General features: G+C 47.3%; 1 protein-coding gene across 1 annotated transcript; it reads right to left on the minus strand.

Annotated features, from left to right (window-relative positions):
- Positions 1-17,679: 17,679 nt before the first annotated feature.
- LOC143363698 (uncharacterized) lies at positions 17,680-26,661 on the minus strand. Its single transcript, XM_076804244.1, has 10 exons — positions 26,581-26,661; positions 25,898-26,131; positions 25,579-25,765; positions 25,080-25,527; positions 24,200-24,585; positions 23,100-23,446; positions 21,254-22,949; positions 19,515-21,152; positions 18,138-18,926; positions 17,680-18,038 (listed from the first exon to the last, which is right to left on the minus strand). Exons 1-10 carry the CDS (start codon positions 26,659-26,661, stop codon positions 17,680-17,682), a joined length of 6,165 nt encoding a protein of 2,054 aa, XP_076660359.1.
- Positions 26,662-71,878: the final 45,217 nt, after the last annotated feature.

Here is a 71,878-nt window from a genome sequence, read left to right on the forward strand (position 1 = left end):
TCCTCTCTAGCATTTGACATTTATTTAATTATTACCCCTGAATTGCACTCAACTTATATTCCGGACATCCTGTATGGGTCCCCGGATTCGAGGTCTTCCTGCGTGCCCCTAGTGATCGGATTATCGATTCCTTCTCTCTCTCTTCTCCTTTCCTCCTCCTCTTTCTTTTTGAGAACCCTTCTGCAGAATCCTGCGAATGCCTTCCAACTGCTTTCATGTTTCAGGATCTCGTTCATTATTTTCCCTGTTGATCCCTCTTCTTCCCTGAGCCCTAATTCCTCTCTCATTTGTTTCCTGTCTTCTTCCCACTGCTGGCATTCAGTCCAAGTGTGCAGGGGTGTGTCTTCCGTTCCGGGATGGAACCAGCATTCGCTGCTAGCTGCTTTCCCTATCCTCCTCCTGAAACTATTAAAGACCCCGTGACCCGTTAACAACTGAGTACAGTAGAAATCGAGTTGCCCATGTTTCCTCTCTCTCCACGCTCGTATGCATGGGATTATCTGGTGCGTCCATCTCCCTACACAGTCCTCATTCCATTCCTTCTGCCATCTAAGCAGCGTGACTTCTTGCATCCTCTTTCTTGTATGTTCTTTAATTTTTCTTTTTATTTTCTCTGGTTCCTCATTAATTTCTTCGTCTAATACTAATCCTTCCAAGAATTCGTCAACTTCTCCGAGGTTTCTCCCTTCTCTTCGTGCTATTTGGACTTTTTCAATTGTTTCTGGTCCCAGCATTTTTCCTTCCCATTCAAATTGTTGTTTCCTCTCTTCGATTTTTAAGTGCCAAGGAACCACTCCTGCTAGAACGCATAGTGTTTCATTGGGCACCGTCCTGTATGCTGCCACTACCCTTGTGAGTCCTATTTTTTGTGTCTTTTTAATAATTAGAAAGTTTCTCTGTATGGTGGAGGCTTCAGCCCACACCGGAGCCCCATACATCACGATAGCTTCCATCGTCATATACCATAGTTTTCTTGTTGCCTGCGAGGTCTTCATCCCATTTGTCATTAAGCTACTTATTGCAGTTAAGTATCTCACTGCTTTGTTTGTTGATTCGATAAAATGCTCTCGGAAACTTTTCTTGTCGTCAAATTTGACCCCTAGGTATTTGAGACTCCGAGATGGTTTTATTACCTCTCCTCCCATTTCAATACCAAAATCCTCATTTATTTTTTTTAGATTCATCATTATGATCTCTGTTTTTTGCTCCGCCAGGGAAAGCCCTTTTGTCTCCATCCAGATCTTGGCGTCTTCTATGACCTGCTTCGTCCTTATTTTTAGTCTATTTAATGTTGTTGCTTGCACCGTGATAATGACGTCGTCCGCGAAAGCAATCCTTTTGGTCATAGGGGGTAATTCCCTTTCTAACAGTTCATCGTACACCGTGTTCCATAGGAATGGTCCCAGAATCGATCCTTGGGGAACTCCCATCGTCATCTCTCTCCATATCGTTCTCCCTTCAGTCGTGTATCCTATTTCTCTGTCTTTAAAGTAATTTTCCATTAGTTTAGTAAGGTACAGACTGAAACCTTTTTTCCTCAATTTTTCTAGTATCTTGGACCATTTTAGAGAATTGAAGGCGTTTCTTACATCCAGAGCTATCATAATCCCGAACCTTTGCTTCTCAGATGCTATCCTTGCTTCCCTTGCGACCTTCTCCATCGCGTGCGTCGTCGATTTTCCTTTTGTAAAACCAAATTGGTATTCGCTAAATTCTTCCCTTCCCATTTCTTTATAAAATCTTTCCCTAACTAAGTATTCTAATAATTTAGCCAATGCGTCAATGACGCATATCGGTCTATACGCCGCCGGGGTTGTCGGATCCTTCCCCGGTTTCCTAAGCAGGATAGTTCTTGCTTTTTTCCAGCTTCTCGGAATTTTCCCTCTTTTCAGGATCCCATTCATTAGTGCTGCTACTGGCCCTGGGCTAGTCTGTCCAATTCTTTTGATTATTTCCGGGACCATCCCGTCTAGTCCTGCTGCCTTGTTTGGCTTCAGCTTGTCTGAAGCTTCTATTATCTCTTGTTTAGTTATTACTGGGAAATTCGTCGTTTCTTCCTCTTCCTTTTCCGTTTCTTTTTCTCTCGCCGTTACTTCCTCTTTTTCTCTTTCTTTTTCTTTTTCTTCCGGGAATAGTTCTCGTAGCACTTTTTCTGCCATTTCGATCGAGATAGTCGCCGGTGGCGTATTTGGTTTTATTCTATTCATGATAATCTTGTAGGGTTTGCCCCACGGATCTTTGACCACCATCTCGCATAACTCTTTCCACTTTTTATCTTTTTCCCTGTCTATCTTCCTCTGCAGTTCTTTCTTCTTTTTCTTGTATAAGAATTTCATTACGTCTTCCATTTCTTTATTTTGTCTTTTTCTAAATCTTTGTATCTTCCTTCTCAGTTTCTGGGCTTCGTTTCTTATATCTTGGATTTCTTCATTCCACCAGATATTATTTCCTTTCTTCCTTCCTTTTCCACCGTTATTTTTGGTAAGCGTTTGGTCGCATATTGTCGGTATTAATTCTAAAAATTTTTCCTCTTCCGTTTCGTTGAAAATTTCCTGCGTGTCCAGTTTTTTATCCTTGGTCTCTTCCTTGATCTTCCGTGCCATTTTTTCTAGTCCTTTTTTCGTGATTTTCCACCTACAAATAATGTTCATATTAGATTCTTGTTTATACCTAATACCTCCTAATTTTGTTAATAAATATTTGTGATCGGACGCTGTGTCTTTGTCAATTATTTTAGTATATGCTACTCCCTCGTTCAGCAGTTCTCTATTTACTGCCAAGAAGTCGATATTTGACTTTGACTCTCCTCTCTCAAACGTGTGACCCCCTTCTGGTATAATGGGGGTCAATCCTCTGTCCAATAAATAGTTTAGTAGGATACTTCCTTTGTCATTCTGCATGTCCGCTCCCCAAGCTGGCGATTTCGCATTGAAATCCCCCCCTATTATTATTCTTTTACCTTTATTTCTTTCTTCGTCGATGAAATTTGCTACTTTCTTTAGTCTAAAATCATAAAGATCAGTATCAATATTCGGGGTTATATAAATACTTACGTATGTTTCCCTTCCTATAGATGCTGCTACGAAATCCTCTTCTATCCTGTCTCCGTCCTCTTGTTTTTTACCTCCCGCCAGGTCCCTTATCCATAATGCCGCCGTTCCTTTTTTCGAATATAGCCAGTTCCCCGGGTTATATAATGGTTCGGCTATCAATATTATATTTGCATTTAGTTCCACTGCTGCTTGCATCATTAGACACTGCGCTAACCTACAGTGATTTAAATTGATTTGTAATATATCCATTAATTAGTTTATTTATTTTTTTTTTTTTTCTCTCTCTAGTTTCCTTCGGAAAGCCCCGCTATATACTTTTTGTATTGCGGGCAGCTTACCGCCCCCGCAACATGTTCGGCTTTCACGGCTGGAACTCCTGCTCTTATGCAGAGAATACAATTTTTAATTGCCTCGCAGCCACTTATCTGATGTCCTAGTTTGCCGCATCTCCTGCATAACTCCTGTCCCTGAAAATCTAGTTTACAGTTATATGACAGGTGTCCAAACCCATGGCACTTGAAACATCTCACCAAATTCTGTGTTCTTCTAATTTTACAGTAGGTGTATCCTACTTTAATTTTAGTAATTTCCCCCATTGTTTCCATTTCTCTAGTAGGGACCGTGATTATCGCGGTTTTAGTTCCCCCAAACCCGAATCTCATTGTTTTAATTTCAAGCTCCATTTTGTTGATTTTCAGGCTTTTCGCCAGTTCCTCCCTAAGTTCCTCTTTTTCTAAAGTCGGATCGATCTCCCTAATTTCATATAAAATTTTTGGGGACATTCTCCTAATCTTGTGTTCCTCTCCTAGCGCTTCCTTTACCGTTTCCTCCATTTTACTACCCTCCCTTCCTTTTTCTAATTCTATAATCAAGTCCCCCCCTCTAGACTTTCTAATCGTCTGTATCCCTTCCATTTTATCTCCCGCTTTGTCCTTTATCTGCCTAAACAAATCCGCGAAAGTTTTTTGTTCCGTGGTTTTAATTATTACTGCCTCGCTTCTTGGACCCTCCGGCAATTTCTTTCTCTTTTCTCTCTCCTCTTTCTCTCTTTTCTTTTTAGCCACTTCCTCTTCCTCTTTCCTTTTTTTACTCACTAATCTTTTTTCTTCCCTCTTTTTATTGTTCTCTACTAGTTTCCAGCCTTCCTTACTTCCTTCTTTATCCCCTTCTCTATTTTCTAATCCTACTTCTTTCTCCTCTACGTTCTCTCCTTTCTCTAGTTCCTCTTCTTCTTCTATTCCCATAGCTTGTACTCTATAGTTTCTACTATTACTATCCGTTATCGCTTCTCTTCTTTCCCTTAATATTTCGTCCCTACAACTTCCCCTTTCGAGGCACGGGGAGCTCTGTGTTCCAGAGTCTCTCATAAGTAATGATCTTTTCAATTTCTTGTTTTCTAGTAACAGACTAACATTCCTAATTTTGGCGACCGCTACCTCCAGCTGCCTGTCTGCTTGCGCCGCGTGTTTGGTAATATTCGCTTTTACCGCCTCGTTGCGTTCTGTGAGATAATTCCTCACTTCCCTTGTCGAGGATCTAGTTTTTTTTATTTGTAACGGTTGCGTTTTCCTTCCGCGAGCGGTTAATCGCGAGAGGAAGGAATTCTGTCCTCTCCTGGATTTGCTCAGCGGCCAGGGTCGGCGGAGAGGACAGCGGGTAAAATAAACGTAGGCGGTTTTAGAAAAAGATGTGCCTTATTGCCGGCGGCCTCTTGCCCCGGTTACTGACGAGGGTTCCCGGCTGGCGGGCTCCGGTGCGACGGCTGGCTGTAAGCAGCACGAGAAACGACAATTTTAACCTAATCTTACTCTAAACTAAACCTAATATATACACAGTAAAATTATGACGAAACGCGGAGCGAGCGGAGTTCGCTAATGTGACGGTCACGCGAAGCGAGCAAGATTCGCTTGTACGGCGGTAGCGCGGAGCGATCGGGACTCGCTATTTTACGGCGGAAACGCGGAGCGATCAGGACTCGCTGTTACGGCGGGAACGCGGAGCGATCGGGACTCGCTATTTTACGGCGGAAACGCGGAGCGATCAAGACTCGCTAGTACGGCGGGAACGCGGAGCGATCAGGATTCGCTGGTTTTTACGGTGTTTCCGATCCGGTGGATTTCCGTGATTCCGGGCCTACAGCTGGTCGGTAGGAACCACCGCGGCTCGGCGAGATGATAGTGGATCGATGTTTCCTCGCTGATGGCCGAGCGCACGGTGGCCGCGAATCTGCTCCGACTCCGGACCGACGGGACGCCCCACCCGTCGTCCCCGAATCGGATCGCGGTGGGGGTCGCTCGCACCTAGGCGAGCCCAGGGAACGAGCTTCCCGTCACCAACGTCGTAGCTCGTGCAAGACGAGCTCCGAACGCGGCTGCGATCCGATGAGGACTGCCACGAATGTGACGCGACGCCTGGTCGCGGACCGGTGAGCGAATTTCGCAGGATCGGCGGAAAGGAATCGGGGAGGGGGGAGAGAGCTGGAGCGCGCGACGAGTAGTAGCGCCCGGAGACACTGCTCTCGTCCGTCTGCTCACTCAAGACCTCCTCGCGGTACTGGTGTCGCTCGCACACGGATGAAGCCGTAGTACGGGTCCCACCAAGCACCAGCGTGTTCGCACACACACACGGAAGAAGCCGTAGTATGCGTGTTCACACGCGGCTGCGAGTGACCAAGAGCTTGGGATGATCCCCGTTGAGCAGCTCCAAGCCAACTCCGAACTAAACGCGCTCTGCTCCGGTATTTATGCAGAAAGCGCGGATCACGGAGAGCGCGCCGTCTCGCGAAATGTTCGCGAAGCGGCGGCGTGCTCCGATTGGTTCGCGCTCGGGACGGTTGCGGATTGGCTCGCACTAAGGTACGCTGTGCGAGCTCGCGACGGAACGCGGATTCCGCCGTTTCGTCGCATATTAACGCTTCTATTTCTTTAATAGTGTTCTCAATGTCTTCCTCCACATCTACCTCAGCTTCTCCCCCCTGCTCCTTGTTGTTCCCTTCCCCTTGTCCTAGATCTATCAACATTACTGTATTGTTTAAGCTGTCTTCCAGTTTCTTGTCTATTTTTTTCCTTTTTGTTGAATTTTCGTTGTTTGGAGTCGAGTTGTTAGCTAGAATTAAGTCTACTTCGTCGCTCTTCCTGCCTCTTTTTTCCCCCTTACTCTCTGCTATCTTAAATGGGGTTGGGAAGTTCCCCTTCTCTTTATCTTTTTTTGTTTTTTCTTCTATTCTGTTCATCGTAGGTGTTAAAAACACTTCCGAATCCATATCCTCCTGCGTTTGAGTGCTTTGAGCACTCATTTTTATTATTTACCCCCCTGTGGGGGCGCTTCCCGCTTATTAGCTTCTCTAACCTTTAGTTTTATTTTCTCTTTTTTTTTTTTTTTTCCTTTCAGTTTCTGTCGCTTAACTTATGAGATAGGTACTTTCTGATTTATCAGCTACTAAATTTAAGTTAAATTCGTCTTTTATTTATTCTTTCCAATTTACAGCTAAGATAAGATGCCACCTTATCTTTTTGTTTCCATTATTGTTTCGCATACAGTATATTTTTATTATTATAATAGCACCGCTCGCAGTGTACTTCTTATTTTCTAGAGTTCGCTTATATCTAATTTTATCTACGTTTACTCTAATATCTAATATTAATCTACTCCTATCTTTAGTCTTATTCCTAGTCTTACAATTACCCGCAGTCCTATGTCTATATCTACAACCTAACGTGCCTTCCGTTCTACGCTAATACCTAGTTATGTATTATTTTTATTATTTTGAAGATTTTTTCCCTATTCTACCTACTATACCTAAGGGTTATCCTAGAATTACCCGTCCTTTCGGGGATTACCCGAAATTGCCCCAGAAACCGCTTTTTAGGGGGGCCGCCGCAAGAGTAAAGAGGGGGTTTTCAACTAATGAGCCCCCACTTTTTTTCTTGTGTACGTACAGCCCTTGAGGAGTCCGACGATCGGCCTGTATGTCGTTTTCTCCTCAGTCCCGCCTTTCGACCAGTGGAGGTCGGTATCTCGGAAAGAGGGGGGGTGACGGCGAAATTTTTTCACCACGGGGAAGCCTTATTCCCCTCCCTCGTCCCTACTCCTACTTTCCGTTTGTACCTTTCGGACACCCGGTATATCGCAAAGCTGAACTAGCTCCGACTTCAAAGTTTCAGGGCTCGTTGCAGAGCTCTCGGCCTCCCCTACAACTTCCCCTATTTACTTCTCCGGACTACCCCCGAAACACACCTCCCTTCTCTGATTTCTCAGAAAGGGGAGGGGTAAATCAAAAAATTTTTGCAGGGGGGAGAGAAGCTCTCCCAATTACCCCCCGCTTATAGCCTATCCTCGATAATGGTTCTCTTTAAAATTTCATCAAAGTCGGAGCAGGTTTAACTTTATTTCCGCTACCCTATTTCTCTTTTGCTTTCTACACTATCTCTTCTTTGTTAATTAATCACGCCGTATACGGCCGTTCTTTCACTTCTATCGGTTGATGGTTAGGTAGATCAAGCTTCGCTAATTATGATCCCTTCATTGCTTATTCTTTTTTCTAATTCCCTTCTGTTTAAAGATTAATTCTTATTCCTTTTCTTTTGTTTCAGGTGCAGAAGATGTATGCCACTACCGCGACTGCGTCTGCCGCTGAATCTGCCGTTTCCTCTATTTAATCTATTTATTTATTTATTTAATTTAACTTATTTTATTGCTACTATTTAACCTTGTGTCTACTGTATCTATTGTACTATTATTTTTCTTCATAATTCGCTCAAGTATTTTAAAATTGTTGTAAAATTATTCAGATTTGTAGAGTTACCCTAACTTCCTAAAACATTGCTATTATTACTTCGAGATTGAAATTGAAATTACCTTATTAGTTAATCCGTTAACCATTGCCTATGTGCTTTTATCTAACTCTTAATTAAATTTTCGGAGATTAGAACTTTTGAATTGAAACTTTATTTTTAAAGTGACTTAGTGGTTTAGTGAATTTGAATTAGTGCATTTCCCTACTTTGTTGATCTTGTTTTTCTCAATTTTTATTATTAATTATTAATTATTAATATTCCCTAATATTATTACTATTATTACTCCTCTAGAGGTTGAGACCAGGTGGAAAAAGGTTCCTATGACTCCTGAGGATTTCCCTTTTAGCCAGTAAAAGGGCCAAGAGTCTCCTTTCTCAAAAACCTCCGTTACGAGAATTAGTTAATAGAATTCTCTGTAACCCTCCGTTATTCATGTTTTTCCGAGTACTGGGTAGAATGGACACGGCGTTGGTAAGCCCAACTAAGAGTTTATTTTATTTATCGCTACAATAAATAACTAAATTCCTACCGTGTCTTCCTTCTCCCGTGCTCTCTTTCTCCGTTTTGTAATTTGGATTCCAGGTAGCCTGTTTCCCTCAAACACTCGTTTATTCCTTGCTTATTCGCTTGCGCGCCGGACGGCGGCTCGGCTTTTTTCCGTAGGAAATTGCACGAATTTTCCACTACCAATTACCACTTCATACACTTTTTACTTTCAATAAATACTATAAGAGAAAAAACTCTAAAACTAAGAATTCTAGTAGACACTAGACTTCCTTGAACTACACTCTCGCTTTCGATATACAATCAATTTCAATTTCTACCTCAATCAAAATTTGTCTGCACTCGATCGCGCACCAATTCTTTCTAACCCTAACCCTAACCCTAACCCTAACCCTAACCCTTTTTTTTTTTTTTTTTTTTTTTTTCGTGGGAAAATGCTTTACGCATTCCACGACTCCCTGGGGGGAGTCGGGGTTATGTGGGACTGCCCTTGGGGGGAGATCCCCAAGGGGTACCCACTAAAAACCCACGCCCACCTAAGCTAAAGGGGAGGTGCCTGGATCACGCGAGTACTCAACAGGACACCTCCCAGCTAATACATGCCACCCCGGGGGAGGGGGTTAGCCTCCCCCACTGCCTACTCTATAAGACCCCGGGCGGAGGGACCCGCCCGGTGTCCCCATCCCTGGAGCCTTCGGATTGGGCTTCCCGAGCCCCAGCTCGGTCCACCCACAGCTCCCGGAGTCTTCGTGTCCCGCTCGGGGCCGGTATCCCGAAGGAACCAGCCCCGGCCGGGGCAAGAAGACGCCGCCACCGGAAGGAAGGGCCGTCGGAGGCGTGATCCGGCACGCCCCGACCCTTCCTCACCCAATACCCCCCACGGATCCCCCTCCCCAATCGGGGAGGGACGGACCGACACCCCCCCAAACCGGGAAACTAACCCGGGGGGTGTCGGCCTATCACGGGGGGAGCTGTGCTCCCCCCCGGGGGCCCGGGTTAGCTCACGCCCGGGGCCCCCAAGTACGCCGCCCCCAATGGTGGGGGCATAACAGGGCGCGGGGGAACCCCCCGCGCCAACCCCACTCCGCCCCCCACCACCGGGGGCACACGTTGACGCGGGGGAGACCCCCGCGCCCTCCCAGCCGTCGCCGCCCCCCTCCTGGGGGGCACACGTCGGCGCGGGGGTCGTCCCCGCGCCCACACCCTCCTCGCGGAGCCCGGGTCCCGTTCCCGGGCCCGCTCGGCGGCCTCCTTCTGCTTGATAACATCCTCGCAGAAGGAGGCCACCGCCTTCCACGACCTCACGCTGTCGACCATGTGGTCGACCACGGTCGACAGCGAGAGGTCCCACCCTTCCACCGCGGCTCTAAGGACACGGCGCGGCTCAGCCCAAGCTGGGCACTCCTCCAGAGTGTGCCGCGCCGTGTCGACATCTTCGCCGCAGTGGTGGCACCGCGCAGTCGGCTCCCGCCCCATTCTATGCAGGTACTCTCCGAAGCAACTGTGGCCGGAGAGCACCTGCGTGAGGCGGAAGGTCAACCTTCCCCGCCTCCTGCACCATATATAAAATATGGGCAGGAGGGCCCGGACAATCGGACGTGTGGAGGGCGCCAACAGCGCCCTCCACTCCGATAAACTTTCCGTCCGGGCCTGGCGATTCTGGCCCTCGAGCTCCTCCTCCTCCTCGCGCGTGAGTTCCACCCCCGGCGGGCGGCGGAAGGAGCGGGCGATGTGGTATAGCTTCGCCCGCTCCGCCGCCACCACAGTGAAGGGTGGAATCACGGCGAGGAGTCCCGCCGCCTCGGTGGAGATGGTGCGGTACCCCCGTATGACCCGCAAGGCCAGCCGCCGCCGCACTCTTTCGAAGAGTTTGCGGCTAGGCGTGCTGGCCTCGAGCGAGCGGTGCCATACGGGGGCCCCATACAGGGCTATAGACCACACCACCTCCGTATAGAGGCGGCGCACTTTCAAATCCGGCCCCCCGACATTCGGCAGCAGCCGCGCCAATGCGGCTGCCGTCCTCTCTAGTCGGGGGGCGAGGAGCTCGAAGTGTTCTTCGAATCGCCAGCGGCCGTCTATGACCAGGCCCAGGTACCTCATCCTGGGCCCGATCTCGACGGAGGTTTCAGCGACGCGAATCCGGAGGTCCTGACCATGGGGTAGCCGCCGCGGCCGAGGCGATCCGTACATCCAGATCGCCTCGGTCTTTGCGGCGGCCACGGTCAACCCCATCCTCCGGATTCTTCCGACCACGCGGTCCAGGGCGGCCTCATACAGGTGCCTGGTTCTCCTCCAGTCCTCCCCCTCGGCATAAACCAGGGTGTCATCTGCATAGCAGATGACACCCGTATCCGGGGGGAGGACAACCCGCAGCACCGCGTCGTACGCCAAGTTCCACAGGAGCGGTCCGAGGACCGACCCCTGCGGGACGCCGCGGTGCGTCTCCCTCGTGTAGACGATGTTATACCGGCCGGTAAACATCACCTTCCTGTCGCGGAGATAGTCGCCGACCACCTCCCGGAGATAGGGGGGCACCTGGAAGTGTTCCATCGCCCCCACTATCTCCTTCCAGGGCAGGGCGTTGAAGGCGTTAGATATGTCCAACGACACCGCCACCAACGCCCTGCCCCGAGCCACAGCCCGTTCACGGAGGAGGCGCAGACGCTCCAGGGCGTCAATTGTGGAGCGCCCCCTCCGGAATCCATACTGGCTGTCGCTCAGGTCGGGACCACCCCGCGACAGATGCTCGACGAGGCGGGCGGCAATTATTCTTTCGAATAGCTTGCCCGCCTCGTCGAGTAAACACACCGGCCGGTATGCAGAGGGAGACTCTGCGGGCTTCTCCTCCTTTTGGAGGAGAACCAGGCACGCTTCTTTCCAATCCTTGGGGAAGACTCCCCGGCGCAGGCTCGCGTCCATGACGCTCCAGAACGCCGGGGCGAGGACCTCCATAGCTAATGCCATTATACCACCGGGAACCTCATCGGGGCCAGGGGCCTTCTTGCCCCTGGCCCGGAGCTCCCGGACGGCCTGGTACAGCTCCCACTCAGTGACCCGGAACTCGTCCGACCATTCCATGGTCGGATACGGGGCGCGTTCCCTCCCCCCCTCATTCCCATCACCAGGGGGGAAGAGGGTGTCAACGACGCGCCCCAGAAGTTCCGGGTCCAACCGCTCCGTGACCGGGGACGCCCAGGGGCGGAGCTTCCCAAGCACCGCCTTATACGGGCGTCCCCACGGATCGTCACGGAGGGTGAGCAGGAGCTCATTCCAGGCCTTGGCCTTAGCAGCGGCAATCGCACGCTTGAGGGCCACGGCCGCCGATTTGTACTCCCTGTACAGCTCGGCGACCCTCGGCTCCGCGTCGCCGCCCAGGAAATGGCGGCGACGGGCGCGGGTGTACTGGCGGCGGGCTCGGCCGGCCGAACTGCGAAGTTCGGCCAGCTCCCCCGACCACCAGTAAACAGACTTTCTCGGGGGCTGAGCTCGGACCCGGGGCATCGCCGCGTCGCAGATCATCTGCAACGTGCCCCGGATCCAAGTCGCCCCCTCATTTACCCCGCGCTCCCTGGCCGAAGGCCAGGCGGAGCCAATTATCACGGCCCTCAGGAGGTCCCCATCTAGTCGTTTCAGCGCCCATCTGGGCGCTGACGGGGTGCCACGTCGGAGGGGCGTGTCCAATGGCGAGTCCGAGACCACAGCCACGTCCATCAAGACGTAGCTGTGGTCAGACAGGGTCTCTCCACTCCAGACCCGCCAATTGGACACACGGCGTGAGGCGGCGGCTGTCGCGAACGACACGTCCACAATTGACCAGCCATTCCACCTCACGCACGTAGGCACGGAGCCCCGGTTTAGCAACCGGAGCTCCATCCCCTCCGCCCAGTCTTCCAGGACTCCGCCTCGGGCGTTGGTCCCGGGGTTACCCCAGGTGGTGGACCTCGCATTGAGGTCCCCCAGGACCAACACTGGACCGGCTATATACGGGGCTATCATTAGCCCCAGCCGGTCCAGAAACATCCCGAGTTCGGCGGAGTCACAACTGGGTGAGTTGTAGCACCCCACGACCAGAAGTCTTCCCCATTTAACCATAACCATCCCCCTGCCCCGTTCGACCACGGAGCAGGGGGGCACAGTCGCCGAGTGGCGACGCCACCACACCGCCACGGAGCCGTCATCGTCCCCGGACCAGTGTGGATGGTCCGGGACTCTGTACGGCTCCGTGGCGACGGCCAGGCCAACCCCCCACTCCTCCAGGCATTGGACCATTAGGTCCTGCGCCTGGCGGCAGTGGTTGAGGTTGGCCTGGAGTACCGGGAGAGGGGACCAGCGCGGAATATGGGCCATTAATTGGCCTTCGCGCTGGTCCCCTCCTTAGCCGCCGGTGCGGGTGGCGGGGGGTCTTTACCCCCCGCCCCGCTGGGGGCCACCTCCACCTCCATACTCTCCCGCTTGGAGGTTGGGGGACCGGCCGTTTTCGCCACCGGGTTGTCCGGTGGCGCAACAGGGGTGGGCGCCACACCGCCCGCCCCCTTTTTCCCCTTCTTGGCCTTTGGTGGCGGGGAGCACGCCTTGCTCCCCGCCTTGTGGCCCGCCGGTCTCCCCACGGCCGCACACACTACACAGTGGGGTGGCGCCTTACACTCCACCGCCTGGTGGGTGGCGTCACCGCAGCGGTAGCAGTGACCGCTGCGGTCAACCTCCGCAGTGCACCGCTGCCGAACATGCCCCAGGGCAAGGCAGCGGAAGCACTGCAGCAGCCGAGCCGCCAGCACAACCACCAGGGCGGTGGACCACCCCACGCGTATTTTTCCGGCCTTCTCTATAGCCAGGGCCGCCACGGCCGGGCACTGCACCCATATGGTGCCGAGCCCGCTGGGCGGAGCCTTAAGCTCCCCTACCCTAACGGACTCGGCGGTGCAGCCCCCGGCTTTAGAAACCGCCTCCACTACCTTCTGGGGGGTCACGGATACCTCCAGGCCCGTGAGGCGGAATTCCGCCTTCTTCACGGGCCTGGACACCTTTACGTCCATCCCCCCCAGGACGGCGGCCATTTTGGCGGCCAAGGCATCGGCCTTGGGGCCCCCATCGGCACCGGGGACCTCAATAATGAGGCTCCCGGTTACCGCCCTCTTCCAATGGAGGGCCCCGATGCCGAGGGCGTCTAAATCGACGCCCTGGCGGGCCCTCCTAATGGCCTCCTCATACGAGGCCCCGCTCCCCTCCGGGACAGTCACGGTGACTGCCGCGGGGCGTGGCGGGGCCCTGACCTTGGCTCCTGCTTTCCCGCCTTTCGAGGCGGGGGCAGCGGCCCTCCTTGCCTTTGGGGCGCCAGCCGAGACGGCTGCCACCACCTCAGCCGCGGCCTTAGCAGCGGCCTTGGCCGCGGAGATGGCCCGCCTCCCGACCACCTCCACCCAGGACCCCGGCTTAGCGGGGGTACCCGGTGCGGGCGCAGGTGACGGGGCCGGGCGGGCGACCGGAGGCTGGGGAGCCTCCCCAGCCTTCTTCCCCTTCTTCTTCTTCCCCTTCTTCTTATCCCCCGCCCCCGGGGCAGGGCAGGCGCAGGGACGGGCCGCGGCGGCGACGGAGGGGCCGGCGGCGGCGGCCGGGGGTCCCCACGGTCACCACGCCCGGTCACGCGGCGCAGCTCCCTCCGCATCTCCTCGCGGAGGGATCTGAGGCCCTCCTCCATGAGGGCCCGCATCTGGGCCATAAGGTCCAGCTGCGCTGGCGGGGTCGCGGTGACCTCGGCGGTGGAGACCTGCGGCAGGGGGGGGAGCGTCCCGCAACCGCTTCATCACCATCAGCTCTCCCCTGATGGCTCGAAGCGAGTCGCGGGTCTCCAATAGCTCCCGCCTGAGAGCCGCATTCTCCAACCGCAACGCGGCGTCCCCAGCGTCCGCTTTGGTGACAGGGGCGCGGGAGTCGGCAGGGGGTCCAACCTGGACACCCCTCCGCTCCAACTCCCGCACTGCCGCCTTAATATCGGCGGAGGCGTCGCGGATCCCCTTCAGGTGCGTTCCCTTCAGGTTCCGGCTCGCCTCCGCCAGCTCCCGGGCAACGTCCGACTTGTCCGCAATAAAGGCGGACAGTTCCCCGGGGAGCATGGACCTTATGTCCGGGCGGACCTCGTCCAGTCGCTCCCGCTTCTCCTGCGACGGAGTCGACTGTTGAACGCCCGGAGGGGTCAGCGACCGCTTCGTGCCCGCCCCGCTGGGGATGGGGGGCGCCGACTGGGTCGAGTGGTCCGATAATCGGTCCACTAGGCAGAGCCCCCACTACCCGGGTAAGGCTATATACGCACTGGAGGCGCCAGGTATCCAGTGGTTGTTGGTGCGCTCGCGACTGGTGTACCCCACCAGCCACGCCCTGTTGCCAGGGCGTACCCTCTCGCCGCGCACCGAAGCTTAGGGTTGGGGATTTTTTATAGAGGTTATCATCCTCCCGGCCCGGCCGGTTAAGGCAAGACCACCGCTCCGGTAAAACATGACCACCGGTTTACGGCAAGGGCCCTGCGGCGACCTCCCCGGTCGTTATCGCAGGACCCATTCCGCGGTTTTTCATCCCTCCGTGTGAACCTTACCGGCAAGGGAGGCCCTGCCAGGATCCGAAGATCCCGCCGGCATCGTCTCACACATCATTAGGACTACTTCCCGCGGAATACCCCTCGCTCCGTTAGCAACACACAACTGTGTGTGTTCCCAGGGACCACCACGAGGAGGTGGAGCGTAGAGGATTTTAGGGATATGACCGCCACCACTGTGGCATACCTAGTAGTGGATCCGAGTCACCACTACTAAGCCCATATCCCCTCGGTCCCCACCCTAACCCTAACCCTAACCCTAACCCTAATCCTATAAATAGTTAAAATTTATCTCGCCACGTGCTTTCGTCTAAACCCGCCATCTTGTCGCTCTTTACATAAAACCCCTTACTGCTATTGACCCTTTCTACAATTTACTCGGTTCTGTCTAGTCTTTTCAGGTTTCTACCTTATCTTTTCGCCCCCTGCGCTACCGCAACCGTGTCGCCAACCACTACGCCGCTGGACCTTACATTTATTTTTCGCTGCGCTTTTCGCTGCACTTCTTCTTCATGCCGCAGTCTCCCCAAGGAGGGGGGTCCTTCGGAGGGAGGGAGGGGGGTCCAGGGTGTTCTCCCACGTACCGGGTGTCCCGAGAAACGCCGGATGAGTGCAGAAGTTGATTCCAGTGTGACAGCTTTAGCCCGGTCCCGCGAAGTCCGCTTCTTCTCAGGCATCCGCTGTCCTTGGTGGCTCCTCCTTTTTCCCCTCCGTGTCCTCTTCTCCCGCGTCGTCGTCCTCCGCCTCTTCGCCCCCCTTTCCCTCCTCCGGGTCCTCCCAGATCGACCTGCAACATAAAGAAAGAAGTTTTTAAGCGCATTTATATTCTAGTTTTGTTTCTCTTTTATCTTATGTTTTTGTTAGTACTTAACTCGTCATTTTTTTTACAGGTCACACATTCTTTCGGCATCTGCAGATTCCAGATCCTCCTCTGTCCCTCGCATGACCGGGTTATCCAGATTTTCCTTTTCTCTCTTTCTCTCCTCCTTCTCCTTTTCGGTTAGTACCTCCTTGCAAAATTTTGAGAAGGTTCTCCATGCATTTTCGTCTGCCAGAATTCCTTTCATGATCTCTTCGATTAGCAGTGGACCCGTTCTGGTGTTTAGTGCTTCCCTCAGTGGCCTCCTCTCCTCCTCCCATCTCTGGCAGTCCACCAAGGTGTGCTCTGGTGTATCCGGCGTTCCCGCATGGTACCAGCACTCGTCCGTACCTGTCTTCCCAATTCTGCATCTGAAATTATTGAATACTCCATGCCCTGTTAGTGCCTGTGTTAAATAGAAGTTCAATTCCCCATGCTTCCTATTTTTCCAAATCTCAATGTTAGGTATTAGTCGGTGCGTCCACCTGCCCACCGTTGCAGCGTTCCATTTCTCTTGCCATCTCTCGTCAGTTCTCTCTTTTGCTCTCTTTCTAATGATTTTTTTCAATTTATCCCTCATTCTTTCCAGGGCTTCTTCTCCGTACTCTTCCGGGGCCTCTCTACTTTCGTTACTGTTAATCCTTACAGCTGCTGTTCTTTCCATGCCTTGATCATTTTCATTTTCTATGCCAGTTTGATTTTGTAGGGTTTCGAACATTTCTATTTCTTCGTCGAAGATTTCCCTTCTTTCAATTACTTTGAGGTCCCATGGCGGTATTCCCGCTAATACAGATAGTGTTTCCAATGGCACTGATCTATATGCTGATACCACTCTGGCTAAGCCGATTTTTTGGGTGTTTCTTAGAATTCTTCTAATCGAAATTTTCTCCGCTGCCTCTGCCCATATGGGAGCACCGTAGAGAACAATGGATTCTGTAGTCATATAAAACAGCTTTCTCGCAGATTGTTTTGTCCTCATTTTATTGGTCATTACGCTGCTTAATGCAGCCATCGTTTTAATGGCCTTGTTCGTGCTATTTTCTATATGTCTTCTAAAGCTTTTGCTCTTGTCAAATGTCACTCCCAAATATTTTATTTCTTCTGAGGGTTTTATTTCTGCGTCTCCTATTTTAAAAGTTAAGTTTTCTTCCACTTTTTTACAATTCAGCATCATTGCTTCCGTCTTATTTTCTGCTAGAGATAGTCCTACCGAGGCCATCCACTGTTTCGCCTCTTCTGCCATCTGTTCCGCTCTTATTTTCAATCTGTTTACCGTTGAGGCTTGTACAATTAGTGCCAAATCATCCGCGAAAGCGATCTTTTTTGACATCGGTGGGTGTTTTGGGTCTTCGTTGGGTTCCGTAACGCAGAACCTTTAACTCACGATCCCGAAATAATTGAGAGAAATAAAATGTGATTTGTGGGAGAGCTAACTGATTTATTGCTATTACCGCTGCGATTCTCGGAAAAGAGAGCGAGGGCTCGACGGATTGCCGTGTATATTGACGGGGCTCTCTCCCCTCGCCGCGCACCCCGAACTACTCGGTCCGCCCGAAGTGTGCGGGGAGAGAGAGAGACGAACCGCGACGACGGCCGAGTCCTCAATACAAACAAAGTTCGGCAGTCGCTAATTTGCCGTGTGTGCGTGCGGACGCACAGCGGCACCGAACAGCTGATTGCTCGAACATACCGCCCGCCTCGTTGTCGGGTCGGCAACGAAATAGTACAATGGTTTTCGGATGTTATACAGAGAAGTGAACAGAGTGAACGGCGTGAACGAAGTGAACAAAGTGAACAGAGTGAACGAAGTGAGCTACAGATATTTACAATTATTTACAATATGTACAATGTGCGTCTAAACACCGCCCGCCGTGAAAGGAGTCACGTTTCCTCGCCGGTGGAATGCTCGGAGGAAATGAGCGGTACAAGGCGCTGGATGGCTCTGGTGGTGGTACGGGTAGCGGTCTTCACGACAGCCACACGCACTCGTCCGTCGGATCCCCGATGCACCTCGACGACTCGTCCGAGAGGCCATTTCGTAGGCGGCGCGAGATCGTCCTTCAGGAGCACGACCGCTCCGACAGCAAGATTCTCCCGTGCCCTTTGCCATTTCGGAAGAGTCTGCAGCTGGCTCAGGTATTCGGTACGCCACCGCTGCCAGAAACCTTCCAGAAGTCTGGATACAAGGTTCCATCTCCGTCGGCCTGCGTCGTACGTGATTTCGTCACCCGGTTCTGGAACTGCGCACAAAGAAGAAGCGTTAACCAGATGATTCGGCGTGAGGAAGGGAGGATCATTTGGATCGTCGGACAAGGCGGAGAGGGGTCGAGAGTTCATACAAGCTTCCACTTGACACAGCAAGGTGGAAAGCTCCTCGAAGGTGAGCTGTTGTTCCCCTATTGTGCGTCGTAGATGCCTCTTCGCGGATTTCACGGCCGCTTCCCACAGACCGCCGAAATGAGGAGAATACGGCGGTATGAACCTCCATTCCGTTCCGTCGGCGGCCAGCAATTCCGCCGTTTCCTTGTAAAAGGTCGATGCAGCGTTGAACATGCGCTTCAGAAGCTGATCGGCACCTCTGAACGTCGTAGCGTTGTCACTCAGCATCTGGTGACATCTTCCGCGTCTAGCTACGAAGCGTTTGAAAGCGGCGATGAAGGAGGCTGAGGACAAATCGGACACGACATCTAAGTGGACCGCCTTCGTGCACAGGCACACGAAAACGACGATGTATCCTTTGGTGGTCCGTTGTCCTCTTGCTCTCGTCATGAGCATCGGAATCGGACCAGCATAATCGACTCCGCTGACCGAGAATGCCCTGGCTGGTTGCACTCGCTGGGCAGGCAGCATTCCCATTTGCTGGTTGCTGGTGCGCCCTTGGAGTCGAGTGCAGGTAACGCAACCTTTTACGACCCGTTTCACCAGCGTCTTGTCTCGCGGAATCCAGTGGCGGAGCCTGAGCGTCGCCCGCGTCAAGTTCACTCCCCCATGGAGCGTCCGAAGATGAGCTGACCGGATCAGCAATGGTGCCAACGGAGACTGTCGGTCGACTATCACAGGATGTCTCTGGTCGAATGAAACTGCTGCGTGGTCCAGTCGTCCTCCCACTCGTAAGACACCTTGACGATCTATAATCGGCCGAAGAGAAACAAGGGTCGAGGTCTGTTCGGGAATCGGTGACGAGTTGCTCCGAGCAACACGGGCAGCGGGCCGATCCCGCGACTTTGTACGATTCAAAACCGCGCGCGCTCAGGCGTAGCGCTAATTAGCTCCCGAGCACGTCCGTCTCTACGAATAAGCCCACGGCACACTAGCCAATCGTCGCACTCGCGAGTGACGACATCCGCGAGCGATTCCCGGAATCGGCCTTCTTTTTCGGCGAACCGTCTCAGCGATCGCACGTGATACCAAACCGTTGTTTAAAGCCGTGATTTCGGAAAGTACCGCGCGTACCGGATAACTCACAACGTATATCGTGTACGTAGGGTTTAACGATCAAGTGTGAACCTTTAATCCAAATACAAGTGTGGCAACGTATAGTGCATTCTTTTATTCTCGACCGACCACGTGCTCGATCCGATTTTCCAGTTCGCATAGTCCCGGCGCTCGGAGTTTTCGCCCTATCCGTTTCCGACCATCCGCCTCGAATTTCCAAGCCTTCCGATAAGGCTGTCCCAGCCACCCATTCCCAAACAAGGTCGATTTAACTAGCTTACCCTTCTCCATTCCAGCAAGTTCGTCGCCAAAGTCGTCAGCTTGGCTCATTCGGTGGACGCTCACCCACGCCTCGTCGATTTCGGTGGCTGTCAGGAACCCGTGCTGCGGTGTACCGATGGAGCGAGCGTTATTTGCGAATCGTCGCATATACGCGGTCACTCGGACCAGCCTCAACGCTGACGAGAATCGGAGAGGGTCCCAGGGCGATTCGAAGACGGCTCGCAGACTGGGATGGTCGCCGGACTTCGTCTTCCTTGCCATCGTCGTCGTGACCGTCACTCTGCGCTCCGGAGCCTCGCTCTCGTCGACGTCACATGCGCCAGGCCAATCCTCCTGAGGCCCTGACAACCACGAGGGACCGCTCCACCAGAGGTCATCGTCGACCAGTACCTGCGCTGAAATCCCACGCGTGGCAAGGTCCGCAGGATTTTCGTCTGTCCTCGCGTGTCGCCACTCAACGTCCGGTAGCAGGCGCTGGATCTCGGCCACCCTCTGTGCCACAAACGGTTTCCACCTGGAAGCATGAGACCTCACCCAGGCTAGGACGACCGATGCATCGGTCCACGCATGCATAGTCACGCTGTGAGGCCGCATCGAATCTCCTACTGCTCTCAGCAATCGGGCCAGCAGTAGAGCGCCGCACAGCTCCAGCCTGGGAATGCTCTGTGGTTTCGTTGGAGCGACCTTGGTCTTCGCCATCAGTAGGTGCGTCTCGGCCCTTGCACCGGTAACTGGCACCCTTATGAAGACGGCTGCGGAGTATGCCCTTTCCGACGCGTCGCTGAACCCGTGCAGCTCTATACTGTCGCTGGTCGCCGCACGATAGCCAATCCATCTCGGAACTGTGATTCGATCGGTCCTCTCCATCTCGAATCGAAGTTGCTTCCATCGCTCGGAAAACAGCTCAGACAGCGGCTCGTCCCACGACAATCCAGACAACCAGAGGTCCTGCAGCAGGATCTTCGCGGCAATGCTGATCGGAGACAGCCACCCCAATGGATCGAAAAGCCTGGCCGTCTCAGACAAAACCGATCGTTTGGTCCATCGTTGACCTGATGTGGCAGTCCTGAGCTTCGGAGCCGCAAGAGACAGAGTGTCGTTCGCCGTGCTCCATTTGAGTCCCAGTGCTCCTGCCTCTTGGTGACCCTGCAACAACTGAACGAGACCGGAGCTCGACGACAAGTAGTTGGTCGCCCACTTATCCAGCGGGAATCCGCCCGCCGTCAGGATGTCCGTGAGTTGACGTCGAGCCTCCTCGGTGTCGTCGATGTCATCTCCTCCGGCCAGAATGTCATCGACATACGAATTCGCTCGGAGAATCGCTGCACCCCGCGGAAATCGAGCCTTCTCGTCGTCGGCAAGTTGGAGCAGTACTCTCGAGGCGAGGTACGGAGCCGACGTCGTGCCGTAGGTCACCGTCGTCAAACGGAAGTCCCGTACTTCCTCGCTTGGATCGTTCCTCCAGACGATCCTCTGCCAGTCCCTGTCCTCTGGATGCACCTTGATCTGGCGAAACATTTTTACAATGTCCGTCGAAAAGGCATGCCGATGGAATCGCCACCTCGTTATTACGGCCCAGAGGTCAGTTTGGAGCTTCGGTCCGGCAGCCAGGTAGTCGTTAATGGTACTGCCTCTGCCTGAAACGTAAGAGCCATTAAACACTACTCGTATTTTCTTCCCGGATGGTTTTTCCCGCCACACGGCGTGATGCGGAAGGTAATTCTCCCCCTCCCCCCGCCAGTCGAGTGCCGCGAGACGAACTCCATGTGCCCGAGCCGTTCGTACTCCTCCAGGAATTCGGAGTATTTCTGTCGGAGCGTCTCGTCCCTTTCTCGTCTCCTTTCGGACGATAAGAGCAAGCGAACGGCAGCCGATCGCGGAACTCCGACATCGGTGCCTGGGGTGGCAACGAACGGTAAGCGCACAACGTAGCGTCCTTCCCGATCTCTGCGGTGTGTATCTTGGAAGTGCTTTTCGCATGCTTCGTCCTGAGGCGTGCTTATTGTGCTCGTTGGCACTTCCTCCAGTTCCCAGAACCTCTGCCAATCGTCTCGGAGGTCTCGTGCAGGCTGAACTAGCAAGGATCGCACCCGAGGTCCAGCGCTGTCGTTTTTCGTGGATGAGGTTGTGCCCATCGGCGCCCAGCCGAAGGGCGTTCGAACAATTGGAGGAGTGCCCATTGGTCCGACTCGATTCTCGAGGAGGAGGTGACCACACGCATCTGCCCCGAGAAGTAATTCCACCCTGTTCGGAGAGCGGAAGTCCTCGTCGGCCAACGGAAGTCCGTGGAGGTGAGTCCACTTCTCGTCGTTAATTTCTACCGCTGGAGTCGGAGCGGTAATTTTTCGCGTCACCAGCGCGTTTAACGCGAGTCGGAACTTGGAGTCGCGACTAGACGCAAGTAGCACGGACACTTCGTGGCGTACCGTGCCCACGTTTATCTCCTGGTATCCGGTCAAATGAACCTCCACGTTCCGGCGCGGAAGACGTAACGCTTGCACGACATCGTCCGTCACGAATGACATTTCGGACCCGGGATCGAGTAACGCGCGAGCGAAGACACTGCGACCGTTCGGGGACTTCAACTGGACGCGCGCGGTGGCCAGTAAAACAACGCGATTCGACCTGAACGTGTTCACCGAACTTGAGCTTGGCTGCGCGGGAGCTTCACTCTTCCGGAACGCCTCGTGAAGCGAAGTGTGGTGATGACCGCCGCACACCATGCACCGATAGGAAGACGTGCACGCCGCGAGCAAGTGGGTTCCCGAGAAGCACGAAACGCACAATTTGTTTCGATACACAAATTCCTTGCGTTCCGGCGCGCTAAGGGTTTTAAACTGGCTGCAGTGCCCTAGCTGGTGGTTGTCCGAGCACAGCGGGCACTTCCGTACGTTGTTGGCCTTCGCGGATGGCCCCTTGGTCATCTGCACAGTCATGGCCGTCCTCTGTTCGGACTTTCGCGTCTCCTCTCGCTTGGTCGTTGTTGACGAACACATCGGCTCTTGAGTCGAGGCCAAGGCATGGATGCGTGATTCGAGGAAATCTCGAATTTCCACGAAAGACGGCATGATCGTCGGATCCGGGAACATTTTTTCCCAGTCCAGGCGCGTCGTCGAGTCCAGCTTCCTGACGAGGAGTGTTACGAACCAGTCGTCCCAAGTGTCGACTGATTTTTTTAGCGCGGCCAGAGCATCTCGAGCTTGACAGAACTCGTCGAGGACTCTGGTCAATTCTTCCGTCGACGGTCGTTTTACTGCCGGGCAGTCCAGTAGTCTTCCGAGGTGAGCGGTGGTCAGTACACGGATGCCTCCATAACGACGTTCGAGTGCCGCCCACGCCGTCGAATAGTTCGCATCTGTCAGGGACGTACGCGCGATGACCTTCGCAGCCGCACCGGTAAGGCTCGCCTTCAAATATTGTAGGCGTTGGACGTCCTGCAATCGTTTCGAGTTGTGAATCGTAGCGCGAAACGAATCGCGAAACTCCTCCCACCGTAGGAGATCGCCCGAAAACTTCTCGATGGTCAGGGTCGGCAGTCTGGTTCCGGCGTTGCACTCGTGAGACTCGGCTTCAGCCGGAATTGCTGAGGCGGCGGGCTTCAGGTTTTCTAGCCTCTCCACCAATTCAGAGGAGTTCTGAATGTAGGCTTCCTCGACTTCGTCGTATAGGCCTCTCTTCCTGTAGTTACTGGCGGCGTAATCTGGCATCGGTCTCATAGCGTTGTGATTTGCGGTGAAGTTGCGCCAGTAACTTTCCAGCAATTCGATCCTTTTCTTCAGCACAACCGCGGAGAGTTTCGCTGCCCCCAATTTGTCGGTATTGGTAATGCAGTTCTTAATGCGGCCAGCGATCTCCTCCTGAGCGACCACTACATCGCTGAACGTTTGCGGCATTGTTTCGGCAGTTAAATTCAAACGGGACGTAAAAACAACTGATCGAGACGCGAAAGACAACGGACTTTACGCGTATCGCGGTAAACACCTTGCCTCGGTCGGTTCGAGAACGGTTGGTGTCCCGGTGGAAGGTCACGGAATATTCGAATCCGTAACGGTTCGCCACGCGGTCTAAGTACCGTTTTTCGAGAACGGTCTCACGAATTCTGTTCGAAGAATTCACTTCTGCTCCTTTCCTTTCAGGTGCTTCCTGATTGTCTGCGACGGAGCCTCGGAAGATGCTCGATGCACTCGCGGATCACTCGAGGAGACAACGGAAGCGCACAACAGAACTCGCGGTGATGCACAGAATTCTTCGTAATTCTGCGGTGGATCGAGTGGAATAGAGAAATCGGCACACTCTATTCCCGGGTTTCGGCACCAAATGTTTTGGGTCTTCGTTGGGTTCCGTAACGCAGAACCTTTAACTCACGATCCCGAAATAATTGAGAGAAATAAAATGTGATTTGTGGGAGAGCTAACTGATTTATTGCTATTACCGCTGCGATTCTCGGAAAAGAGAGCGAGGGCTCGACGGATTGCCGTGTATATTGACGGGGCTCTCTCCCCTCGCCGCGCACCCCGAACTACTCGGTCCGCCCGAAGTGTGCGGGGAGAGAGAGAGAGAGACGAACCGCGACGACAGCCGAGTCCTCAATACAAACAAAGTTCGGCAGTCGCTAATTTGCCGTGTGTGCGTGCGGACGCACAGCGGCACCGAACAGCTGATTGCTCGAACAGTGGGTTCTGACTATTCAGTAATTCATCGTACACGACATTCCACATAAATGGACCCAATACTGAGCCCTGTGGTACTCCCATTTTCATGCTTAGTTTTACGTTTTCCTGTGGTGCTTCGTATTCGACTCTTCTATTTTTAAAATAATCCTTTATTATTCTCGTTATATATTCTGAAACATTTCTTTTCTCCAACTCCTTGTGGATGGCCTTCCAACTTAACGAATTAAACGCGTTCTTTACGTCCAAGGCTATCAGGACTGCGTATCTATTTTTATTTGAGGCCTCTAATGCCGCCTTTTTTACTTCTTCCATTGCATGCACCGTGGATGTGCCTCTAGTAAAACCATATTGACATTTGCTAAATGGCCTCAGTCCCAATTCCTTGTGCAGTCTGGCTCTTAAAAAATATTCGAAAAGCTTGGCAATTGCATCTATTATACATATCGGTCGGTATGCTGATGGGTTGGACGGGTCCTTTCCCTCTTTTCTCAGCATAATCGTCCTTGCTCTTTTCCAATTTGCGGGGATGGCTCCCCTTGTCAAAATTCCGGTAAACAGGGCTGCGAATCTATCCGGCCTTAACTCTGCCATTGTTTTAATTATCTCGGGTTGCATCCCGTCGATCCCTGGTGCTTTTCCCGGTTTTAGTTTTTTTACTGCTTCCAGGATCTCTCCCTCTGTTACTACCGGTATTAGGATATTTCGTTCTTCGTCTAGCGTTCTTTGTCGGTTCTGTGTTGCGGGACTTCCATCGTCAGTTTCCTCCTCTCCGTTACTTCTTTGAGGAAAGAGGTCCTTCATAACCCTATTTGCCGCTGATTCTGAGAGCAAAGCGGGAGGATTATTTTTTTTGATCTGTGTTATTATGATTTTATAGGGTTTCCCCCATACATCTTTATCGATGGTATCGCATAATTCTTTCCATGTTTTTCTTTTGCTTTCCCGATCATTCTTTGCAAGTTTCTTTTGGCTAGTTTGTACAGAAAATTGTTCGCTTCCCTCTCTTCTTCTTTTCCCCTTTTTCTCGCGATTTGGACCTCTCTCCTCAGTCTCTGGGTCCTTGTTCTTTCTTTTTTAATTTCTGCTGTCCACCAGGGGTTCCTTTTTTCTTTGTTATTCGTTATATCTGCCTTGTCTAAGGCTTCATCGCAGCTCTCGTACATGCATGTCAGGAATTTGTCTATTTTCTCGTCGTTGTACGTACTATCCTGCTCCATTTCGTTCTCTCTCAGTTTGCGCTGCAAGGCCGTCCCCAGCCTGGTGATTCCCGACCTGGTAATTTTCCACTTTACTCCGTAGTTCGTTTTTTCTGTATGGGCTCCTTCTGTTATTTGAATTTCTGAAATTAGATATTTGTGGTCAGATGCAGTTTCTACATTCAGCACTTTACTTGATAATACAAATTCTGGCCTGAGTAGCTCTTGTGATACTGCCACAAAGTCGAGATTCGAGGTGGCACGTCCTCTCTCAAAGGTGTGCCCCCCTTCTGGCACACATGGGCTCATGTTGTTCGTTAATAGCTCCTCTAGGAGAATTGTCCCCTTCAGGTTTTGTTCTTTTGATCCCCAGGCTGGGGACTTGGCGTTGAAATCCCCTCCGATTATAATTTTGTTTCTTAAATTTCTCTCTTTTTTAGTGAAATGCATTAACCTTTTTATATTATATGCAAACAAATCTGAGGACATACTTGGAGGATAGTACGTACTTACGAGTGTCATGTTTTTAAATCTTACAGCTACGAAATTTTCGTCCGTTTTGTCACCATCTTCCATTCTCTTGTGGCCGTTGTTCCTTGTCACCCACACTGCTGTTGTACCTCCTGGTGCATATATCCAGTTCCCCGGGTTGAACAGTGGTTCCTGGATCAACACTACGTCCACTCCCAGGTCCACTGCTGATTGCATAAGGAGGTAGTGGGCCAACCTACAGTGATTCAGATTTATCTGTAATATTTTAAAATTGAATTTTAAATATTAGCCGAACTCCTAGCTGTACGCTCTATATATTTTTTGTATTGTGGGCAGTTGACTGCTCCTGCCACGTGCTCGGCCTTCGACGCGTGTACCCCTTCTCTGACGCAGAGCACGCAGCATCTTACCGCCTCACAGCCATTTATTTGGTGGCCTACACCGCCACACCTCCTGCATAGTTCTTGTCCTTTGAGGTCCACTGCACAATTGTAGGACATATGTCCGAAGGCATGGCATTTAAAACATCTGATGATGTTTTGTGTCCTCTTCATTCTACAATTTGTGAACCCTATTTTTATTTTATTCTCTTGTCCTATCTTATCAACTTCTTCTGCTGGGAGGGATATTATTGCTGTTTTGGTCCCTCCGTACCCAAATCTCATTGTTTTAATTTCAATTTCGTTTGTTTGACGGTTTAGTACCCTCGCTAGTTCTTGTATTAACTCTTCCCTGTCCATTGTGGGGTCCAAATCCTTAATTTCGTACATTACTTTCGGCGCCATCCTCCTTACTTGGCAGTCCTCTCCCAGGGTATTTTTTGCAAGAACGATTTGAGTCTTCAGTCGAGACAGACCAAATTCGAAATTCAGTGGCGATTCCTGATCTTTCTCTTGAGAATAAATCGGTTGATTGGTTTGAAATTAATCGGATTTATTGGAGAGAGGGGTGAGGAGTCGTTCCCTTAGTAACGTTTAGTGTAAATAAAGCGGGTATTTAGATTGTTTTAATTTAATTTAATTTAACTTAATGTAATTTATCTGTCGAAAAGGTGAAAGTGGAAACGGTCGAGAGTTGAAGAAAGTGAAAACTGGGGTACAATATAGTGAAAAACACTCAAAACAAGTGAAAGTGAAATAGTGAAAGAGTAAAAAGGGGAAGCCTCCGCTACAAACAATTATAAACCGGGGGCCGGGGCCTCTATCCCCCCTCTAAATAAATAACTAGATAAAAAAGAATAAATTAGGTTAAAAAATAATAGTTAGAAGTAGGTAAAATAGTGAAAAGAGCGTAGTTAATAGGTAAAATACAAGTAATTAATTATAAGAATAGACTTAGGCTAGATTAGATATAAAATAACGTGTATAGGTCGATTAAAAAGTACCGGAATAGACTATTTTTAGCTAGAACTGAGGTTTATTCCAAAAATAGCAAAATTTTAGTAAAAGCAACCAGGGAAATAAAAACCGTATGGGTCAAGGAATAAAATTCCCTATATAAAAAATTTTCGTCCGAGGCCTCTAAAAGGGTTAACTTAACAGCAAGTATAGGAAAAAATCATCCAAATTCGGAAATTTTTTGGGAGGTTGATATTGACACGTTTCTGAACAATTTTGATTCTACAGGGCGATACATGTTTGGTGGCCCGGCGGTTATTGTTGAATAACTTTCGAACCAAAAGGGCTGTCGGGAAGGTCCAAACGGATTTAGAAGGTTTAGGGCCCTCCGGACCTCCCACCAAACTTTCATATATACAGTGTACACCGTTAAAATCGACCCCAGGTAAATACCCGAGTTGGGACTCCAAACTCGGTGGGGGTATTTTAGACACCCGGGAGAGAGATCGCTACCGACAATCGAAGTCGATCGATTACGATTGCCGGCGGGTCGGTTTCTCGATCGGACCACCTGGGGCCGAGATAACGGTGTCACGTGACAGAAGGAGACATAATTTTGATAAAGAGAAAATATACGATCGGTGCTCCCTAAGAAGGGCTATACGCACAAAAAAGAATTTCTCGGATAGCCCAAACGGTAGCCGAGAAATCGGCCACCAAATCTTTTTTGTAGGCCGGGCACCGGGTATAGAGGTAGCGACAGCTACGACCGGACCCGAGTACGTGCAGAACAAGGTAGAGAAATATTGGAGTAAAAGCGTTTAGAACAAAAAATTGCGAAAACGCGTATACCGGCCTAGGAACCCCCCAGGAGGAAAGTAGTGAAGGATTTAAGCCGAAATCCTCACGAACAAGCGAGTTTTTGGACTGAGACAGGGCCAGGAAGGCAAAAATCGATTAGATTAGGATTCTAGAGCCTAGGGCAAGGGCCGAGGAACGCGAAGGGCGTAAATAAAAAATTTTTTTTTTAAAAAAAATTTTTTTTTTTTCAAAAATTTTTTTTATTTTTTATTTTTTGTTTTTTTTTTTAGTTATTAATACAAAATTGTAAATTTTAGGCGAGCGAGCCGGCTTAAAGCCAGCAACCGAATAGGCCGAGTTCCGAGAAAAACAGCGAGCGGTAATTTTTAAGATAGCGGGAGTCAAGCGTGACTTAGAACCTAGAACAAAAAACATATAGCGAGCGATAGTGAATAGGAATTATAAGATTAGAACTGATATATGGAAATGAAATAAATAAGGAAATTTAGATATTAAAAAAAAAGGGTATTTTTTGCAAATTTTTCTAATGTTTCGGCCTTTGTGCCCCTCTCCATCTCTATTACTATGTCGCCTCCCCTTGACTTTCTCACAGCATGAATACCGTTCAATGTTTTCCCCTGGGTTTGCTTTTAATTTTTTAAATAGGTCCGCGAACGTTCTATTTTCTGAGGTTTTTATAATCACCGCCTCCGATTTCGGGATTGGGGGTAGCTTTTCCTTTTTTTCTCTCTCTCTCCTCTCCCTTTCTTTTTCGTTTTCCTGTTTTTTCCTTTCATTTTCCTCTATCTCTTCCTTTTTCTTTTTCCTGGCCGTTTTCTTTTTATTCTCCACTTCTTTCCATTCGTTCTCTTTTTCTTTTTCTTTTTCTTGTATTGTTTCTCCGCTTCTTCCCATTGCATTGTCATCTGTTTCGCTCTCGTATATTAGCGTTTTTCTTGTTTCCTCTACTGCTCTTCTTACCGCTCCTCCCATTTTCCTTCCCTTCTCTTCTACTTTCTCTTTAAAGGAACACTGAACTTGCGACGAAACGGCGGAATCCGCGTTCCGTCGCGAGCTCGCACAGCGGACCTTAGTGCGAGCCAATCCGCAACCGTCCCGAGCGCGAACCAATCGGAGCACGCCGCCGCTTCGCGAACATTTCGCGAGACGGCGCGCTCTCCGTGATCCGCGCTTTCTGCATAAATACCGGAGCAGAGCGCGTTTAGTTCGGAGTTGGCTTGGAGCTGCTCAACGGGGATCATCCCAAGCTCTTGGCCACTCGCAGCCGCGTGTGAACACGCATACTACGGCTTCTTCCGTGTGTGTGTGCGAACACGCTGGTGCTTGGTGGGACCCGTACTACGGCTTCATCCGTGTGCGAGCGACACCAGTACCGCGAGGAGGTCTTGAGTGAGCAGACGGACGAGAGCAGTGTCTCCGGGCGCTACTACTCGTCGCGCGCTCCAGCTCTCTCCCCCCTCCCCGATTCCTTTCCGCCGATCCTGCGAAATTCGCTCACCGGTCCGCGACCAGGCGTCGCGTCACATTCGTGGCAGTCCTCATCGGATCGCAGCCGCGTTCGGGGCTCGTCTTGCACGAGCTACGACGTTGGTGACGGGAAGCTCGTTCCCTGGGCTCGCCTAGGTGCGAGCGACCCCCACCGCGATCCGATTCGGGGACGACGGGTGGGGCGTCCCGTCGGTCCGGAGTCGGAGCAGATTCGCGGCCACCGTGCGCTCGGCCATCAGCGAGGAAACATCGATCCACTATCATCTCGCCGAGCCGCGGTGGTTCCTACCGACCAGCTGTAGGCCCGGAATCACGGAAATCCACCGGATCGGAAACACCGTAGAAACCAGCGAATCCTGATCGCTCCGCGTTCCCGCCGTACTAGCGAGTCTTGATCGCTCCGCGTTTCCGCCGTAAAATAGCCGTTCCCGCCGTAACAGCGAGTCCTGATCGCTCCGCGTTTCCGCCGTAAAATAGCGAGTCCCGATCGCTCCGCGTTCCCGCCGTAACAGCGAGTCCCGATCGCTCCGCGTTTCCGCCGTAAAATAGCGAGTCCCGATCGCTCCGCGCTACCGCCGTACAAGCGAATCCTGCTCGCTTCGCGTTACCGTCACATTAGCGAACTCCGCTCGCTCCGCGTTTCGTCGTAATTTTACTGTGTATATAGTAGGTTTAGTTTAGAGTAAGAGTAGGTTAAACTTGTCGTTTCTCGTGCTGCTTACAGCCAGCCGTCGCACCGGAGCCCGCCAGCCGGGAACCCTCGTCAGTAACCGGGGCAAGAGGCCGCCGGCAATAAAGCACATCTTTTTCTAAAACCGCCTACGTTTATTTTACCCGCTGTCCTCTCCGCCGACCCTGGCCGCTGAGCAAATCCAGGAGAGGACAGAATTCCTTCCTCTCGCGATTAACCGCTCGCGGAAGGAAAACGCAACCGTTACAAACTCCAATATCTCTGTGCATAAGACTGTGCTTTAGATTTTTATTTTCCATGATGAGTTCGATATTTCTCAAGCGGGTGATCGCAGCCTCCATCTGTCGATCTGCTTGTGCCGCATGCGTTTTTGTGAAGCCCCTGACTTCCTTCGCTGGTCCATACAGTATGCTTTCACCTCCTTTGTAGAATTTCTTGTTTTTCTTAGTAGTGTTAAGAGTTCACTTATTAGTTTTGGTACATTTTCTTCCTCTTCTTTTTCACTTTCTTTTTCGTTTTCCTTCTTTTTCTTTTCCTCGCTGTCCTTTCTTGAGTAGTTCAGTTTGGGTGTTGAGGTATTATTTCTGTCGTCTATTTTCTTTTTCTTTAAAGTCGTGTTTTCTAATAATATTATATCCGAGAGATTTGTTTCTGTATCAGTTTCGTATGCTTCTCTTTCCCTCTTCGAACTTTCTCTTTCTTTCTCTTTTTCTTTTTCGTTACTCCTCTTCGTTTTTGCACTTCTCTTAAAAATATTTCCTCTATCCGGTGGTTGTAGAGGCGTAAGCCATCTCTCCTCGTCATCCATTTTTTTCTCTTTCTCCTCTTCGGTTTCCGTTGTGCTTCTTTCTCTATCCGAAGCACTGTACATATTATACTAGTTAGTATTGACTTTTCTGTGTGAAAGCAGCTTAAAGTCAGTTGTATATATGTATAGGTGAGGTGGCGGTTAGGATGTCCTCTTCGTGTTTTGTTGTTCTGTCCTTGTCTGCCTTTCTCCTTGGGGTTCGGTTGGGTTCGGTCGGTTCGCACGCGCCTATCTCCCCCGGATTCCCCCCCCTTGCTATGCCTAACGGTTCTCTTCTTATGTATTACTTTCTTTTTTCTTATTCCTGCTTTTTTCTACTTATTATACTTCTAGTTTTTTTGTTTGTTTCTTTCTTTTTCAGTCCTTATTCTATTTTATATTTTATTATATTTTATTATATTTATCAGACTGCTTGTAAGTACTATTTTATTCTTACTTAACTAATTATTTCTTTTGCTGTTCTATTTTTCTATGTATTTAAATCCATATTTCTACTTTATATATTTATTTAATTAATTTCTATTAAATTATTCTATTTTCAGGTCTGAATCGTTTTCCCGGATTGTCAGGTAGGTATAAATCTTTATTTTCTAAAACTATTTTCTTCAGGTAATTTTGCAATTCATGAATTATGGTATTGAGGGTACTTTTACTAGCCATTACTTATTTATTTATTGATATCAGTGAGTAAATAGGCAAGTTTGCAAGTTAAGTAGGCAAGTTTGCAAGTTTGTTAGTTTTATATGGGATCTTTATGTTATAATTCTATTTTATTTCTGAATATTGTGCGGTTTTTCGGTTTTCTCTGGTTTGCGGTCGTGAAGGTGGTTTCAAAAAACAAGAGAAATAAGTGTATTTGTCTCTATTTGTTAAAGCTGCTCATCGAAAATTACATAAAATTCGCTTATCTTAAAATTAATTCGCTCGCTATTCTTATCTTACTCTTCTATCTCTATTTCTTTTTCTAATTCCGTATTTGTATATAAGTATCGCACATCTTCATACCTTAGGTAAAAAACTTTTTTCCGCCGATATTTCTCTTGACTATCTCTCTACTTACTAAGTCTAAATCTATATGTACATTTATTTATTTATTTATATATATATCTGAGAACTTATCTTTTTCGCATCTTTACTATCTATTTAATTAATTTAATTGGTCTACTTATTTATTAATCGTTTGCTCTTGACTTATTTATTACTCTATTCTTCTTGTATATATATATATAGCCTTATGACTAAATTTTATCTATTTATTTCTAACTAAGCCTAGCCTACCCTAGATATATCCTATGTCGCTATGCGTATCTGCCTAATGTGTTACGAGCCAGGGCTATGAGCAGCGCGAGAGGCCGGCGAGGGGATTTTTACCCCAGGAATATGGTTTCAATTGTTAGTTAGGTACGCGGACGCACCCGATGCGAAATCGAGGAGTCACTGGGGAACACGCGGCGAACCCGATACGAAAGGAGGTTGTATAAGAGCGCGGACGCACCTGATGCGAAATCAGGGAGCTGCTAGGATGCGGAAGAACCCAATGCGAAATCGGGGATCCGCCTAGGATGGTATAATTTCGTGGACGCACTCAATGCGAAATCAAGGAGCCACTAGGTTGGAGAAATCTTCGTTGAATCGAATTCAAGTATTAGTAAGCCTCGTAACTTCTATATAATTTAATTGATACAATCCGAGCGGTTAGATTGTATCGTGTGGGAACGTTCAATTATTATATTAGGATTTTAGGCAATAATTAAGGGTACGCGAGTTAACAAACAAGACAATTTATTCTGAATCGAAATTACTACAAGTGTTGTTGTTTGTGTCGCGAATGAATATAATAAATGTACAATTAGAGGAATTGTTTACCTATGTTGCACGGTGTTGACGCACTGGCAATGCGGGGTTAGATGGCGATTGTTGAATGCCAAATAGAATATATACCGAACTAACGGAATCTATAAGGTTATGAATTGATTCGAAAGGGACTTTAACCCGATCTCACTAGACTTGACTCTGTAACGCGACGTGACTGCACGATTACTATAACGTTACGGAACCGTTTCTGAATCTTGACTGAACCGCTTCTCGACTAACCGATGAGGATGAAAACGAATGGGTTTATATACCTTGAAAATGAAAGGGGTACTGTGTTTAAGATTTGATATCGCGTAGGGTCACAGTCACATTTTTTGTCACTTCTAATGAAAAGCAGGGCTCAGTTAGATTTTCGTTGAAAGGGGTTAATGAAGGTTATCCGGGCTATTTCCTATCAGAATATTGATTAACGGATGCCAGAAGGGAGTGTTTAGAGATTTTGGTATAAAGAAAGCATACAGTATCTTTCGTTAATAAAAGGGGCCTGTTGGGACGCTTTTCGTTCTCAGAAAAGAGATTAGAAATTCTAATCGAAATAAACGTGGAGAACGTCTCCATACGTAAAAAATGTAAAAGATTTATTTTATTTTCGCTTCGCACGCCAAATAATTTTTTAGCCTATCCTACACTTATTTTTCGAGTTACAAACTATCGGGGTCTCCTAGGAACGCTCGCAAATTCTCAAAAACGCTCAAAAATGCCCTTTTTTCGGTTTTGCTCAAGAGCAAAGTGGCCTTTTTTGGTATATTAACCTTCGTTTTTTATTCGCTTACTGATTAGCCCTAGAGGTCCCCGTCCCTCGGCCTATTGATCAGATTCACGAGAAACGTCTCCTTATAGTCGCAAAAGTGTTATTTTCGGCCCAAAATTGCGAATTTTTGAATTTTTTTCTCAAGGCGGGGTTTCCTTCTACCCCTCCCCTTGCCTATTCCCCAAAATTTAATTTCGGCGCGGCCTACGTGTCCAGTTTTTTCGAAATTTATCCAAAACTTTCTGGTCACCCGGTATACGCCTAAACTAAAGTTCTTCCGATCCGGCCGTTCTTGGGCTCGTTGGATCCGTCTCTTCTCGCTCTATCTCTTGCTACTATAGCCTTACTTCTATCACTCAGTCCTGGCCTAAATTTCTTTATATCTCGGACGGGAGGGGGGGAATCGAAAAATGTTTCCCACCTGGGAGAAATATCTCCCCCTAAGGCCCTGTTTCTTAGTTGTCCTGTATAATTATTAGATATAAATTTTCAGCCCGATCGGTGAACTTTGAGACATTCGCTATCTCACTCGAGGGACTAACCCTTTCTTATAAATGGTGTCCAACTCCTACCTTGTCTCTGTCTCTGTCTTTGTCACTGTACACTGTATCCGAACCGACCCCTTGGTGAGTTTCCTCTTTTCCTACAGGTGATTCTGTCCGGCTCTATCCTCGTTGTACAGTTCTCTTTCGTATCTCGTCCACTCACTTCGTTTATTTATTTAATTAATTACCTAGTTTATTTATTTATTTTTATTCTTATTTTTATTTTAGCTAACTAACTATTTCCCCTGGTTAACTTATCTGCTATATCTTGTAATTAACTTAATCTAATTTAATTTATTAATTCTATTATTTTCCACTAATAATAACTAACTCTACTATTAATCTATTCTTAATTTTTAATTAATTTATTAACTAATTAGTCAATTATTGTTCAATTGTTCTAAACTTTCACTGTCCACGCGAACTTTTACTAAGTTTTTACACTTTTACTCGCGTATTTGTTCCTCGTTCCGCGAAAACCGTTACTAAATTCGATTTTTTCGCGAAAATTCCGGTTATTTTATTCTAATTGTTCTTTTCCATGTTTTTTGCACTTTTAAGTCTTTTTTGAATTTAATTCTCAAAATTTCTCCCGTACTAGCTTTTACTGCTATTTTACTCGGATTATCTATTTTAAAAATCAAAATTCAACTCGACTTTACTCGTATACTCTCTTTGCAAATTTTAACTCTAGGCACCGTTCACCCCGGAGGTTCACTTCGCTCTCACCCTAACCCTAACCCTAACCCTTTTTTTTTTTTTATCGTGAGGAAATGTTTTATACATACCCCGACTCCCTGGGGGAAGCCGGGGTTATGTGGGATTCTCCCCGAGGGCGGAACCCCCGGAGACTACCCACTAAAACCTCACGCCCACCTAAGCTACACGGGAGGTGCCTGGATCACGCGAGTACTCAACAGGACACCTCCCAGCTATCATCATGCCCCGGGGGAGGGGTTAACCTCCCCCACTGCCTACGCTATAAGACCCCGGGCGGAGGGACCCGCCCGGTGTCCCCATCCCTGGAGCCTTCGGATTGGGCTTCCCGAGCCCCAGCTCGGTCCACCCACAGCTCCCGGAGTCTTCGTGTCCCGCTCGGGGCCGGTGTCCCGAAGGAACCAGCCCCGGCCGAGACAAGAAGACGCCGCCACCGGAAGGAAGGGCCGTCGGAGGCGTGATCCGGCACGCCCCGACCCTTCCTCACCCAATACCCCCCACGGATCCCCCTCCCCAATCGGGGAGGGACGGACCGACACCCCCCTACACCGGGAAACTAACCCGGGGGGTGTCGGCCTATCACGGGGGGAGCTATGCTCCCCCCCGGGGGCCCGGGTCAGCTCACACCCCGGGCCCCCGAGTTCACCGCCCCCAGTTGTGGGGGCATAACAGGGCGCGGGGAGACTCCCCGCGCCAGACCCCCTCCGCCCCCCACCACCGGGGGCACACGTTGGCGCGGGGGAGACCCCCGCGCCCTCCCTACCCTCTCCGCCCCCCTCCTGGGGGCGCACGTCGGCGCGGGGGTGGTCCCCGCGCCCACACCCTCCTCGCGGAGCCCGGGTCCCGTTCCCGGGCCCGCTCGGCGGCCTCCTTCTGGGTCATTACTACCTCACAGAAGGAGGCCACCGCATTCCACGACCCCACGCTGCCGACCATGTGGTCGACCACGGTCGACAGCGCGAGGTCCCACCCGCCCACTGCGGCTCTCAGGACACGGCGCGGCCCGGCCCAAGCAGGGCACTCCTCCAGAGTGTGCCGCGCCGTGTCGACATCTTCGCCGTAGTGGTGGCACTGCGTAGTCGGCTCCCGCCCCATTCTATGCAGGTACTCTCCGAAGCAACCGTGGCCGGAGAGCACCTGCGTGAGGCGGAAGGTCAACCTTTTTTTTTTTTTAAAGATCGTATTTGTCTAATTTATTTGTTCGTCTCCACTTCACATGATTAGTCACACATTTTCGTCTCACTGTTTTCTTAATCTATCGGTACGCTCGCTGTATGTACAATCTTATCTCTATCTATACTTAATACTATCGCGTCGCTTCTTACTCCTAATCTTATTCCTATATATTCTATTAATCCCTATTCCTAATCCTAATCCTGTGTACCAACTCCTCTGTCTCTGTGGCCCTATAGTTATCCCTATGCGTTTTACCCCCCCGGTCTCTATCCGTTGTTCCTCTACCTTTCAATACTCCTCCACTAAGAAGCCTTCTTTTTAATTTAATTATTAATCGATTAATTTATTTATTTGTCGCGTCCTATTTATTGTGTTCCTATTTGCCTGTAGTCGCTTTGCCTGATTGTCTTTCCCTGTTGTTTGTCTGTTAGAGTCCGAAAAAGATCGTTTTTTATGTTCGGTCCAAGAGGGAAGTGGGGGTTTTTCTATAATTGACCCCCACTTTTTTTCATCGGTCTGGATAGCCCTCGGGTTACCCTTAAAACTTCCCTTTGGAAGTTTTTCCAAAAATTGACTCCTTCGCCTAGTTGGGGTCGGCCTCTCGAAAAGGGAGGGGGGGGGGGGGTTCGGGAATTTTTTTGCCTTAGGGAACAAAGTTCCCCAGATCAAATCCCCTCACCGCACTATCCCCCTGGTCCGACCCACGTGCTCGGATTTTTATTTTTTCCTCCAAACCTTTTCGACACCCGTTATATCGGGAAACTACACTTTGTCCGATTACGTCGCGTGGCGGCTCGTTGGACAGCCCTCGGCGGCCTCTCTAATCTTTTCGACTCGCCTTTCACTAATTCGCGAACACGGGCCTGATTTTACCTGTATCTCGGTAAGGGGTGGGGATTTTGAAAAATCTTTCCCAGGGGGGAGAAAACTTCTCCACTTTGCCCCTTACTTGGTCCTCGTACTCGATAATCCCCCCCTGTAAATTTTCAGCCCGATCGGCCCTAGTCTATCCTTTCTTCACTCTTTCTCTGTCTAACCAACCAGTTGTCTTTGTCTACCCAACTAATTCGTTAGCTTTCTTATATCTTCTATCTCCCTTACTTCTATTGGCTTTCCCTATTCCTAGTTTTCCTATATACTAATTTCTCTATTTTCTACTCTATCTACTAATTATCTATCTATCTATCTACCTGGTTAATAATTGTTTGTTCCACTAATCCTACTTATCCTATTTACTAATTTTACCAATGTCCCTTATTTAATTAATTAATTATTCTGTCTACTTGTTTGTTCTTTTCTCTCTACCTGTTCTTCGTTATCCTAATTTTATCTCTACTTTCCTAGTTAAAGTTAAAGTTACTTTATTGTTGTTTATTTTTACGCACTAACTAACTTACTTACTAACTTCCTTAACTTTATTATCCTATCTTAATAATATTTAATTCTCGGTCACTTTTACTATTCCTATCTTGCTAAGCTTTAACACTATTAATACTATAATACTATATAACACTGTTTTGCTTATTTATTTATTTATTTTTCCTATTAATAACCCTATGCCTAACTAATTTATTAATTACTTAATTGTCTTTTCGTTCTTAATTAATTAATTTAATTAATATCCCCTATCCTCTATCCTTCCTCGTTCACGAGAACGGGTCGTGGACAGCGATCTTCACGAACTTTTCACTTTTCGTGTAATCCACTTCCTAGCCACTATTATTATTGTCTTTAAATTCGCGAAATACTGATTTTATTTCTGTTTCGGCGTCGACCGACGGTCGGAGCAGCCTGCTGCCGGGACCACTCAGATTTGAGCGCGCAAATGAATCCACAGGATGGGTCAATGAGAGGTTGAGACAGAGAGAGAGAGAGAGAGCGAGGATTAAAGGTGTAACTGCACTTTTATTACAGTACTCGCACTTACAATGCGCCGTGAGAGACGCGAGCCGGCGGACGAGCGGAGATCTTGAGCGAGCCAACTTCTGCCGTCGGATCGCGAAGCGGAGATCTTGAACGACACGAAACACGTGCCGTCGCGAGGCGGAAATCTTCGACGCGGACGACGGAAATCTTGGCGCGAAGCAGAAGGCTCGTAACGCGGCGCGAAAGAGCGCGAGAAAAATACGAACGAGTATTTTGAGAGCGCGAGAGATCAGCGAACGGGCGCGAGAACTAATACCGGACGATTAGAATATACCGTGACGACTGACGAAAGTTACAGGAGCGATGCGAGAGGCGAACCTGAAGAGAGCGAGAAGGCACGCGCAGGTGCCTTAAATAACAAGGACCATCGAATGTGGAGCACCGTGATTGGTGCTCCCGAATCGGATAATCCTTGTTTGTCTCGATTTGAAGGATTCAAGCGTTGAAATCCGGTCAATGAGAGCGACACGCGTTCTTGCCGCGTGTTGATATACGAGACAAGAACCGTATGAAACAGCGGTCGCCCGCCAAGACAATAGCCGCCGAATTCCAACGCTTGAATCCTGAACAATTTCCGTTTTTCACTCGACTCTAATGTTTGAGCAAAAGTTCGCTAGAAACTAATCGCACTCGGTTACTTCCGCAAGATCTGCTTCGCTTCGATGTTCGATTCGATCTGATTTTCGAATTTCTACCGTTCCTCTTTGCTCGACCTTTTCGTTTACCCCCTCTCTATTTGTCCGACTTTTTCTATTATCGACTTGTGTTCTTCAGTCGTTTCCAACGGTTAATTTGGGTCACCTCGGAGGTATACCCTCTATTGCTGTTTTTGCTGACTCGTTTTTACATGTTTGTGGTTCGCGGAGGTACTCCGTCCTTGCCGGTTATATTATTTCTTTTTGCCTCCTGTTCGTTCTATCTCCTAACCGTTTTATTTTAAATTAATTTCGCTTATATCCGCAGCTCTCTCCTTATAGCAAGAATATAGCTATGTTTCGCCTCGATTTTTTTGCCTTATTAATATTCTTCTCTCTTTTTTAATTTTTACCGATCCTTGTTCCTACTTAATTAATTGGTTACTTAATTAGTTACCCTTTTACTTATCTTTTTTTGTTTTTATCTATCTATCTATCCTCTTATTTATATATATATACCTGCATATCCACATATATATATTACAATACATATACATATATACACACATACATATATATATATATCCATATACAATTTTGATTATGTTACAATTTCTCCTTGTGCATGTATATACATATCTACTTATACCTGTACCTAAGTATTTTTCCCTGCTCGTGTGTATGATTTAATCTCTTGTGACTGATTAATTAATTACTTAATTATTTAATTATTCATATCTAATTGCTTGATACTTATTCTTTCTTTATATTTTTGATTTTTCCTTTTTCTCTTTGCTCTCTTAATCTATTTTTCCTCCGTACCTATTTTTCTTGCTTTAAGGATTGAGCTGCATTTTTACCTTTTTATTTCCCTCTGATCTTGTATATCTAGGTCGCCGTTTCTTATATGCCATGTAGTCGTTTTTCGTATCTTCAGGTGTATTTTGGATATAAACTAACAATTCCTGGTAGAATAGAACATAGCTAGTCCCAGTCTTGACTTTAGTTAGTGCTCCCTCAGATGCAGTATCATTTAATATTTTTTTTTTTCCCTCTCTTTTGGTTGTCTTTATCTACTTCCTGGTTCTACGAAAAACGACTGCATTCACAATTTTCTCTCTCTCTCTCTCTTATATATCTTATTCGTTACATTGACTTATTTCTATACATTCGCTGCGCCTAGCTCTCTGCAACCTTGCCTGCAAGCACTACGCCGCTGGGCCTTGTGATTGCACATTCGCTTTTATCCTTCTACTTAATTCCTGATTTCTGGTTTGATTTGACTTGGATCTCTTCACTTCTCTTATTATTTCTAATATCCTTTTTATCTGTTACTTAATTCTATTGGTCATACCGCCTTTTTAACTTTAAGATTTAATGTTCGTGTTACTCGATTTCCTATGCTTTCGCACGTCGACGTGGCTCCTAACCTTTCTGGCTTTCATGTCATCGCTTTTCGCTTCTATTTTCTTTTTTACATTCTTGCTCCTTCAGAGTTTTTTTTTTACATTCTGTCCTCACAGGTACTGCCATCACTTTTTTGGGGCCTTTTATTAATTTATCTAATTGTTTCTCTCTAATAATCTCTCTCATTCGTACGTTCGAGGGTATCGTGAACCTTCCGGTTTTTTTCATTTTACTCGGTTTCTCCCCCACTTTAACACAAAATATCATTAGGAACTATTTGTTCTGAGGGCTTTCCCCTTCCCCTTCTTTTATCTGAATTTTTTAATTTTGACTCCTAAGAAAATCTCCTTTATTCGGACCGGTTTCCTTTCTTTTAGCTTCCCATGTCCCCCGTGTGGCCAAAAAAGTGATTGCAGTTGCCTTTTTGTTGAGCTTTTTTGCCTATAATTGCTATAATAATTACTTATATCTAGCCTCCACGTGCTCTGTTTCCGCCGCCATTTTATTCTACTTGCTCGCTGTGCTTGTTGCGCCTGATGCATCGCAGCCGTTCAGGCAAGCACTACGCCGCTAGGACTTGTGATTGCACATTCACTTTTATCCTTCTACTTAATTCCTGATTTCTGGTTTGATTTGAAATGGATCTTTTCACTTCTCTTGTTATTTCTACTATCCTTTTTCACTGTTACTTAATTCTATTGTTCATACCGCCTTTTTAACTTTAAGATTTAATATTCGTGTTACTCGACTTCCTATACATACGCCTGTCGCCGTGGATTCTAACCTTTCTGGCTTTCCTGTCATCGCTTTTCGCTTAATTTAATTTTCTATTTTACTTTCTCGCTCCTTCAGATTTTTACACTCTGTTTTCACGGGTACTGCCTTCACTTTTTTGGGACCTTTTATTAATTTATCTATTTGTTTCTCTTTAATAATCTCTCTCGTTCGTACGTTCGGAGGTGTCTCGAACCTTCCCATTTTTTCATTTTACTCGGATTCTCCCCCACTTTAACACAAAATATCATTAGGAACTTTTTGTTCTGAGGGCTTTCCCCTTCCCCTTCTTTTATCTGATTTTTTAAATTTTGACTCCTAAGAAAATCTCCTTTATTCGGACCAATTTCCTTTCTTTTAGTTTCCCATGTCCCCTGTGTTGCCAAAAAAGTGATTGCAGTTGCCTTTTTGTTGAGCTTTTTTGCCTATAATTGCTATAATAATTACTTATATCTAGCCTCCACGTGCTCTGTTTCCGCCGCCATTTTATTCTACTTGCTCGCTTTGCTTGTTGCGCCTGGTGTATCGCAGCCGTTCCAACAAGCACTACGCCGTTGGTACTTGTGGATCTTCTCAGTTTTCGCATTCTCTTACATCTATCTTATACTTTTATTTCGTATGAAGGCTTTTGTTCTTTACCTACTGATTCTCTGTCTACTTTATATGAAGTTGTTGGCTAGTTCTACCTATTCTTATTCGTATTTATTTCTTAAGCTATCTAGTAGTTCATTCAATTTTCAGTGAACTTTCAGTTACTACTTCTTTTTTCTCGATTGTTCTACTTCCCTGGTACTGTGTATTATAGTATCTCCTGTTCCTAATTTGATTTGGTTGGACTATGCTGCTTTTGTTTTCTCTATCTTTTCTTTCCAAATTTTTATATTTACTTTCTATTTTGTTCTATACTAAATTCTATTCTATTACCGCTTTTACTTTCTTCCTTATTTAGCGTTAACGTTCTCCTTCGCTATTTCCTTCTTTACCTTATTTATCTTGGTTATCTGGTTATTTAAACTGTTTACCTTGACTTAGTTTTGTATGTTAACTAACTTCCTTTTCCGGCTTGTTTACATTATCTAGACTATCTACTTTATCCAGTTTTATGCAAACGTTCTCTCGAGTTACTTTTAGTCTTAGTCTTTAATCTGTAATCTTTTAATCTTTATTTTAGTCTTTAAGAGTTAATTTCCAATTTAGTTAAAGCTCACTTTTCTTTTCTTTTCTATCCGTCTTTCTTCCTCCCTTGTTTAGTCGAGAGAACGTCTGCATTTACAGTTTTTATCTCATACTTTTACACTAAGTGTTAGAATTTAGTTGTATCTTACGTTATACTTCTAATTCGCCGTTCCGCTTTCTTTTTCTTTTCCGTCCTTACTAGTTTATGTGTCTAACGCTCTCAACTTGTTTTATTTATTACCGGTCTACTTCTATTCCTCGCCTACTAAGTTGTTCCCTTTTTATGTTTTCTGTCCTAGTCTTTGTCTGATTTAATTGTTCTAAAACTATTTTAAAAACGATTCTAACACGCCTTTAACGATTCTATAACGCCTTCGCTGTCCCTTCCCTCTCTCAATCCTAACCTTTGGAATCTTCTCCTCCTTGGAGGTGAGGTTACGGGGGGGAGCTTGTGCAGAGGTCGACGCATCGGGGGAGCCAGCATCGCGAAAGTCGGTGATCGTTGTTGTTCCTTAGTATTCGGGTTTCCTTCTTCCCCGGTTCCGAGTCACACTTAGCCTGGTCCCGCTTCTCTAGCTTCTTCCTCAGGCATCGTGTTACGCGTTCCAGGTTCTGTCTTCCCGGGATTCCAAAGTCCTTCTCTGATCCACCTGTTCTCCACGCTCTACTTCCACCCCTCGGCGCCTCCTCGCCCCCACCTCCAAGGTCCCGCTGAAAGATTGAGAGAAAGAAGGGGGTCGTTACTCGCTTTTGTCTATTTACATTTCTTATCTGTACGTATCAAATTTAAAATGATTTTTTTTTTTTTACTTAACTTATGCCGTTAACCTACTCTTACAGACCCGTTAACCTGTCCGGATCTCCGGATATTAGGTCCGCCGCTGTGCCTCGTAGCTCCGGTCTGTCTAGTCCCATTCTTTCTCTGTTCCTTTCCTCTTCTTCTTTTTTCCTTAGAAGTTTTCTGCAGAAAGTTCGAAAACCCCTCCAGGCCTCTTCTTCTTTAAGGATGTTCTCCATTACCGCTTTTCCATTCACCTCCTCTTCCCTTAGTCCTAACACATTTGCCAGTTCTGTCCTTTCTTCTGACCATTTCTGGCATTCGAATAGCGTATGTTTAGGGGTGTCTGGTATCCCCGGATGGTACCAGCAGTCGTCCTTTCTCGCCTTCCCAATTCTTTTCCTAAAAGAATTGAAAACTCCGTGCCCTGTGAGGGCTTGGGTCAAATAAAAATCCATCTCACCATGTTTCCTTTCTCTCCAAATCTTGGTGTTAGGAATCAGCTCATAGGTCCATCTTCCTACCGTCTCTTTTTCCCATTCCTCCTGCCATTGGGTTTCTGATTCTGTCCTAACTTTTTTTCTAATCCATTCGTGGGAATCTTCTCCGAGTACGAGTCCGTTTACAAATTCCAGGTCTGCTTCCAGAGGGTCTCTTCTCCTTACTGTTTCAATGATTGTATTCGCCCTTGGAAGTAACTTCTCCTCCCATTCGAAAATCTTCCTTCTTTCTTTCACCTTTATGTCCCAGGGGAGAACTCCCGATATAGTACTAAGGGTCTCCATTGGTACCGTCCTATATGCTGATATTATTCTAGCCAGTCCTATCCTTTGCGTTTTTCTTAATAATTCCCAATTTTTTTGGTTGTCGATAGCCTCGGCCCAAATCGGAGCTCCATACATCACTATGGACTCCATCGTCAAGAAGTACAATTTCCTCGCCGATTGTCTCGTTCTCATTGAATTTGTCATTAATCTGCTTAAGGCAGCCATAATTCTTATGGCCTTGTTGGTTGTATTCTCCAGGTGTTTCCTAAAGCTTTTGGCCTCGTCAAATGTCACTCCTAAGTATTTGAGGTGCGTCGTCGGTTTGACCTCCACCCCACTCACTTTGATTCCGAAGTTCTCTCCTATTCTTTTTTTATTTAACATAATGATTTCTGTTTTCTGGCCCGCTAAGGTTAGGCCAGTTTGTTCCATCCATTCTTTAGTGTCCTCTACTGTTCCCTCCGCTCTTAGTTTCATCCTTTGAAGTGTAGACGCCTGCGCAGCTATGACAATGTCATCTGCAAAAGCCAGTTTCATGGTCATCGGCGGTGTGGGTCTCTTCAGTAGGTCATCATACACTAAATTCCATAGGCAGGGGCCAAGGACTGATCCCTGTGGGACTCCCATCTCCATAGTTCGCTGTAGTGTTATACCTTCGGCTTCGTATGTCACTGATCTTTCCTTGAAATAGTCTTTGGTCAATTCTATTAGATAATTTGATATTTGTCTTTGCTTCATACGGTCAATTATTGCTCCCCAGTCCAGTGTGTTAAAAGCATTCTTAACGTCCAATGCTATTAATGTCGCAAATCTCTGTTTTAATGACGATTCTAGGGCGGCTAATCTCACCTTTTCCATAGCTTGAATAGCCGATTTGCCCTTCGTAAATCCATATTGACTTTGGTGGAAGGGCTCTTCTCCTAATTCTTTTAACAATCTGTTCCTTACTATATATTCTAAAAACTTTGCAGCCGCGTCTATTATACATATCGGCCTATACGCCGATGGTTCTGCCGGGTCTTTACCGTCTTTTCTGAGAAAGATAGTTCTCGCAGTCTTCCAATCCGAAGGGATTTTTCCTCTTTTCAGTATCCCGTTTATCATCGCTGCGAACCTATCCGGTTGCATGTCTACCAGTGCTTTCAAGACTTCTGGAGCCATGCCATCCCTTCCTGCCGCCTTTCCGGGTTTAAGCAATCTCGCTGCGCCCTTTATCTCTTCCACGGTAGCTTCAGGGAATCTTTCTATCCCTGCCCTTTCCTCCGTTTCCGTCTGTCCTCTCCGTGATTCCTCCTCTTCTTTCTCTTGCTCATCTGTACTATCTCTTTGGTAGTTCTTCTTGTGGGGAAAAAGACCCTTCAGTACTGTATTTGCGAACTCCGTTGACAGTGCCGCTGGTGGGGTTCCTTTTCTGGCCTGTTTCATTACCGCCTTGTATGGCTTGCCCCATGGATCTTTTTCTATACTTTCGCATAGCTCTTTCCAAATCTTTTCCTTTTCTTTCCCTATTATTCTTTGTAGGTTCTTTTTCGATTTTTTGTACAGAAAGGTCAGTGCTTCTCTCTCGTCCTCCCTGCCTCTTTTCCTTGCCCTTTGTATTCTTCTTCTCAACTTGTGGGTTTTCGTCCTTTCCTGCCTTATTTCCTTGTTCCACCATGCATTTGTCCTTTTTGTTGGCCTCCCTCCTTGGTTAGGTTTCTCTAGGGCCTTGTCACATGCTGATTGAATGACTTGGAGGAATCTTTCCTCCTCCACTTGCGTGAAACAGTTTCCTTCTCTTAATCCTTCCTCTTGTAAGGCCTCTTCCAGCTCCTGTCTCAGTTTTCTAAGCCCTTCAGTTGTTATTTTCCACCTAGAAAAAACTCTATTAGACTCTTTTTCTCCGATATTAGATTTTATTATCTCAGAAATAATATATTTGTGATCCGAGGCGGTTTCTTTCTCCAACACCTCGGATACTACTCCCTCTCTTCCCAGCAGATCCCGCGAAGCTGCCAGGAAGTCCAGGTAAGATATTGATTTTCCTCTCTCGCATGTGTGACCACCACTTGGCCTTACTGGAATTATTTCTCTCCCCAGTAATTCATCCAATACTATGGTTCCTTTGGCATTCTGTTCCTTTGAGCCCCAAGCCGGAGATCTGGCGTTAAAGTCTCCTCCTAGGACTATGCTTCTCCCCTTTCTTTTTTCTGTTCCTGCAAAGTCTAAAATATTTTTTAATTTCCACGCATATATGTCTTCTCCTAAATTGGGCGACAGGTATATGCTGATGATAGTGATATTTTTCACTCTCACGGCAGTGAAGTCCTCCTCTTTCTTATCCCCGTCCTCCTCTCTCCTGATCCCGTTAGCTTCTGTTACCCATATAGCCGTCGTTGCCTTTTTTGAGTATATCCACGGCCCCGGATTATATAGTGGCTCTGATATCAAAACTACGTCCGCTTTCAGTTCCATTGCAGCCTGAGTTAACAAATAATGCGCTAGCCTGCAATGGTTTAGATTAATTTGTAGAATTTTTAATTTGAATTTATGTTAATTCCACCCGCGATCTGCTGCACGTATCTCTTGTATTGGGGGCAGTTGACCGCCCCGCTACATGCTCGGCGTTGGCTGCTGCTATTCCCGCTCTGACGCAGAGTACGCAGCATCTAATAGCTTGACACCCATTTATTTGGTGTCCGGTTCCTCCACATCGTCTGCATAATTCATGGCCTTGAAGGTCCACTTTACAAGGATATGTCCAAAATCGTGACATCTAAAACATCTGATGAGGTTATTTGTTCTTTTGATTTTACAGTACGTAAATCCTATTTTCATTTTCGCTTCCCCCTCTATTTTTTCCGCTACCTTTGCCGGGAGGCTTACAATTACCGCCTTTGTTCCGCCGTATCCAAACCTTATTGTTTTAATTTCTACGTCATCTCGTTCTATTCTAAGTGCATTTGCCAATTCCTGCGCTATTTCCTCCCTTTCTAATGTTGGGTCTATGTCTTTTATTTCATAAGTTCCCTTGGGAGTCATCCTTCTCACCCTGTGTTCTTCCCCGAGTGCCTCTTTTACTATTTTTTCTAGGCTTCCCCCATTTACATTTTTTTCCATCTCTATTACCAGGTCACCACCCCTAGATTTCCTTACTGTTTGTATCCCCTCCATTTTGTCCCCCGCTTTGTTTTTTAGCTGTTTAAATAAGTCCGCGAAGGTCCTATTCTCTGTAGCTTTAATTACAATAGCCTCGGTCCTTGGAGGAGGGGGGACCTTGGCTCTCCTTTGTTTTTCCCTTTCCTCCTCTTTTTTCTTATTATTTGCCTCTTCCTCTTCCCTTTTTTTTTGTTTGTCTGTCTCTTTTCTATTTCTTTCTTGCGTGTATCTACTATTTTCCATTCCCCCTGTGTTCCTATTTCTTTAATTTCTTCGTCTAACCTTTTAGCCCTTTCAATAGCTTCATCTCTTTGTCTTATCATATCCTCCTCATATGTCTCCTCTATATTTCTAGTATTTCTAATTCCGCTCTTTCCCTGCCCTGTTTTATTCCTACCTTTCCCTTCTGACTCCCTTCCGTCCCTTTCCCTAGCCTGCTGAAGTAGTCCCGGTGAGCTCTGGGTGCCAATGTCCCTTATTTGTATGCTATGTTTAAGCTGTCTATTTTCCATTCTTAACTCGATGTTTTTTAGTTTAGTGCTAATCGACTCTAGTTGTCTATCCGCCTGTCCTGCATGTAATTTTATAATATTTTTAACCCCGTTGACTGGGTCCGCTGTATAATTCTTAATTTCTCTCGCCGAATTTCTAGTTTTTCTCAGTATTTTTTCTAGTTCCCTTATCGCGCTGATTATTTCCGTATCCGTGTCCCCATACCCTTCCTCTTCATCATCCATATTTATGCATTGGATTGTGCTATTTGGATTATCCTCTATTTTAGATTTTTTTCTGTTATTTTCTTGCGCTAGCGACCCGTACGATACCACTGAGTCGGTATCGCTTTCGTCTCCGCTAAGCCTAGTCCTTTTTTCCCCTTTGCTATCCGTTCCCTTTTTTTCTTTCCCCCTTAGTACTCCCGGCGAGGGGAGTTCCGGAGTACGGAACTCTTCCATTGTTCCTTGTCCTGACTCCCTTTTCCTTCTACTTTTATCCCTTTTACTTCCCTGTTTTCCTTTCTTTTATTGAGCCTCTCCCGTGATTTCTTAGTAGCTCCCTTTTTTGCGACTCGTATTTTAAATTTATCGTTTCGTATAAATAAAATAGAATCTGTATCGGTAGGCCCCCTAGGAAAAAACGCGGCCCCTCTTATCCTAACACCCCCCCCCCCCTATACCTCCTCGCACGAGCCTAAGACCCCCGGTATATTCTGGGTTTTGTATTATATTTATCGCGGTCAATAAATAAATAAAACTCTTACCTGGTTCTCCGACCGCCGTGCGCACCTCACCTCTCTCGTGGTCTCGTACCGTCCTGTTTCTCTTGGTGTGGGATGTGGAACTCTCACTCTTTCTTACCCATCACTTCTCACTCCTCCCTTCCTAACTTTCCTTTCTGTTCTATCTATCTATCAGTTCTCTTTTCCTCTGTTCACCTCGTTATAGTCGTATTCGTTTCCATTTTCGTTGTGGGAAAAGAAATTTGAAAGGACACACCACTATTAAAGATCGTATTTGTCTAATTTATTTGTTCGTCTCCACTTCACATGATTAGTCACACATTTTCGTCTCACTGTTTTCTTAATCTATCGGTACGCTCGCTGTATGTACAATCTTATCTCTATCTATACTTAATACTATCGCGTCGCTTCTTACTCCTAATCTTATTCCTATATATTCTATTAATCCCTATTCCTAATCCTAATCCTGTGTACCAACTCCTCTGTCTCTGTGGCCCTATACTTATCCCTATGCGTTTTACCCCCCCGATCTCTATCCGTTGTTCCTCTACCTTTCAATACTCCTCCACTAAGAAGCCTTCTTTTTAATTTAATTATTAATCGATTAATTTATTTATTTGTCGCGTCCTATTTATTGTGTATTGGGGTCGGCCTCTCGAAAAGGGAGGGGGGGGGGTTCGGGAATTTTTTTGCCTTAGGGAACAAAGTTCCCCAGATCAAATCCCCTCACCGCACTATCCCCCTGGTCCGACCCACGTGCTCGGATTTTTATTTTTTCCTCCAAACCTTTTCGACACCCGTTATATCGGGAAACTACACTTTGTCCGATTACGTCGCGTGGCGGCTCGTTGGACAGCCCTCGGCGGCCTCTCTAATCTTTTCGACTCGCCTTTCACTAATTCGCGAACACGGGCCTGATTTTACCTGTATCTCGGTAAGGGGTGGGGATTTTGAAAAATCTTTCCCAGGGGGGAGAAAACTTCTCCACTTTGCCCCTTACTTGGTCCTCGTACTCGATAATCCCCCCCTGTAAATTTTCAGCCCGATCGGCCCTAGTCTATCCTTTCTTCACTCTTTCTCTGTCTAACCAACCAGTTGTCTTTGTCTACCCAACTAATTCGTTAGCTTTCTTATATCTTCTATCTCCCTTACTTCTATTGGCTTTCCCTATTCCTAGTTTTCCTATATGCTAATTTCTCTATTTTCTACTCTATCTACTAATTATCTATCTATCTATCTACCTGGTTAATAATTGTTTGTTCCACTAATCCTACTTATCCTATTTACTAATTTTACCAATGTCCCTTATTTAATTAATTAATTATTCTGTCTACTTGTTTGTTCTTTTCTCTCTACCTGTTCTTCGTTATCCTAATTTTATCTCTACTTTCCTAGTTAAAGTTAAAGTTACTTTATTGTTGTTTATTTTTACGCACTAACTAACTTACTTACTAACTTCCTTAACTTTATTATCCTATCTTAATAATATTTAATTCTCGGTCACTTTTACTATTCCTATCTTGCTAAGCTTTAACACTATTAATACTATAATACTATATAACACTGTTTTGCTTATTTATTTATTTATTTTTCCTATTAATAACCCTATGCCTAACTAATTTATTAATTACTTAATTGTCTTTTCGTTCTTAATTAATTAATTTAATTAATATCCCCTATCCTCTATCCTTCCTCGTTCACGAGAACGGGTCGTGGACAGCGATCTTCACGAACTTTTCACTTTTCGTGTAATCCACTTCCTAGCCACTATTATTATTGTCTTTAAATTCGCGAAATACTGATTTTATTTCCGTTTTTCACTCGACTCTAATGTTTGAGCAAAGGTTCGCTAGAAACTAATCGCACTCGGTTACTTCCGCAAGATCTGCTTCGCTTCGATGTTCGATTCGATCTCACGGAAGGTCAACCTTCCCCGCCTCCTGCACCATATATGAAATATGGGCAGGAGGGCCCGGACAATCGGACGTGTGGAGGGCGTTAGCAGCGCCCTCCACTCCGATAAACTTTCCGTCCGGGCCTGGCGATTCTGGCCCTCGATCTCCAACTCCTCCTCGCGCGTGAGTTCCACCCCCGGCGGGCGGCGGAAGGAGCGGGCGATGTGGTATAGCTTCGCCCGCTCCGCCGCCACCACAGTGAAGGGTGGAATCACGGCGAGGAGTCCCGCCGCCTCGGTGGAGATGGTGCGGTACCCCCGTATGACCCGCAAGGCCAGCCGCCGCCGCACTCTTTCAAAGAGCTTGCGGCTGGGCGTGCTGGCCTCGAGCGAGCGGTGCCATACAGGGGCCCCATACAGGGCTATAGACCGCACCACCTCCACATAGAGGCGGCGTACTTTCACATCCGGCCCCCCGACATTCGGCAGCAGCCGCGCCAATGCGGCTGCCGTCTTCTCTAGTCGGGGGGCGAGGAGCTAGAAGTGTCCATCGAATCGCCAGCGGCCGTCTATGATCAGGCCCAAGTACCTCATCCTGGGCCCGATCGCGACGGAGGTTTCAGCGACGCGAATCCGGAGATCTTGACCACGGGGTAGCCGCCACGGCCGAGGCGATCCATACATCCAGATCGCCTCGGTCTTTGCGGCGGCCACGGTCAGTCCCATCCCCCGGATTCGCCCGACCACGCAGTCCAGGGCGGCCTCACACAGGTGCCTGGTCCTCCTCCAGTCCCCCCCCCCTCGGCATAAACCAGGGTGTCATCCGCATAGCAGATGACACCCGTATCCGGGGGGAGGACAACCCGCAGCACCGCGTCGTACGCCAAGTTCCACAGGAGCGGTCCGAGGACCGACCCATGCGGGACGCCGCGGTGCGTCTCCCTCGTGTGCACAACGCTATACCGGCCGGTAAACACCACCTCTCTGCCGCGGAGATAGTCGCCGACCACCTCCCGGAGATCGGGGGGCACCTGGAAATATTCCATCGCCCCCACTATCTCCCTCCAGGGCAGGGCGTTGAAGGCGTTAGATATATCCAACGACACGGCTATCAACACCCTGCCCCGAGCGACAGCCCGTTCCCGGAGGAGGCGCAGACGCTCCAGGGCGTCAATTGTGGAGCGCCCCCTCCGGAATCCATACTGGCTGTCGCTCAGGTCGGGACCACCCCGCGACAGGTGCTCGACGAGGCGGGCGGCAATTATCCTTTCGAATAGCTTGCCCGCCTCGTCGAGTAAACAAACCGGCCGGTATGCAGAGGGAGAGTCTGCGGGTTTCCCCTCCTTTTGGAGGAGAACCAGGCACGCTCTTTTCCACTCTTTGGGGAAGACTCCCCGGCGCAGGCTCGCGTCCATGACGCTCCTGAACGCCGGGGCGAGGACCTCCAGAGCTAAGGCCATTATACCACCGGGAACCCCATCGGGGCCAGGGGCCTTCTTGCCCCCGGCCCGGAGTTCCCGGACGGCCCGGTACAGCTCCCACTCGGTGACCCGGAATTCGTCCGACCACTCAATGGTCGGATCCGGGGCGCGTTCCCTCCTCCCCTCGTTCCCATCACCAGCGGGGAAGAGGGTGTCAACGACGCGCCCCAGAAATTCCGGGTCTAGCCTCTCCGTGACCGGGGACGCCCAGGGGCGGAGCTTCCCAAGCACCGCCTTATACGGGCGCCCCCACGGATCGTCACGGAGGGTGAGCAGGAGCTCATCCCAGGCCTTGGCCTTAGCAGCGGCAATCGCACGCTTGAGGGCCACGGCCGCCGATCTGTACTCCCTGTACAGCTCGGCGACCCTCGGCTCCGCGTCGCCGCCCAGGAAATGGCGGCGACGGGCGCGGGTGTACTGGCGGCGGGCTCGGCCGGCCGAACTGCGAAGTTCGGCCAGCTCCCCCGACCACCAGTAAACAGACTTTCTCGGGGGCTGAGCTCGGACCCGGGGCATCGCCACGTCGCAGATCATCTGCAACGTGCCCCGGATCCAAGTCGCCCCCTCATTTACCCCGCGCTCCCTGGCCGAAGGCCAGTCGGAGCCGATTATCACGGCCCTCAGGAGGTCCCCGTCTAGCCACGTCCATCAGGACGTAGCTGTGGTCAGACAAGGTCTCTCCATCCCAGACCCGCCAATTGGACACACGGCGTGAGGCGGCGGCCGTCGCGAACGACACGTCAACAATCGACCAGCCGTTCCACCTCACGCACGTAGGCACGGAGCCCCGGTTTAATAACCGGAGCTCCATCCCCTCCGCCCAGTCTTCCAGGACTCCGCCTCGGGCGCTGGTCCCGGGGTTACCCCAGGTGGTGGCCCTCGCATTGAGGTCCCCCAGGACCAGCACCGGACCGGCTATATATGGGGCTATCATTAGCCCCAGCCGGTCCAGGAACATCCCGAGTTCGACGGAGTCACAACTGGGTGAGTTGTAGCACCCCACGACCAGAAGTCTTCCCCATTTCACCATAACCATCCCCCTGCCCCGTTCGACCACGGATCAGGGGGGCACAGTCGCCGAGTGGCGACGCCACCATATCGCCACGGAGCCGTCCACGTCACCGGACCAGTGTGGATGGTCCGGGACTCTGTACGGCTCCGTGGCGACGGCCAGGCCAACCCCCCACTCCTCCAGGCACTGGACCATCAGGTCCTGCGCCCGGCAGCAGTGGTTGAGGTTGGCCTGGACTACCAATTGGGGGACCGGCTGGACGTGGCCATTAATTGGCCTCAGCCGGTCTCCCCTTTTCGGCCACCGACGAGGGTGGCGGGGGGCATGGGACCCCTCCCCGCTGGGGACTGCTTCCACCTCCATCTCCGCTGTCTCAGTGGAGGTGGTGGGGGCCGCTACTGCCTCCCCGGCAGTCCCCTTCGTCGCGCTTTGGGGGGGTGCCACACCGCCCCCCTTTGCGCCCTTCTTCTGTTTGGGAGGCGGGGAGCACGCTTTGCTCCCCGCCTTGTGCCCCGCCGGTCTCCCCACAGCCGCGCACACCACGCAGTGCGGGTGGGCTTTGCAGTCCACCGCCCGGTGGGATGCATCACCGCAGCGGTAGCAATGACCGCTGCGGTCGACCGCCGCTGTGCATCGCTGCCGTACGTGGCCTAAGGCCAGGCAGCGAAAGCACTGCAGCGGTCGCGGAGCCAGAACCACCACCTGGGCGGTGGACCACCCAACCCGCACCTTGCCGGCCTTCTCGATGGCCACCGCGGCCACGGCCGGGCACTGCACCCAGACAGTGCCGAGTCCGTTGGGCGGAGCCTTCAGCTCCCCCACCCTGACGGACTCGGCGGCCCAGCCCCCGGCCTTCGCCACCGGCTCCGTTACCTCCTGGGGGGTAACCGACACCTCCAGGCCCGTGAGGCGGAATTCCGCCTTCTTCACGGGCCTGGAGACCCTTACCTCCATCCCCCCCCAGGACGGCAGCCATCTTGGCCGCCAAGGCGTCTGCCTTGGGGCCCCCGTCGGCACCAGGGACCTCGATGATGAGGCCCCCGGTGACCGCACGCTTCCAGTTGAGGGCCCCAATGCCAAGGGCGTCGAGGTCGACGCCCTGGCGGGCCCTCCTGATGGCCTCCTCGTAGGAGGTCTTGCTCCCCTCCGGGACGGTGATCGTCACCGCCGCTGACCGGGGGGGAGCCTTTATCTTGGCCGCCGCCTTCGCGGGGGCAGCGGCCTTTCCTTTCCTTTGGGCGCCCGCCGGCGCCTTGGCCGCTGCGGCCGCGGCGGCCACTGCGGCGACAGCCTTGGCCGCAGCCTTGGCCTTCCTCCCCAGGACCTCTGCCCAGGTCTCCTCTTTCGGGATACCTGGCTTCGGTGCTGGGGGCGGCGCCGGACGCGCAACCGAAGGCTGGGGGATCTCCCCAGCCTTCTTACCCTTCTTCTTCTTTTTATTTTTCTTCCCCGTCACCGGGGAAGGGGCAGGGGCCGGCGTCGGCGGCGCGGGTGCCGGCGGCGCAGGCGCAGGCAAAGGCTTCGATGGGGCCAGCGGCACGCGAGGCGACGGGCGAGGGGGCCCACGCGCCCCCGCAGTCGGGGCAACGGCCTCGACCGCCCGCCGGAGCTCCACCCGCATTTCCTGGCGGATGGAGCTAAGCCCGGCCTCCATGAGCGCCCGCATCTGGACCATTAGGTCCGACGCGGGCGCCGGTGCCGGCAGGGGGGGGGGCGTCACGCAGCCGCTTGACAGCCATCAATTCCCCTCTGATGGCTTCGAGGGAGTCGCGGGTCTCCCGCAACTCCCTCTCAAGGGCCGCGCAGCGCTCCCGTAGGAGGCCGGACTCGCGATCCGCGGGGGTGGAGGTGCCAAAGCCAACCGCAGGGATTCCCACCGGGAAGCCCCTGCGGTCGATTTCGTTGGCGGCCTCCTCTATCAGGTCGGAGGAGTCACGGAAACCTTTGACGTAGGTTCCCTTGAGGTTCCGACTCCTCTCGGCCATCTCGCGGTTCTCCCGGGTCAACCCCACGAGGAGAGCTGTTAGCTCCCCGGGGAGCATACCCCTCACCTCCACGCAGGGGAGCCGGGAGAAGGTGACTTCCCCGTCTAGCCTGTCCCGCTTATCCGACGGGGTCGGCGACGCTCTCCCCGGAGTCGGGGTGAGCGGGCGTTTAGTGCCCGCACCGCTGGTGGAGGGGACGGCCGACCCGGCCTACGTGACCGATCTGACCGACACCCGGTCCTCCTCTCCGATGGGTCCATCGTGCCCCGGAGTCCCCCTCCTCGGCCGGAGCTTCGGACGGTCGACCGGGGCCGGTGGTCCCATAACCTGTGATGGCACAGGTGCCACCACAGCTCCCCCCTCAACCACTTCCGGGTGTGGTTCCCCCTCCTTAACCTCATCATTTTTATTTATTAACGTATCCATAATAAATCCCACGAGAATGGCGGGAAATAAGGTCCACCCGGGCAGAGCCCCCACTACCCGGGTAAGGCTAGATACGCACTGGAGGCGCCAGGTATCCAGTGGATGGTGCGCTCGCGACTGGTGTACCCCACCAGCCACGCCCTGTTGCCAGGGCGTACCCTCTCACCGCGCACCGAAGCTTAGGGTTGGGGATTTTTTATAGAGGTTATCATCCTCGCGGCCCGGCCGGTTAAGGCAAGACCACCGTTCCGGTAAAACATGACCACCGGTTTACGGCAAGGGCCCTGCGGCGACCTCCCCGGTCGTTATCGCAGGACCCATTCCGCGGTTTTTCATCCCTCCGTGTGAGCCTTACCGGCAAGGGAGGCCCTGCCAGGATCCGAAGATCCCGCCGGCATCGCCTCACACATCATTGGGACTACTTCCCGCGGAATACCCCTCGCTCCGTTAGCAACACACAACTATGTGTGTTCCCAGGGACCACCACGAGGAGGTGGAGCGTAGAGGATTTTAGGGATATGACCGCCACCACTGTGGCATACCTAGTAGTGGATCCGAGTCACCACTACTAAGCCCATATCCCCTCGGTCCCCAATCCACCCTAACCCTAACCCTAACCCTAACCCTTTTTTTTTTAGGAGTATTTGTCTATATTCTTTAAGTTCCAATTTCAAAATTAACAAAAATCTCTGGTTTCTAAATTATGTTCGCACGCCAGTGTAAATTCGCTGGTTCTTAACACTTAGCTTTCGCTTCGCTCGCCGAATTTTTTATCTATCTATTCCTCTATGTCTAATTAATCGTATCTTAACTACTAATTATTTTATTCGCATAATAAGAGAACTTATTTATTTATTTTCTTAATTTCTATCCTAGTCCTAGTCTTATATATTTGTTTTATAGTCTACAGTATTTCTTAATCTTAGCTTCTTTAATGACGAAGGTAATATTAAAGTTTTAAACTAAATTTACTTATTCTTAACTAATTAGTTTTCGCTACGCTCGCTGTTTTATTTTCTAACTGACTAAACCTAATTTCTATGTTTTTGCTCGGTCGCCTATTAACTATTTATTTTTTTGATTCGCCTCTTGAAGAGAGGGTTATCTGTTTTTCTTAAATTCTCTTATACTATTCGTCTAAGTTATTTGTTTATAGACTAGTTTTCGGTTGGCCTAGCATATATAGTGCAAAAGAGAGTTATTACTTCCCTATCGTCTACGACAAAAGTTGGTAATAGTTCATAAACTGATTTACAAATTCAATTTGCCTCTCTCGCACGGTTATATATTATTTCTTAGCTATCTATCCTATATTAAGGGGGCCGGCAGGTCGACTCTGTGTAACCACACACATAAATGAAATCCATATACGTATATGAACTTGCAAGGGTCAAAATGTTGACAAATTGACGCTTCAATATCGCAATGAGCAGTTTAAAAGTGGTCACTTGGGTTTCCTAAAAGTCCAATCTAGGTCTGTCCAGAGCCCAAATTGCGAATTTCTACCTCATCGTCGAGTAATTTGTAATTGTTTCGTATCTTTCCCTGCTTGGAAAGATTCGCGGGAAACTAAAAGGAATGCAACTGAACTTGCGAGGAAATTTAACGGATTGTGTATGAAAGTGTATGTGGAATGGTATGAAAGTATGCTGAGTGAAAGTGGAGAAAGCGGACTGTATGAATGAATTGAATGGAAGGCAGATTTGCAATAAATTAACTGTATTTTCCCACTGTAAAAGTTTCAGTTTGTCACAACGGTTGAAGAAATATAATAAACGACTGATAAGCACTGATTTCGAATTCTGTTTCTTATTACGTAATCGCACAGCTGACTCGGATTTCAGAAAAGAGAGCGAGTAACGGTTCTCTCTCGGTTTTATTACTTCGATCCTTCGGGAAGTTCGTCACGCGCAGATGTTTCCGGTTTTTCGTCGAGAACCTTCCAGAAGAATCGAGCCTGCTTTCCGCGAATCACGCTTGAGGGTTTTGCCCGCGCGAGCCTCGATTACAGACGCTGTTTGTCGGTGTTCTCGCGCGTGTTGCGGGACATTCTGTGATTGGCAGCCGCGCGGTTGAGCACGGTGAGGCGTTATGGCGTTCGCGCGCCAATCTCAAACAGTAATATTCGGCAGAAATCTCGCTTTCTGAAGCAAGGATGACGTCACAAGATGGCTGCCGCAGAGAGATTCTCTTAATTTCGAGAGATTTAGTGTTCGTATCGAAAAAAACGCTCTGGACAGACGTAGCAAAGACATGTACGAACACGGTGGTATGCATTTTTAATTGATTACTTACTTATTTAAGGCGTAAAATGTCGAGAAAAAAACGCACCATTTCGCGGTTCCGCTTGCTAGCGCCCCGGTCTCCCCGCGGCAAACACTGTACCTATCGATAGAATACGGTCGATAATGCAGATCGCTATTACAGGTTTACATATGTACAATATGTATGCTGCCGAATATTGCAAATTACTCGACGATGAGGTTGAAATTCCCCATTTGGGCTCTGGACAGACGTAGATTGGACTTTTGGGAAACACAAGTGGCCACTTTTAAACTGCTCGTTGCAATATTGAAGCGTCAATTTGTCAAGATTTTGACCCCTGCACGTTTCGCTACGCATCTCGTAACGTCGCTTCGAACGCCTCGCGACTGGCAGTATGCTGCCGAATATTGCAAATTACTCGATGATGAGGTTGAAATTCCCAATTTGGGCTCTGGACAGACGTAGATTGGACTTTTGGGAAACACAAGTGACCACTGTTGCAATATTGAAGCGTCAATTTGTCAAGATTTTGACCCCTGCACGTTTCGCTACGCATCTCGTAACGTCGCTTCGAACGCCTCGCGACTGGCAGTATGCTGCCGAATATTGCAAATTACTCGACGATGAGGTTGAAATTCCCAATTTGGGCTCTGGACAGACGTAGATTGGACTTTTGGGAAACACAAGTGACCACTTTTAAACTGCTCGTTGCAATATGGAAGCGTCAATTTGTCAAGATTTTGACCCCTGCACGTTTCGCTACGCATCTCGTAACGTCGCTTCGAACGCCTCGCGACTGGCAGTATGCTGCCGAATATTGCAAATTACTCGACGATGAGGTTGAAATTCCCAATTTGGGCTCTGGACAGACGTAGATTGGATTTTTGGGAAACACAAGTGACCACTTTTAAACTGCTCGTTGCAATATTGAAGCGTCAATTTGTCAAGATTTTGACCCCTGCACGTTTCGCTACGCATCTCGTAACGTCGCTTCGAACGCCTCGCGACTGGCAGTATGCTGCCGAATATTGCAAATTACTCAACGATGAGGTTGAAATTCCCAATTTGGGCTCTGGACAGACGTAGATTGGACTTTTGGGAAACACAAGTGACCACTTTTAAACTGCTCGTTGCAATATTGAAGCGTCAATTTGTCAAGATTTTGACCCCTGCACGTTTCGCTACGCATCTCGTAACGTCGCTTCGAACGCCTCGCGACTGGCAGTATGCTGCCGAATATTGCAAATTACTCAACGATGAGGTTGAAATTCCCAATTTGGGCTCTGGACAGACGTAGATTGGACTTTTGGGAAACACAAGTGACCACTTTTAAACTGCTCGTTGCAATATTGAAGCGTCAATTTGTCAAGATTTTGACCCCTGCACGTTTCGCTACGCATCTCGTAACGTCGCTTCGAACGCCTCGCGACTGGCAGTATGCTGCCGAATATTCCAAATTACTCGATGATGAGGTTGAAATTCCCAATTTGGGCTCTGGACGGACGTAGATTGGACTTTTGGAAACACAAGTGCAATATTGTATCAATATTGATATTTATTTATTTTATTTTATTTATTTACAAGAAACAAACAAACAATCAAAACAAACTAAACCATTAAAATAAACAAACAAACTTATATTTTCTATATATTTACAAACAAACAAACAAACAAAATAAACGAAACAACTAAATAAACATCAATCAATGAACTGCAATAAATTATTAAATAAATTATTTACAATAATAGTTTATATTGATTCCACGGAGGAATCCGTGGCCTGCATGGCCTCCACGGCCTCCTTGGCCACCTCCACGGCCTCCTCGGCCGCCTCCTCGATTGTGTTTTGAGTAGGCTCCTCCGCGACCTCCGCGGCCTCCTAGAAATAAAATTATAAAAATAATTTATAATTATTTTGTGTATAAATAATTATATTTATTTATTATTATTTTAATTTATAATAATTATTAGTTATTTTAGTTTATTTTACCACCTCGATATGAAGAAACCCGTTTTTTCTTTTTTTGGCCACGCTTCCTCTGGCGATACTCCGCCCTCTTTAGTAATTTGGCCAACTTATTCTGAAACATAATATTGTTTTATAATTTTTCGATTTACCATTTACTTATTATTTATTCATTTATTTTATATTTACTTACGTAAGATAAGGTGGGCGGAAGCGTGGGCGGAAGCGTGGGCGGAAGGGTGGCCGGAGGGGTGGGCGGAAGGGAGGGCGGAAGGGTGGCCGGAGGGGTGGGCGGAAGGGAGGGCGGAAGGGTGGCCGGAGGGGTGGGCGGAAGGGTGGGCGGAAGGGACGGCGGAAGGGAGGGCGGTATAGCTTTGATAGGCCTCGGTATCCGCGAGGCCCGGGTTGAGGTGGATGGCTCCTGGTCCAACCTCATTCTCTCTAATTTTATTGTGTTGGGTTCCATTCTGGAAAAGAAAAAAGAATTACTAAAATATCAGGTTCAAATTGAATTATAGAAGGGGTAAAATGAATATATGTAAAAAAAACGTTTTATAGCAACCAGAAGGAAAATAATATACAAATAAAATAATAATTGATTTCATTCGTTGGACGCGTGTTATAGCTTTGTGCGGAATTTAGAAGTGTGCGAGAACGGTTTTTTCGGGATCGTATCGGATTCTCGAACAAAGATTGTAAGTCATTGCAGGTGTGCAATAATTCGAAAGAATCGGTTACCCAATCGTTGGGACGGGTCGGAAATCCGTAGGATCGAGATGAATCACTGAGGAGCAAAATTCATCACTAATTCGTCTCCACCCCATGGATTTCCGACACGTCCAAACGATTCAGTACCCGACTCTGTCGAATTATTGCACACCGGCAGTCACTCACAATCTTTGTTCGAGAATCTGATACGATGTCGAACAAAACATTCTCGCACACTTCTAAATTGTATATATCACTATGCTATAACACTTCACCACGTGTCCAATGAATCAAGTCTATTCGCGTAATAAATAAAGAAGAAAATCCATTTTATTGCACTGCTTTCAAATAGTTGCACTTACAAACGTTTTTTTTCACATCTATTCGCGATAGACTTTACTGTACTTACGTTATTTCCACTTTCGAAGTCACACTTGGAATGAGCACAGATAAAAGAATTGTGTAACGCGACGAGGAACAAGAAAGCGTCGTGATCCTTCGACACCCCCCCTGATGTAATAGATGAATTGCGCCCCGCGGCACCGCGGCCGGCGGTTCGAGGGGACCGCGGGGTCTGGAATCTTCTAGACTGCTAGTAACGTGTTATTGATAAAGTTAGCAACGAATTATTTACGAAACGAATCGCGATACCAAGAGGGATAGCTTCGTGGCCGCCTGAGAGTAGGGACGCCTGGTTCCACTGTACGTTTCGGAGAGGACGGCCATGAAGGCCGGCCGCCGAACGGATATGAGAAAACCGGCGAAACCGAGTCGTCGTCGTATCCCCAGGGGGAGAGTACGGTTGAAATCAGAGTTGGGCATTATTTAGATAAAAAATTATTTAAATAACGATTCGAATAAAAGATATTTTATCTTTATTCGTTATTCGAACCTTCGAATTACGAATAAAAATATTTTTATCTTTTATTCGTTATTCGAAATTTTTATTTAGATAAATATTTTGCCCAACTCTGGTTGAAATAAACCGGACGATAAAGTTACTTCCCATTACAATTACATTAAAAATTAGTGTAAATGTGATCCGAATTATATCGCGTTTGATATCATTTATAATGCCATAATTATATTGGTGGAAGTCTCAATAATAAAGGAGTATTCGCCTGCGCTCACGCGGGCTATGATCTGTGCCGGCGCGGCGGCCGCGTCTCTCCGCGGCTCTTTCCTTCCCATACGCTGTCCTTCTCTGTGTTTGAAACTTTTATCGCTTGTTACACAAGTAAATATCATCGGAATTGTATCATATTTGATATCAGCAAAATGCCATGAATATGTTGGTAAAAGTTTCATAAAAAAATTTCGAAAAATAATGAAGTTTTGTAATTGGATTAGTGGTGGTCTTCTGTTCTCACACCGATATAGCCGACAATGTATGGCACACTCCTCGGCGGCCGCCGGCACAGATCAAAGCCCGCGTGAGCGCTGAAAAATTTAACCTAATAAAGAAAACCAAAAAACTCCTAAATAGCTCCGTTAGGCTTAGAGATAGAAGAGAATGTTAGGAATATGGTAATATAAAGAAATGTTCCAATAGTAGTCGTTTTCAACGTTTTTTGAATGTCATCAATACGTCGGTTGGTCACGAAAGCTCGAACCTCCCCTTCGTCTTTCGAATTTCCCGCTAACGCTGGCCGCGGCACGAAAGAAAAAACTGAAAGATGTTGTTTACTGACGAAGAGAGACGCGTTCAGTGCTGTAATTGTACAAAACGCGACATTTATTTCTTATTATTCAAATATGACAAAAATTGTGAGAGAAAGTGACCAAGATTGTGTATCGTCCGCGTCGATGCGATATGCGAGGAAGGGTCCAACAAGCAGGCTTCGTCTTTCCAGTAGAAGATACAGTGTAAAACAAATAATGAAGGAAAGGTAAGTGTATATTTGTATTACTATGTCTAGCTTGTATTTGGTAATTGTTCCAACCCCGTAAAAATCTGGAAAAGTCGGAACCACTGTTTTTATTTTTATTTACCTTCTTTTATTTACCTTCTTTTATTTTTATTTGTCACAAAAATCTATTTTTTGCAAAATCCTGAGGTCGTAGACAAATTTTGAGACCAGATTTGAAATCAGCGTGAAAAAATCGATGGGAAATGATGTATAGTATGTTAAAAAAAATTTTTTCCACGCGTGGTATTGGAAAAACTAAAATTTTCTTGAATTTGTTCGCGTTTAACGAATTTTCTCGAGGTTAAAAAACGTTCGTCCCACAATCTCTCTATTTTTCCCATATTCTACAAAGTTGCAGCTTTCATTTAAAAAAAATTTCATCGCTCTACCTCATTCCTATCGAAAGTTCCTTGATTTTGAATCCGATTTTGTCCAAATTGCCCACTGTGCGGCGTGCGCCATGTCAAAAAAACCAAGATCCAAAGGTCATACAAAAAAGTTGACTGAATAAAAAAGATGCCCCTATTTATTTTAAACCAAACAAAGGAAAAATCATCAAGATACAAAATTGCAGTCCTAATATATTTAATCTTGTGAACGCAAAAAATGACGGGTTTTTGCAATTATCTAAAAATCAAGACCGAATCAAAAAAAGTGTTAGGGGTGAAAGTTGTTTCATTTGGGGTCCTCTATAGCTGGTTGACGTTTGGCCGTTTAAAAACGGATGACCCTGTATAAGTGTGCAAAGTTTCAACCGAATCGGTGACCCGAAGGCCATGGCATCTCCTTGTAAATACATTCCAATTTGTACCGTGTTTAGTGTCAGAATGCCACGAATTAGTTGGCGCAGGTTCCATGAAAAAATGATTCGAAGTTCGAATAAATCCGCTTCGAATAACAAAAATGATCTTTATTCGTCGGATAAATTCTCGTCGAATAATATTAGTTCTTCGAACCTTCGAATAACGAATACAAATTTTTTTATCTTTTATTCGTTATTCGAAATTTTTATTTGGATAAATATTTTGCCCAACTCTGATCTGGACATTGTCAGTCAGGCCTGTCCTGCTCAGGTGCACGTGTTTCCATATTTTAGCTAGTCCCGTCTCGGTCAGCCTTTTCTGCGCCACAAGATATTATATTTTCCATATTTTTGGACATGTCGAACGATTTCGTTTTCCATTTTTCAGCATTGTTAACAATTTTTAATAATTGATTTACTAATTCCACTCTGCATGTTATTCGATTCAACTACTCCATTTTTGTATAAAATTGTAAATGATGCAAAACAATGCAATAATGATGTATGCAGATTGTTCGCGTTTATGATAGAAATAGGTGATGATATGCTAAAATTGTATTGTTGTCGTCTGTCGTCGTTGGGTCTTTGAAGCTCGGCGCTCGGCGCTTGGCAAAAGTTATTCGAAGATTTATTCGAAGCCTTCGAATAAAAGATACAGATAAAAGATGAAAAAATGATTCGAAGTTCGAATAAAAAAATGATCTTTATTCGTCGGATAAATTCTCGTCGAATAAAATTATTTATCCGATACTCGTCGAATAAAGATACTTTTTTTATTCGAACCTTCGAATAACGAATAAAAATTTTTTTATCTTTTATTCGTTATTCGAAATTTTAATTTAGATAAATATTTTGCCGAACTCTGGTGTAGGGTATGCTCGCATATTTTTTTCGCGCGTTACCATAGCTGACGACAATGTAGCACAGCGTCGCACAGTGCAGACAAATGGCAAAATCCGATGTCTGATGACAATATGTGTAGGAACAGGATTTTTATAGATAGAAAGTATCTGCCCTTTATTTGTAGAAGTGTCGAAAATTACAATAATATCGCGAGAGAAGAACAAATAAACGTATCCGTATTCGTGATCCTTGCCGTAAATTGTAATCGTAATAATCCTTTATCGTAAGCCGTGAGTTGTAATCGTTCTAATCGTCGTTGATCGTGTTTTCGTGGTACTGTCGTTTTTCGCGTTTCCGTGATTCCGACCGTATCGTCGTGTTTTTCCAAAAGACGTCCGGCATTCGACGATCGGGTGCGCGACGCTTGTTTATGACGCGAGGGCAACGACCCGGTCAGCTGATGGCCTTCACAGCTGATGCGATCATTCCCACATATGATACCTTTATTCGAAGATCTATTCGAATAAAATCTGATTATTTACTATTTATTTATAGAATAGAAAAATATCCGTTATCTTCCAGTAACTTCGTTTATTCGCAGAGGAGTATCATATGGGGTCATACCATGTCAGATCGATTACTTTCTGATGTCCCTATCGGCGATTTTGTACTGAATGAAATATGTTGTAGTCCATGTGACAGTAGAAGAGGTTTAGCAATCATTTCTTTTTTGTAGCTCGAAGTTTGCAATTTTTGCCTACATTGTCGATAAACAATGTTTGTTCTCGATGATGAGCCAGTGATTCAAATTTTGGAAAAATATGGTCACATTCTCTGAAGTTTCCCATTCAAAATGAACCCTTCAGAAGAATGGAGAATTCTGATTGATTATGTATACATGTTAGTTTTTATATGAATTGAATATGTTCTACAAGAAAGGTGTCATTGCTCAATGAAAACCAGAGATAAAAGATGAAAAAAATGGGGATACTTCGCGTCCTTTTCCAGCTCATTGTGAAGCCAATGTTCAATTCTCCATCCTTCTAAAAGGTTCATTACGAAGGGGAAACATTTTTAGTTTGTTAGTTCTGACTTTATAATGTGTGACGGGTATCCGTCGGGGTGGAGGGAGTGCCGACTCAGCCGGCTGCCAGGGGTCGGTAGCGCCTCGAGGAGGAATAACTGGTAGTCGTTTTCTGGTAGAATACTCGTGTTTATTATCCGTATTCTCTCTATGTACAGTGGGTGCCCACAGGTGGCGTGATTGCGGCGGTATCGCGGTGGTATCGCGGCGGATCGGTAGCGCGGCGGATCGGTAGCGCGGCGGCGCGGTATCGCCTCGACGTCGGGGAGTCGGTCAGGGGTTCGCAGGACGGTCCCGCAGGCTTGCGCCCCTCGGGGGAGGGATTCCGGCCCGTTTGCACGGTGCCGGCTCGGACGAGTTTCCCGTAGGCTTGCGCCCCTCGGGGGAGGGATTCCGGCCCGTTTGCACGGTGCCGGCTCGGATGAATGTCCCGTAGGCTTGCGCCCCTCGGGGGAGGGATTCCGGCCCGTTTGCACGGTGCCGGCTCGGACGAGTTTCCCGTAGTCTTGCGCCCCTCGGGGGAGGGATTCCTGCCCGTTTGCACGGTGCAGGCTCGGATACGGGAACGAGGGTGTCTGGCGGAAACGGTGGTTTCGGTAGGAACGGGGTGCGGTCGGGTTGGAGGTACAGCGGAGGGCTTACTCGGCGGTCGCTCTCGGTCTCGCATGCCTGGCCTCAACTGCCCCGATTGCTGCTTCTCGCGGCCTATTTATCCTTCCCACCGCCCACTTCCACTCGCGAGCAGCCGGCTCGTCGCGGCGGCCACCTCGCGGCCGCGACGGGAGGCTGTGCTCGGCCGCGGTCTCGGCGCGCTCGCTGGGAGTGGGGCGGTGGAAGGCGCGGTGTTAGGCGGGGAAGTCGCGGGCCTTCTATATACCCGTTACAAATGTAATGAAAAAAGGGTGATCCTTTTTTTCACACGTCTATTAAAATCAACAATTTTTAAGATATCGAGAAATCCTTTGACATTCGTTCATAGGTCGCTAAAGACTACAACATATTCAAATTTGAACAAAATCCCACAGCAGTACTCCAAAATTGTGCCCGATTTCGCGTGGAATGACCCCAGTACACAAATTACTGATGCATGTTGTTATGTTGTACTTTCAGACGCAAGCAGGCAGCAAAAAATAAGGTTGCCAAGCTAGAAGTCCATAATCAAGAAACGCAGGAACAGTCAATCGAGGATATTCCCGAGAAGATGGATGTGACAACAACAATGACTAGCGACTCAGACTGTTTCGTCGCGGAGTCATCAACGCGGGAGGAAACTTCCGAAAAATCCACTATCGCGGAATTGAGCATTGTGGATTTGCGGCACATCTTCGAGGAGATGAAAAAACTGGAGAGCCATTCGGAAACTTTGAAATGTTCCATGGCCAATTTAACCATAACCGGCACGAGGCGCTTGGGCTTGGCTACAAAAATACTAATCGAATGCCAGATGTGCAAATATAAAACGGAAATAAATAGTGAATCCGCAGAAAGGAATAGATTGAATATCAATTGCAGTGCGGTCGCCGGCACAATAACTAGTGGAGGTGGTTACACGCAAATGGAAGAAATGTTCTCAGCAATGAACATTCCATGCATGTCTCGATGGATATACAGAAAATGTCATGACGACATCGTGGAGACCTCCATCAATGCTGCAGAAGCAGAAATGATAGCAGCGGCTGAAGAAGAAAAACGCTTAGCCATTGAAAGAGGCGACGTTCTACCATCGGGAATTCCATTCATCCCCGTCGTGGCTGACGGTAGTTGGATGAAGAGATCCTACCGTACTGGAAAATACGACTCCATGTCCGGTGTGGGTGCAATAATTGGATACCACACGCAAAAAGTTTTATTTGCTGGAGTGAAGAACAAGATGTGCGTCATTTGTCACAACGCTGCCAGAAAAAACGAGAAGCCGAAAAAACATTCGTGCTTCAAAAACTGGGGACGACATCAAACGTCAACAAAAATGGAGAGCGACGCAATTGCTGATGGCTTCGAGACCAGCATAAAAAAAAGAGGTCTCGTGTATACGACACTGATTGCTGACGGCGACAGCAGCGTATACAAGAAAATTTTGGATTGTGATCCGTACAAAGCGGAGATGGTTCGTGTGAAAAAGATTGAATGCACGAACCATTTACTACGCAACTTCTGCAATAAGCTAAAAGATATTGCGAAGACGACTCCGCCTGGGAAATATAGAAAAGCCGTGGAAAGCAGCGTTCGCAGAATGCGTACGGACATTACGAAAGCTGCGGAATACAGAGTAAAGGAAAATGTTTCGATCAATCGCAAGATAAATAACTTGCAAAAGGATTTGACGAACATTCCTAGCCACGTCTTTGGAGAGCACAAAGAGTGCCGAAGACTCGGATATTTCTGCGACCGCATCGCAAATAACGACGAAGAAAACATGGTGCCGCACCTAATGGAAAACGGAATATATTACAAGATTCAAGATATCTTCCGTCCGCTGATAGCTCACGCTGAAAGTTTGTTATATAATAGCAATAACAACTCAGTGGAGAGCTTCAATTCAATCATTGCGAAATATACTGGCGGCAAAAGGATAAATTGGAGTCAGAGGGGATCGTATACCGCGAGATGTGCCGCTGCTGTTATACAGTATAACACAAAAGAGGTATTGTCCCGCATTATGCGAGCCAAGCGAAATGTTTGGAAGCCATGGAGAAACGAAGAAAAGAAGAGAATGAAAACAGAAACCAAAAGCGGAAGTGCTCACCGAAGAAGGCGCGAAAGCCGTTTTCACAGACGACGAGAGACAATGATTACGGACCCAGCGCAGAAAAACCGGACATGGAGGAACATGTGTTCAACCTAGAGAAGGAAAGACACATGGAAATTCTGCAGGATTGGCAGAATAATAGCAAAACCATTGAAAAGGACACTACAGAGCAAGTGAAGAGCCAAAAATGGCAAATGTATAGATCCAAATTACTCACGGCATCGAACTTCGGGCAAGTGTGCCGACGTTTGAAAAAAACGCCGTGTGGTAATTTGGTAAGGTCGCTGCTATACCCAAAAGTTTTGGACCTGCCTTCCATTGAGCATGGGCGGCAGTGCGAACATATTGCCCGAGAAGAACTCTCGCGGAAAGAAGGCATCAAAATAAGAAAATGTGGCCTTTTCATCGATGACTCAATCCCATTTTTGGGAGCTTCTCCGGACGGCGTGATCGATGATGACGACGGTATCGTCGAAATCAAATGCCCGAAAACGGCAGAAAATATATCGCCAAAAGAAGCAATAAAAACACTACCTGCAGTACGCAAAATATTTGTGGATGATGCGGGTACTGTAATGAACAAAAACCATTACTACTATTATCAAGTGCAAGGGCAGCTGCACATTACGCAAAAAATGTATTGCCTGTTTTGTGTTTGGACACGCAAAGGCTTGATATCGCTAAAGATATATAGAGACGACAAATTTTGGCAGCAAGAAATGCAGTCGAAATTGTGCCGATTTTACATACATTGCATGCTGCCGGAAATAGTGGACAGTCGACACAATAGGAGTATGGCCATTCGAGAGCCCTCCGATATAGAGCGAAGAAAGCCTATCATCATCAGCTCGCGAATCATTGGAATCGCTCGAGCTTCCTGACGCGATGTCGTCGGGCCGCACACTTTGAAACAGTCTGCGGAACCGCTGATTACTTCAGTGGTTGAAAATTGCAAACTAGATCATTCTTTAGCTCGCAAATCATTGGATTCGCTCGAGCTTCCTGACGCGATGTCGTCGGGCCGCACACTTTGAAACAGTCTGCGGAACCGCTGATTACTTCAGCGGTTGAAAATTGCAAACTAGATCATTCTTTAGCTCGCAAATCATTGGATTCGCTCGAGCTTCCTGACGCGATGTCGTCGGGCCGCACACTTTGAAACAGTCTGCGGAACCGCTGATTACTTCAGCGGTTGAAAATTGCAAACTAGATCATTCTTTAGCTCGCAAATCATTGGATTCGCTCGAGCTTCCTGACGCGATGTCGTCGGGCCGCACACTTTGAAACAGTCTGCGAAACCGCTGATTATTTCAGCGGTTAGAATTTATTTATTTTTGCAGATTCGACTTCCCTGATAGATTCCAGAGTGCTGCCAATGGATCCCAAACCATCCGACTGCGCATCTCAGACCCGGTAAGTATACACAATCATACGAATTTATCTATTATATGTTTCAATACTTTATTCGTTTTTACTTATGTCATGTTACAGATAAGATTCATGCAGCCAAGTCCAATAGGAGGACTGAGGGGACGTTTCTGTAATCGATCATATTGTTACAATTTCATTATATTTATAATGTAATTTTTGTATTATGAATACTGATAAGGTTTTGGCAGTTTTCCTTATCCTAGCAGCGAATGCTGGTATTCTTTTTCTGCCAAATAAAACATTTTCTTTTATTACTATGTATTTTGTTACATTTATTTTAGCATCCTTCCGTCCCTCATCACACATATGCGTATATAAAACTTCTAAAGTTTTTACTTCAACATCTAAAGTAAAAAAAATATTATAAATTTTGTTTAATTTTTTATGCGCTTCTTTTTAGTAGATATTATACTTTTATGGTTTTACTTTTCTGACTTTATAATGTAATGAAGAAAGGGTGATCCGTTTTCACGTCTATTTAAAATCAACAATTTGATATCGAGATGTCTCATCACACAAACGTAATAGTAACTTGTTCGAAATCCGGAAAATCACAGGAAATTTATAAAATTTAATATATAATTATTATATAAAAATCGATTGAAAATATAAATACATAACGATAAAACATAATAAAATTTTTAAAAAATGCGTCAGTAGGCAGGATTTGAACCCTGGTCGGCCGGGTGAAAGCTTGGCACGCTACCGTCGCGCCACACCAATTTTTGTAGTCTAGATAAAATACGGCATGACATAGACGATATATATATATATATAATAGTATACATATATTATTACATTTATGCGCTTCGTGGCATAAAAAGAGCTGCTTTATTTCATTCAAATGAGATTTGAATATAATTTTCTTTCTGCCAGGAAGTAAATTCCGGCACATTTTCAAGAAGTCCTGGTAATATATATAATGTCTCTTTCTTTTATGTGGCGTTTTGTGGGTGAATAAACCAAATTGGGTTTCACTATAAATAGAGATGATATTTATTAAACAATAATTAAACAATATTTATAATATTTACAGATCCATTACCTATAAATAGAGAAACGGCATTTACGGCCTATTCTTCCCTATATTTCTTACTAATAGTATTTAATACTTTTCAGTCTCAATCTCTCTCTTATCCTCGTGCACGTGTTTCTCGTCTCCTCTGTAATCTAACCTACCTACCCGTCCCGCGACAAACTTCAAGAGGGTTTGTAAAGTAGTATCCGTACTACTTTATATCTCCCCACCGCGGAAAGAGTTTTTCTTTGGCTACAAAATCCTTCAACAAGTCTGCTAGTATTCCTCATGATTTTCTTCATCATCGTCGTTGATGCTTTCTGGTATTGGAATGAGCTTCGTAATGTGAAAAATGTTTGATTCTTCTTTCTTGTGCCCTGTATTAATTCTGTAAATGGAGTTGGATAATTTTTCTTTTATTTCAAAAGGTCCGATTTTTAGTTCATCTAATTTCTTTCTGTTTAATCTATGTCCATTTTCTACGTATACTCGATCTCCAACGTTGAATTCCATTTTTTTTCTATTTTTATCGAATAATGTTTTGTTGTAATTATGCGATTTAATGGTTCTGTCTAAAGCAAGCTTTCTGTCTTGGTATAAGTTGTTTTTTATTTCTTGATGGAGTTCTTCGGGTACAATTGTTGTGTTTTTTCCTTGCATTAAATATATCGGTGCAAAACCTGTTATTGTATGTTCCGTTTCATTGTATTTCCTTGTGCATTCTTGTGCTATTGTTGTCCAAGCCCGGTTTCTTGTTTGTTCGTTAATTTTGCATCTTATTTTGTTGACTAAAGTTTGGTTTAGTCTTTCATTGAGGCCATTAGAAAATGGTGAGTTAACTGCCGTGAATATTATTGGAATATTTTTCTCTTTTAAGAATGTTTTAAATTCTTTTGAATTTATTCCTGGATATTGATCCGACAAGATTATACCAATTTCGTTATTATCTGTGACCATCTTGATTAGTATTATAAAATCGTTTGCGTTCTGTGTCTTGGATGTTAGAATATATCCATATCTCGTAAAATGGTCCACAAAAGGTGTAGATATTTTTTGGTTGATCTGGATCCGCCGAATCCTCCGATTGTGTCAATTGACATAATCTCGAATGGCTCTTTTGCAGGTCCTAAATGTGACATTAATCCATTTTTCCTTTGTCCTCTCGATTTGTTTTTTATACATATTACACAATTTTTACAAATGTGTTTTATATTTTCTGTTAATTTTTTTGCTGTATAATATGGTGTAATTTTATTTTCCATTTGTTTTATTCCTATGTGGCAGTATTCTTCGTGTACTTTTTTAATAAATTCTTTACTAAAATTTTCTGATAAGACTATTTTTTCTTTTCTGTTTACTTTTTTATAGTATACGTTATTTTTTTTATCATCTTATTTGTTTTATTTTGCAGTTCTTTGTTTTTTTCCTGGTCTATAATTATATCTTTTAGCTTGATTAAGTTTATAGTTTTTAATGTTTTGTTTTCTTTAGCTTCTAATACTGGGTTTCTACTAAGACAATCGGCTTCTAAATTGCATTTTCCTGGGGCATATTTAACTATGAAATCATATTGCGATAGATAATATGTTAGATCTCCTAACTCTTCATCTGTTCTCGACTTTATATTTAGGTTTTCTAGGGGTTTATGATCTGAATAAACTATGAACGATTTTCCCATTAGCAAGTATTGCCAATAATGTATCGCCTCTTTTATTGCAAGACATTCTAGGTATATTGCTTTCTTCTTTTTTTGACTATTATTCAATTTTCTTGAAAAGTATGCTACTGGTTTCTCTTCATTATTTGGTTGTCTTTGTTTCATTACTGCTCCTATGCCTAGTAAACTCGCATCCGTGTAAATGTAAATCGGTAGATCTGGGTCGTATATTTCTAATACAGGTTGAGAGCATAATAATTTTCTCATATTTTCAAATGCTTTTTCACATTCTTCGGTCCAAATAAATTTCTGTCCTTTTCTCAATAGGTTGTGTAGTGGATCCAATATTCTGGCTATGTTTGGTATATATTTATTATAGAAATTCACTTTTCCTAAGAATTGTCTGACGTTTTTTTGTGTTCTTGGAGTCGGAAAGTCTTTTATTGCAATCAAGTTATCGTTCATTGGTCTTATTGAATTATTACCAATTATATGTCCCAGATATTTTACTGAATTCTCTGCAAATTTGCATTTAGTGAATTTTAGTCTAAATCCTTCTTCTCTTCTTGCTTCTAGTAATTTTGTTAAGTGGTGTATGTGGTCTGTAAAATTCTTAGAAAATACTAGTATGTCATCTATGTAATTTACTGTGAAATTTGTAAGTTTGTGTTTCCTGATTATGTTGCTTAATATTCTTTGGAATATTGCTGGCGATGTTTTTAGCCC

Source organism: Halictus rubicundus, unplaced genomic scaffold (assembly GCF_050948215.1).
Source record: "Halictus rubicundus isolate RS-2024b unplaced genomic scaffold, iyHalRubi1_principal scaffold0099, whole genome shotgun sequence".
NCBI lineage: Eukaryota > Metazoa > Arthropoda > Insecta > Hymenoptera > Halictidae > Halictus > Halictus rubicundus.

Bases quoted from the DNA above. Each gene is read 5' to 3' on its own strand.
- LOC143363698 (XM_076804244.1), bottom strand. From the start codon at position 26,661: ATGGCGCCGAAAGTAATGTACGAAATTAAGGATTTGGACCCCACAATG. The intron at 23,447-24,199 runs GTCAGAACCCAC...CGTCTCGATCAG, and splicing joins GTACGATGAATTACTGAATA to TTGTTTTTACGTCCCGTTTG. The intron at 22,950-23,099 runs GCAATTCCGGCT...AAACGATTGCAG, and splicing joins ACCTGAAGCCCGCCGCCTCA to GACGTCCAACGCCTACAATA.